Raw genomic sequence first — 72089 nt, forward strand, 5'->3', positions numbered from 1 at the left:
CCCAGAATCAGACATCATACCAAGATCCTCCGTGCTTGTTGGATTCAGTGGGGAAACGAAGAAAACTCTGGGGGACATCAAACTCCCAATCTACGTGGAAGGATTACATAATTACCAAAAATTTTGTGTTATTGACTGTTTATCTTGTTGCAACGTTATCCTTGGCAGGCCTTGGATACATGACATGAAAGCAGTTCCATCTACCTACCATCAATGTGTGAAGCTCCCTAGCCCATGGGGGATAATCAAGATCGACAGTGATCAGCAAGAGGCTAAGGATTGTTATACCTCATCTATGAAGCCAACCTCGAAGCCAAGGGAGCAATAGCAATTACAGTATCCTCCAAGGAATGTCTTGGAGGCAAGGGAACAAGATGTAGATGAAATCCTCTTGGATCCTAGTGATCCTGAATCAAAAATCTATATCGGATCAGGGATCCTTGGCAAGATGAAAGAAGACATGATATCCTTCCTCAAAAGAAGAAAATCTACCTTTGCTTGGAAACATGAAGATATGACAGGTATATCTAAGAATATTATTACTCACAAACTTGGCATTGACAGGTCTATCAAGCCAATCCATCAAAAAAGGAGGAAGTTTGCACCAGAAAGGAATGCCATTATCCAAGAAGAAGTAGAGAGACTACTTCGAGCAGGTATGATCAGAGAGGTAAAGTATCCAAAATGGTTAGCCAATGTGGTTGTTGTCCAAAAGAAAAACGGAAAGTGGAGGGTATGTGTCGATTTCACTGATTTGAATAAGGCATGTCCCAAGGATCCTTTCCCATTACCCCACATTGACTCTATGGTGGATGCAACAGCGGGGCATGAACTGTTAACTTTTATGGATGCATCATCTGGATTCCAACAAATCCAGATGGAACCATCTGACCAAGAGGATACAGCCTTTATGACCCCAACCGGTTTATATTGTTATATTGCCATGCCTTTTGGACTAAGAAATGCAGGTGCAACATATCAAAGGCTGGTAAATATGATGTTCAAAGATCAAATTGGAAAAACTATGGAGGTGTACATAGATGATATGGTGGTCAAGTCAAAAAAGCTGAGGATCACCTAAGGGATTTGGAAGAAGCATTCGATATCCTTGATAGTTACAACATGAAACTTAATCCTTCGAAATGCCATTTTGGTGTCAAGGCAGGAAAGTTCTTAGGATATATGGTAACTCAGAGGGGTATTGAAGCAAGCCCGGAACAAATCAAAGCATTAGTAAATATCAAATCTCCTGCCAATGCCAAGGATGTTCAAAGACTGACAGGCAGGATAGCAGCTTTGAACAGGTTCATATCGAAATCCTCAGAAAAATGCAAAGAATTCTACGATATCCTAAGGAAAAATAAGAAGTTCGAATGGACTGAGAAGCATGAGAATGCTTTACAAGCCCTAAAAGAGTATATGTCCTCAGCACCAGCATTAGCAAAACCGGAAAAAGGAGATGTGTTATCCTTATATCTAGCGGTATCCTCAACCGCTGTAAGTGCTGTCCTTGTTAAGGATCACGAAGGTACACAATATCCTATCTACTATGTAAGTAAAAGTCTACTTGATGCCGAATCCAGGTACTCACACCTCGAAAAACTTATCCTTGCATTAATCATGGCATCGACTAAGTTAAGGCATTATTTTGAAACCCATACTATTGTTGTTAAAACTAATTTTCCAATTAAGAATGTCCTCAGGAAACCGGATATGTCAGGGAGAATGGCTAAGTGGGCAGTGAAGCTTAGTGCCCATGATATAAGATACGAACCAAGAACAGCCATTAAATCTCAAGCACTAGCTGACTTTGTGGCTGATTTCAGTAGTGATCTACAAAAGGAAGCAGAATTGGAGGTCCAGCAGCTGGATGAGACCAAGGATCCTTGGATCCTACACACTGACGGATCCTCAAATATCAAAGGCACAGGGCTAGGGATCCTACTAAAATCGCCACAGGGGGACATAATACCCCACTCCATAGCCTGTGAGTTCCAAGCAACTAACAATGAGGCTGAGTATGAAGCCCTAATTGCTGGCTTACAAATCGCTAAGGATATGGGGGTAAAGTATCTTAACGTATATGTAGATTCATTATTGATCACTAATCACTTTAACGGATCCTATGCTGTTAAAGGTGAAAAACTAACCAAATATTTAGAGATAGTCAAAGAATTGGCACTCTCTTTTGTTTCTTTCAGCTTGACACAGGTACCAAGGGAGGAGAACACAGGGGCTGATGCATTGGCCAACCTAGGATCATCCTTGAAGATTCCAGAAGATATAAGTATCCCTATCATCCATATCCTGGCTCCTGCTATTGAAAATCAGGTGGCCATGGAAATAGTAGAGGATACTGCAGTAATCCCTAGTGAAGAAGCTCAACCTTATTCAGGATCATGGATCCCACCAATAATGAAATACTTGCAAAACGGAGAGATTCCAATGGGAGAAAATCCTAGAGCTTTCAGGATCAAGGTATCTCAATTCACAATCTTGAATAATGTGCTATATAAACGATCCCTTGCAGGACCATATTTAAGATGTATTGAGGATCCTGAAATTGAAGAAGTGTTGAGGGACTTCCATGAAGGAGATTGTGGAAACCACACTGGGGGCAGGGCATTATTCTCAAGGATCCTTAGAACAGGATACTACTGGCCAACCATGAAAAGGGATGCTGTAGAGTATGCTAAGAGGTGTGATCCTTGCCAAAGACATAGCAATATCCTTCACCAACCAGCTGAATTACTACACCCCATACCATCCTCTTGGCCATTCATGAGATGGGGAATGGATATAGTTGGCAAGCTCCCTAAAGCACCTGGTGGAAAAGTATTTATGCTTGCCATGACTGACTATTTTTCCAAGTGGATAGAAGCTGAAGCCTTCGATCAAATCAGAGAAAAGGAAGTCATATCCTTCATTAAAAGAAACATTATAACTAGATTTGGCATTCCCTCTGAAATTGTATGTGATAATGGCTCCCAGTTCATTGGAAGCAGAACCACTAACTTTTGTGACAGTTGGGGAATCAAGATGATCACATCAACACCAGTTCACCCACAAGCCAATGGTCAAGCAGAATCATCCAACAAGATCATCATCAACAATCTGAAGAAGAAGCTAGGATCCAAGAAAGGGAAATGGGCAGAAGAGTTACCTTATGTGCTATGGGCTGATAGGACAACTCCCAAGAATGCCACCGGTCAAACACCCTTCTCTTTAGTATTTGGGGCAGAAGCAGTGATCCCAACAGAGATGGTGATCCCAACTGCTAGAACAAGTGCTCGTGATCCTGAAGAAAATGCTACAATCCTAGCTCAGGATTTGGATACTATTGAGGAAAACAGGGATCTAGCTAGGATAAGGATGGCAAGCTACCAACAAAGGATGGCTGGTGCCTACAACAAGAATGTCAGGATAAGGAAGTTCCAAGTCGGAGATATGGTGTTGAGAAAAGCATTTCAAAATACTATCAATCCTGCTGACGGGAAGCTAGCACCAAAATGGGAAGGTCCCTACTTGATTGAAGCTGAAGCAGGAAAGGGGGCATACAGGTTGCTAACCATGGAAGGAAACTTGTTACTAAGAGCCTGGAATGCTGTTCACTTAAAGAAATATTTCATGTGAACATGATCCTTCCTGCATGTGATCCTTACATTGAAGTATCCTTGAAGGATCCTGGAGATATCGGTGATCCTTACTCTGGTAATATGCTTATCCTAAAACTATTGCATTTTCTTACTTTTTGCCTAAGGATAAGGATCATGTATCCTTCATCCTCTACTCACAAACCATTTGAGTTATGATAGTTCAGGTATCTTCAGCAAATCGTCAAAGATCTCCAAAAGCACCACAGATCCTTGGGTACAACCCCAGTTATCCTTGGGATTATCCCCAGTTTCCGCCAGCAGCGCACGATGATCCTGGTATAGTTCACGTCTTTGGGACCAGTACCCACCTTCGGGGCTGACAACCTCATCGTACTGGCTATATTTAGGATCCTACGTATAATGGTGGACGCACCATACATCCGTTCCTAAGGTTTCTAACGTTTTCACGTTAGCTAAGGTTTTGACATTTTTATGTCACTAAGTTTGGATAGTTGCCAGAAAGGGCCATACTCCAGTTTACATACGATCCTTTGGGCTTGTCCCCAGTTATCCTATGGGCTTGTCCCCAGTGATCCTCTGGGATCATCCCCAGTTATCCTATGGGCTTGTCCCCAGTGATCCTCTGGGGTCATTCTCAGTTATCCTTTGGGCACGTCCCCAGTTACAAATTTATCTTTTACATTGGCTTAGTCCCAAGTTATATCTCACTTTTCAGGTTCTGGAAGTCTAAACATATAAGGGTCCTTAATCCTTATTAACTATCAAAGCCTTATCTATGATTGTCTTGATTGAAGGTAAGGATCCTAACTTGGGTCCTCAGGTATGATCCTTGACTATTTTTGATTATACTCTTTATCCTGACCAACCCTTATACTTTGACAACCGAACCTATGATCCTTGAACTAAAACACTTTGAGAATCTTCAATATGAGGATATTTGATCTAGGATCATACCTTAAGTTTATTAAACACTTTTTCAACTCTTGTTATTTTAACAAACACAGCAATTGAGAAATAAGAGGATTATTGAAGGATAACAACACAAGATAAGCCAGAAAAGTTAAGTTATATTATTAAACAAAAGGATCATTAACCCTTTCAAAAGATTGTCAAAATTGCCAACCCACATTTCTACCAGCAAAACGTGGCCCGTCCACATGGGTTGGCAAAGGGTGTCCATTGTCTATGCGGTCTTAGCATTTTGCAGGAAATAAAGGCGGCAGGATCACAAAGGCTTCATCCCCCAAACAGAGGATCCCTCCACCTTTTGTAATCCTACCTATTGTTCAAAGGATCCAGGATCCTTAACCCTAAGAAACTATTGTTCAGAGATTACAGACCATAATTGTTTCAAACATCAACAACCACAAAAAACCACTACCAATCCTAAAAAATTGGGCTCCGGCCTAGTCTCGAAATATCCATCATCGCCCAATCATGCAGCCTACACCTTCGCTGCTTCATCACCACCAGCATCTCCACCTTGATCCTTCTCAGCATCACCACCTTCCAGCATGGGGATCTCCTCAGCCTCATCCTCGTCCTCCAGGTCTGCCAGCCTTGCCTTCCAACCTTCAACATCCCACGAGCTTTTGTCAAAGGTAGGATCCTGAGCCTCCTCGGCCATCTGAAGTTGTATCTTATACATAGCAATTGCCGCGGAGACCTTAGCATCTTGGGTGATCTCCTGCTTCTCGTTATCCATATCAATCAACCTCTGAGCAGCCTCAGCCTTCATGACCCGGAGTTCCTTCTCAAGATCTCCTATCTTGAGATCCTTAAGCACGCCCATTTGTTGAAGGTCAGCAATCTGGCTCTCTTGGTCCTCAACATGGCCAAGATAGGTCTCAATCTCGGCAAGTTTCTGCAACAGGAGAAGAAAAAGATAAGCATAGGATCAGATGATCCTCAAGAAAAGCAGGATATGCTAGGCGGATAACCTACAGGGGCAGTGATCCTTACCTCATTCACATAGTCAAGGAATTGCTGACGGAGGAGGGGAAATCCTTGTAGATCTTCAGTAGTCTTCCTCTTCTTCCCCTTGCCCCGGATAGACGCTTTGGGAGCTGATGCTGAAGGACTGGCAGCAGGAGCCTTCTTCTTTGAAGACGTAACATTGGCAAGATCACTTAACCCAAATTTAGAAGCTGATTTGACAGACCTGGCAGACTTTCCGGCACCTACACAATCAAAAAAACAAGATAAGTTGCTTTATTAATCAAACAATCCTACATATAATTTATTTTCTGTAAGGATACTTACTTGACATAGTGGCAGATGCAGAGGATACTTCTTGAGAATCTTGGACGGTGACCTGGAAACTTCTGACTTCAGGATTAAGCTTTTTAAAAGCTAGAACTCTCTCTTTTGCAGCAGGGCTTAATTTCAGATGAGCAATGGATATAGCTGCACAAGAAATAAAAAGAGATATTAGTGATTCTCATCATATGGGACAAGGCTAACAATGATCCTTAGAGGATCCTCTATCCTACCATGAGTGGCCCATTCTTTGGGCAGATCCTTCCCATCCGGGATGGAATCCCTTCTAACAAAGAAAAAACAACGCTTCCAGTTAGGATCATTCTTGGTGACCTTGAAGACAGGGTGATCCTCCCCGGCTTTCCGTTTCAGCAGATACCGGTAAGAGCCAAAAGTGGTAAGATCGTAAAACTCGGCCAACTCCGTCATCCCCAGATCAATCCCTCTCTGCTCAATGATCCTTTCGAAGGTATACAGAACCCTCCAGATCATCGGCATAGCTTGGATATAAGAGATGCCGGTTAAAGAAAAGAAGGATTGGGTGAAGGATGGAAAAGGATATGAATACCCTATGGTGAATGGAGTAGCAGGAAAAGCCACCCAGGTATCCGAAACAGAATCACTCAGAGCGGTAGGTATGAAGGACTTGAAAACCGCATTCGCCGGAAAACAATGACGAATTCTGTCTATGTGAACATCAGTAAAACAACACCTCTCCGTAGGAGAATCCTTGATAATCCCCTGGCTTTTTAAAGGACTATCCTTCTTAGAATCCTTGTGTGGAGAATTCCGGAGCAACATGTTTATGACAAGACGGAAACAGAGTAGAAGCAAAAAACAGAGCAAAGGGAAGGAAGAAGGGAAAGAGAGAAAAAGAGGATACCTGATCAAGTCTTCGGTTGTGATTATAAAGGGAAGATACCTCGAATTTAAATACCGAATGATCCTAACCCTATCTCCTATTTATAATGATGATTTGCAGGGATTGTCACATCTGTGACGTAATTATCACAACGGCTAGTCCATGTGTAACGGCTAGTTATCCGGAATCGCCCGTTAGATATAAGATCAAAACAAAATATAACTCGTCTATTTACAATTAACTCCTTATATTTTGGGGGCAATTGTTAGGGCTGGATTTTTATTATAGGTGATCCTTACACATGATCCTAACCAGTGATCCTTGTTTCTTTGGCAGACAGTGATCCTCCGCAGAACTTCAAGATCAGGATCATGGGGGATTATGGTGATCCTCATACTAACGGCCACTTCCACTCAATACAATATTGTTTTGCAGGAACATCTAGCAGGATATGCTCTAGACATCATGATCCAGGAACGCGTCTTCACAAATATGGCAAGAGCTTAATCGAAGAAAGACGTTGCACAGGATATGGAAACTAGGCTTGATTTATGGGCAGCAATTTAGGCTAGATTGTCTTTATTTCTAAAGGGGTAATGAGCTGATAATTAGTCATTTTACCTAAAATAGGTCACCTACACACGTATAAGTACCACCCTTCTTCATTCGGAAGAACACACACGACATACGACACAACTCTCAAACACTTAGACACTCAGTGATCCTTGTACTCAGCTCATTATCATCCAAAGTTGTAATCATATTTTTGTTATATTGAAGTTGGTGATCGGTAGTTGCCATCACCCGAGGTTTTTTATGCAGGAGATCATTCATTGATCAAGGGCTTTTTCCTCGTATAAATCATCGTGTCTTTGCATCTTTATCACAGAAGTGATCCTTTACTTTCATAATTAACCAAGCATCATACCCCGTTTTCATAAAGTTTGGTTACATTATCCTTGTGTGATTTTTGACCAAAACAATCCCAAAGGATCACTGGGGACAAGCCCAAAGGATAACTGGGGACAAGCCCAAAGGATAACTGGGGACAAGCCCAAAGGATCGTATGTAAACTGGAGTATGGCCCTTACTGGCGACTATCCAAACTTAGTGACATGAAAATGTCAAAACCTTTGCTAACGTGAAAACGTTAGAAACCTTAGGAACGGATGTATGGTACGTCTACCATTATACGTAGGATCCTGGGTATAGCCAGTACGATGAGGTTGTCAGCCCCGGAAGTGGGTACTGGTCCCAAAGACGTGAACTATATCATGATCATCGTGCGCTGCTGGCGGAAACGGGGGATAATCCCAAGGATAACTGGGGTTGAACCCAAGGATCTGCGTTGCTTTTGAAGATCTTTGACGATATGCTGAAGATACCTGAACTTATCATAACTCAAATGGTTCGTGAGAAGAGGATGAAGGATACATGATCCTTATCCTTAGGTAAAAAGTAAGGAAATGTAATAGTTTTAAGATAAGGACATTACCAGAGTAAGGATTACTGATATCACCGGGATCCTTCGAGGATACTTCAATGTAAGGATCACATGCTTGAAGGATCATGTTCACATGAAATATTTCTTTAAGTGAACAACATTCCAGGCTCTTGGTAACAAGTTTCCTTCCATGGTTAGCAATCTGTATGCCCCCTTTCCTGCTTCAGCTTCAATCAAGTAAGGGCCTTCCCACTTTGGTGCTAACTTCCCGTCAGCAGGATTGATAGTGTTTTGGAATGCTTTTCTCAACACCATATCTCCGACTTGGAACTTCCTTATCCTGACATTTTTGTTGTAAGCACCAGCCATTCTTTGTTGGTAGCTTGCCATCCTTATCCTAGCCAGATCCCTGATTTCCTCAATAGTATCCAAATCCTGAGCCAGGATTGTAGCATTCTCTTCAGGATCACGAGCATTTGTTCTAGCAGTTGGGATTACCATCTCTGTTGGGATCACTGCTTCTGCCCCAAATACTAAAGAGAAAGGTGTTTGACCAGTGGCATTCTTGGGAGTTGTCCTATCAGCCCATAGCACATAAGGTAACTCCTCTGCCCATTTTCCCTTCTTGGATCCTAGCTTTTTCTTCAGATTGTTGATGATGATCTTGTTGGATGATTCTGCTTGGCCATTGGCTTGTGGGTGAACTGGTGTTGATGTTATCATCTTAATTCCCCAACTGTCACAAAAGTTAGTGGTTCTGCTTCCAATGAATTGGGAACCATTATCACATACAATTTCAGAGGGAATGCCAAATCTAGTTATAATGTTTCTTTTGATAAAGGATATAACTTCTTTTTCTCTGACTTGAGCAAAGGCTTCAGCTTCTATCCACTTAGAGAAGTAGTCAGTCATGGCAAGCAAAAATACTTTTCCACCAGGTGCTTTAGGGAGCTCGCCAACTATATCCATCCCCCATCTCATGAATGGCCAAGAGGATGGTATAGGGTGTAGCAATTCGGCTGGCTGATGGAGGATATTGCTGTGTCTTTGACAAGGATCACACTTCTTAGCATATTCTACAGCATCCCTTTTCATAGTTGGCCAGTAGTATCCTGTTCTAAGGATCCTTGAGAATAATGCTCTGCCCCCAGTGTGGTTTCCACAATCTCCTTCATGGAAGTCTCTCAACACTTCTTCAATTTCAGGATCCTCGATACATCTTAAATATGGTCTTGCAAGAGATCGCTTATATAATACATTTTTCAAAATTGTGAATTGAGATACCTTAATCCTGAAAGTTCTAGGATCTTCTCCCATCGGAATCTCCCCGTATTGCAAGTATCTCATAATTGGTGAGATCCATGATCCTGAATAAGATTGAGCTTCTTCACTAGGGATCACTGCAGTATCCTCTTCTATTTCCATGGCCACCTGATTTTCAATGGCAGGAGCCAGGATATGGATGATAGGGATACTTATATCTTCTGGAATCTTTAAGGATGATCCTAGGTTGGCCAATGCATCAGCTTCCGTGTTATCCTCCCTTGGTACCTGTGTTAAGCTGAAAGAGACAAAAGAGAGTGCCAATTCCTTGACTATCTCTAAATATTTGGTTAGTTTTTCTCCTTTAACATCATAGGATCCATTAAAGTGATTGGTGATCAATAATGAGTCTACATATACTTTAAGATACTTTACCCCCATATCCTTAGCAATTTGTAAGCCAGCAATTAAGGCTTCATATTCAGCCTCATTGTTAGTTGCTTGAAACTCACAGGCTATGGAGTGGGGTATTATGTCCCCCTGTGGCGATTTTAGTAGTATGCCGAGCCCTGTGCCTTTGACATTTGAGGATCCATCAGTGTGTAGTATCCAAGGATCCTTGGTTTCATCCAGCTGCTGGACCTCCAATTCTGCTTCCTTTTGTAGATCACTACTGAAATCAGCCACAAAGTCGGCTAGTGCTTGAGATTTAATGGCTGTTCTAGGCTCATATCTTATATCATGGGCACTAAGCTTTACTGCCCACTTAGCCATCCTTCCGGACATCTCTGGTTTCCTGAGGACATTCTTGATTGGAAAGTTAGTTCTAACAATAATAGTATGGGTTTCAAAGTAATGCCTTAACTTAGTTGATGCCATGATTAATGCAAGAATAAGTTTTTCGAGGTGTGAGTACCTGGATTCGGCATCAAGTAAACTCTTACTTACATAGTAGATACGATATTGTGTACCTTCGTGATCCTTAACAAGGACAACACTTACAGCGGTTGAGGATACCACCAGATATAAGGATAACACATCTCCTTTTTCGGGTTTTGTTAATGCTGGTGCTGAGGACATATATTCTTTAAGGGCTTGTAAAGCATTCTCGTGTTTCTCAGTCCAATCAAACTTCTTGTTCTTCCTTAGGATATCGTAAAATTCTTTACATTTCTCTGAGGATTTTGATATGAACCTGTTCAGAGCTGCTATCCTGCCTGTTAGCCTTTGCACATCCTTAGCATTGGCAGGGGACTTGATGTTCACTAGTGCTTTAATTTGCTCCGGACTTGCTTCAATGCCCCTCTGAGTTACCATATATCCTAGGAATTTACCTGCCTTAACGCCAAAGTGGCATTTTGAAGGATTAAGCTTCATGTTATAATTATCAAGGATATCAAATGCTTCTTCCAAATCCCTTAGGTGATCCTCAGCTTTCTTTGATTTGACTACCATATCATCTATGTATACTTCCATAGTTTGTCCAATTTGATCTTTGAACATCATATTCACCAGCCTTTGATATGTTGCACCTGCATTTCTTAATCCAAAAGGCATGGCAATATAACAATACAAACCTGTTGGGGTCATAAAGGCTGTATCCTCTTGGTCAGATGGTTCCATCTGAATTTGTTGGAATCCAGATGATGCATCCATAAAGGTCAACAGTTCATGCCCCGCTGTTGCATCCACCATGGAGTCAATGTGGGGTAATGGGAAAGGATCCTTGGGACATGCCTTATTCAGATCAGTGAAATCGACACATACCCTCCACTTTCCGTTTTTCTTTTGGACAACGACCACATTGGCTAACCATTTTGGATATTTTACCTCTCTGATCATACCTGCTCGAAGTAGTCTCTCTACTTCTTCTTGGATAATGGCATTCCTTTCTGGTGCAAACTTCCTCCTTTTTTGATGGATTGGTTTGATAGACCTGTCAATGCCAAGTTTATGAGTTATGATATCCTTAGATATACCTGTCATATCTTCGTGCTTCCATGCAAAGGTAGACTTTCTTCTTTTGAGGAAGGATATCATGTCTTCTTTCATCTTGCCAAGGATCCCTGATCCGATATAGATTTTTGATTCAGGATCACTAGGATCCAAGAGGATTTCATCCACATCTTGTTCCCTTGCCTCCAAGACATTCCTCGGAGGATACTGTAATTGCTATTGCTCCCTTGGCTTCGAGGTTGGCTTCATGGATGATGTATAACAATCCTTAGCCTCCTGCTGATCACTGTCGATCTTGATTATCCCCCATGGGCTAGGGAGTTTCACACATTGATGATAGGTGGATGGGACTGCTTTCATATCATGTATCCAGGGCCTGCCAAGGATAACATTGCAACAAGATAAACAGTCAATAACACAAAATTTTTGATAATTATGTAATCCTTCCACGTAGATTGGGAGTTTGATGTCCCCCAGAGTTTTCTTCGTTTCTCCACTGAATACTACAAGCACGGAGGATCTTGGTGTGATGTCTGATTCTGGGATACCCATTTTCTTCAGAACATCAAGCTGGATAATGTTCACTGAGCTTCCTCCGTCGATAAGGATCCTGCGGACAAAATGGTTAGAGATAAAGAGAGTAATAACTAAACTATCATGATGAGGATCCTGGATGTTAATGCGATCATCCTCATCAAACGTTATCGTCTTTCCTTCTGAGACACTTGATGTTCGAATAGGTCTCTCTCCATTATCCATTTTTGCTTCCTTTGCATGCCTTTTGGCCGCCGAGAAGGATGTACCACAGATGTCTGATCCTCCGGAAATAAAGTTGATCACTTGTGCATTCGCCGGAGGGGCTGGAGCCTTTTCAGGGATCCTTTCAGGATCCTGAGTCCTTTGCTTTTTTCTTCCCAATAATTCTTTTAGATGCCCCTTGCTTAACAGATATCCAATTTCTTTTCTTAAAGCTATGCATTCTTCAGTTAGATGCCCGAAATCCTCATGGTATGTGTTTTGGTCAAAAATCACGCAAGGATAATGTAACCAAACTTTATGTAAACGGGGTATGATGCTTGGTTAATTATGAAAATAAAGGATCACTTCTGTGATAAAAGATGCAAAGACACAATGATTTATACGAGGAAAAAGCCCTTGATCAATGAATGATCTCCGGCATAAAAAACCTCGGGTGATGGTAACTACCGATCACCAACTTCAATATAATAAAAATATGATTACAACTTTGGATGATAATGAGCTGAGTACAAGGATCACTATCGCTTTTGGTGTCTAAGTGTGTGAGAGTTGTGTCGTATGTTGTGTGTGTTCTTCCGAATGAGGAAGATGGGTATTTATACATGTGTGGGTGACTTATTTTAGGTAAAATGACTAAATATCAGCTCATTACCCCTTTAGAAATAAAGATAATCTAGCCTAAATTGCTGCCCATAAATCAAGCCTAGTTTCCATATCCTGTGCAACGTCTTTCTTCGATTTAGCTCTTGCCATATTTGTGAAGACGCGTCCCTGGATCATGGTCTTTAGAGCATATCCTGCTAGATGTTCCTGCAAAACAATATTGTAGTAAGCGAAGGTGACCGTTAATATAAGGATCACCGTAATGTCCCATGATCCTGATCCTGAAGTTCCGCTGAGGATCACTGTCTGCCAAAGAAACAAGGATCACTGGTTAGGATCATATGTAAGGATCACCTATGATAAAAATCCAGCCCTAACAATTGCCCCCAAAATATAAGGAGTTAATTGTAAATAAACGAGTTATATTTTGTTTCGATCTTATCTCTAACGGGCGACTCCAAGAAACTAGCCGTTATGTTCGGACTAGCCGTTGTGATCATTACGTCACAGATGTGACAATCCTGCAGATCATAATTATAAATAGGAGATAGGATGAGGATCAGTTTGTATTTAAATTCAAGGTATCTTCCCTTTATAATCACTGCCGAAGACTTGATCAGGTATCATCTTTTTCTTTCTCTTCTTTGCTCTGTTCTTTCTTGCTTTTACTCTGTTTCCGTTTTAAACATGCTGCTCCGGAATTCCCCACACAAGGATTCCAAGAAGGATAGTCCTTTGAAAAGCCAGGGGATTATCAAGGATTCTCCTATGGAGAGGTGCTGCTTTACTGATGTCCACATAGACAAGATTCGCCATTGCTTTCCGGCGAATGTTGTTTTTAAATCCTTTGATCCTACTGCTTTGAGCGACTTTGTCTCAGATGTCTGGGTAGCTTTTCCTGCTACTCCGTTTGCTATAGGTTACTCATACCCTTTTCCAGACTTTACCCAGTCTTTCTTTTCCTTAACCGGTATCTCTTACATCCAAGCTATGCCGATGATCTGGAGGGTTCTTTATACCTTCGAGAGGATCATCGAGCAAGAAGGGATTGATTTGGGGATGGGAGAGTTAGCTGAGCTTTACGATCTCACCACCTTCGGTTCTCACCGGTATTTGTTGAAACGGAAAGCTGGGGAGGATCATCCAATCTTCAAAGTTACCAAGAATGATACAAACTGGAAACGTCAATTTTTCTTTGTTAAGAGGGATTCCATCCCGGATGGGAAGGATTTGCCCAAGGAGTGGGCCACTCATGGTAGGGTAGAGGATCCTTGAAGGATCACTATCAGTCCTGTCTCATCTGATGAGGATCACTGATGTCTTTTCTTTTTTGTTTTTCTATGTAGCTATCTCCGTTGCTCACTTAAAGTTGACCCCTGCTGCCAGAGAAAGAGTGTTAGCTTTTAAAAAGCTTGATCCTGAAGTTAGAAGCTTCCAAATCATTATCCCAGATTCTCAAGAGATATCCTCTGCATCTGCCACGATGTCAAGTAAGTATCCTCATAGAAAGTTAGTTTTATGTAAGAATATTTAATTTGAGAAGGGAACTTATCTTGTTTTTGAATTGTGTAGGTGCTGGAAAATCTGCCAGGTCTGTTAAATCTGCCTCCAAGTTTGGGATCAGTGACCTTGCCAATGTCACTTCCTCAAAGAAGAAAGCTCCAGCTGCCAGCCCTTCAGTCTCAGCTCCTAAAGCGTCCATTCGGGGCAAGGGAAAAAAGAGGAAAGCCTCTGATGAACTCCAAGGATTCCCTCTCCTTCGTCAGCAATTTCTTGATTATGTGAACGAGGTGAGGATCACTGTCCCTGTTGGTTATCTATCTCTAGTATCTTTTGAGGATCACCTGATTCTGAGCTTATCTTTATTTTTTTGTTTGCAGAAACTTGCCGAGATCGAGACCTATCTTGGCCATGTTGAGGATCAAGAGAGCCAAATTGCTGACCTTCAACAAATGGGCGTGCTTAAGGATCTCAAGATAGCAGATCTTGAGAAGGAACTCCGGGCCATGAAGGCTGAGGCTGCTCAGAGGTTGATTGAGAGAAGCAGGAGATCATCCAGGATGCCAAGGTCTCTGCCGCAACCTCTATGTACAAGATACAACTACAAATGGCTGCGGAGGCTCAGGATCCTGCCTTTGACAAGACCTCATGGGACGTGGAGGGTTGGAAGGCAAGGTTGGCGGACCTGGAGGACGAGGATGAGGCTGAGGAGATCCCCATGCTGGAAGGCGGTGATGCTGATAAGGATCAGGGCGGCAATGCTGGTGGTGATGAAGCAGCGAAGGTGTAGGCTGCATGATTGGGCGATGAAGGATATTTCGAGACTAGGCCGGAGCCCAATTTTTTAGGATTGGTAGTGGTGTTTGTGAACAATTATGGTTTGTAATTTTCGAACAATAGTTTCTTAGGGTTAAGGATCCTGGATCCTTTGAACAGTAGGTAGGATTACAAAAGGTGGAGGGATCCTCTGTTTGGGGGATGAAGCCTTTGTGATCCTGCCGCTTTTACTTTCCTGCACAATGCTAAGACCGCATAGACAATGGACACCCTTTGCCAACCCATGTGGACGGGCCACGTTTTGCTGGTAGAAATGTGGGTTGGCAATTTTGACAATTTTTTGAAAGGGTTAATGATCCTTTTGTTTAATAATATAACTTAATTTTTCTGGCTTATCTTGTGTCGTTATCCTTCAATAATCCTCTTATTTCTCAATTGCTAAATTTGTTAAAATAACGAGAGTTGAAAAAGTGTTTAATAAACTTAGGATATGATCCTAGATCAAATATCCTCATATTGAAATTAATCAAAGTATTTTAGTTCAAGGATCATAGGTTTGGTTGTCAAAGTATAAGGGTTGGTTAGGATAATGAATAATGAAATTGAAAATAGTTAAGGATCATACCTGAAGATCCACGTTAGGATCCTAACCTTTAATCGGTACAACCATAGGTAAAACTTTAATGGATAATAAGGATTAAGGATCCTTAATCGTTTAACTTCGAAAACCTGAAAAGTTGGAATATAACTTGGGACTAAGCCAATATAAAGGATAAGTTAGTAACTGGGGACAAGCCCAAAGGATAACTGAGAATGATCCCAAAGGATCACTGGGGACAAGCCCAAAGGATAACTGGGGATGATCCCGGAGGATCACTGGGGACAAGCCCAAAGGATAACTGGGGATGATCCCGGAGGATCACTGGGGACAAGCCCAAAGGATAACTGGGGATGATCCCGGAGGATCACTGGGGATAAGCCCAAAGGATAACTGGGGACAAGCCCAAAGGATCGTATGTAAACTGGAGTATGGCCCTTTCTGGCAACTATCCAAACTTAGTGACATGAAAATGTCAAAACCTTAGCTAACGTGAAAACGCTAGAAACCTTAGGAACGGATGTATGGTGCGTCCACCATTATACGTAGGATCCCGGGTATAGCCAGTACGATGAGGTCGCCAGCCCCGGAAGTGGGTACTGATCCCAAAGACGTGAACTATATCAGGATCATCGTGCGCTGCTGGCGGAAACTGGGGATAATCCCAAGGATAACTGGGGTTGGACCCAAGGATCTGCGGTGCTTTTGAAGATCTTTGACGATATGCTGAAGATACCTGAACTTATCATAACTCAAATGTTTCGTGAGTAGAGGATGAAGGATACAAGATCCTTATCCTTAGGCAACAAGTAAGGAAATGTAATAGTCTTAGGATAAGCATATTACCAGAGTAAAGATCACCGATATCTCCAGGATCCTTCAAGGATACTTCAATGTAAGGATCACATGCAGGAAGGATCATGTTCACATGAAATATTTCTTTAAGTGAACAGCATTCCAGGCTCTTGGTAACAAGTTTCCTTCCATGGTTAGCAACCTGTATGCCCCCTTTCCTGCTTCAGCTTCAATCAAGTAGGGACCTTCCCATTTTGGTGCTAACTTCCCGTCAGCAGGATTGATAGTATTTTGAAATGCTTTTCTCAACACCATATCTCCAACTTGGAACTTCCTTATCCTGACATTCTTGTTGTAGGCACCAGCCATTCTTTGTTGGTAGCTTGCCATCCTTATTCTAGCTAGATCCCTGATTTCCTCAATAGTATCCAAATCCTGAGCTAGGATTGCAGCATTTTCTTCAGGATCACAAGCACTTGTTCTAGCAGTTGGGATCACCGTCTCTGTTGGGATCACTGCTTCTGCCCCAAATACTAAAGAGAAGGGTGTCTGACCGGTGGCATTCTTGGGAGTTGTCCTATCAGCCCATAGCACATAAGGTAACTCTTCTGCCCATTTCCCTTTCTTGGATCCTAGCTTCTTCTTCAGATTGTTGATGATGATCTTGTTGGATGATTCTGCTTGACCATTGGCTTGTGGATGAACTGGTGTTGATGTTATCATCTTGATTCCCCAACTGTTACAAAAGTTAGTGGTTCTTCTTCCAATAAATTGAGAACCATTATCACATACAATTTCAGAGGGAATGCCAAATCTAGTTATAATGTTTCTTTTAATGAAGGATATGACTTCCTTTTCTCTGACTTGAGCGAAGGCTTCAGCTTCTATCCACTTGGAAAAATAGTCAGTCATGGCAAGCATAAATACTTTTCCACCAGGTGCTTTAGGGAGCTTGCCAACTATATCCATTCCCCATCTCATGAATGGCCAAGAGGATGGTATGGGGTGTAGTAATTCAGCTGGTTGGTGAAGGATATTGCTATGTCTTTGGCAAGGATCACATTTCTTAGCATACTCTATAGCATCCCTTTTCATGGTTGGCCAGTAGTATCCTGTTCTAAGGATCCTTGAGAATAATGCCCTGCCCCCAGTGTGGTTTCCACAATCTCCTTCGTGGAAGTCTCTCAACACTTCTTCAATTTCAGGATCTTCAATACATCTTAAATATGGTCCTGCAAGGGATCGTTTATATAGCACATTATTTAAGATTGCAAATTGAGATACCTTAATCCTGAAAGCTCTAGGATTTTCTCCCGTTGGAATCTCCCCATGTTGCAAGTATCTTATGATTGGTGAGATCCATGATCCTGAATAAGATTGGGCTTCTTCACTAGGGATCATTACAGTATCCTCTTCTATTTCCATGGCCACCTGATTTTCAATAGCAGGAGCCAGGATATGGATGATAGGGATACTTATATCTTCTGGAATTTTCAAGGATGATCCTAGGTTGGCCAATGCATCAGCTTCCGTGTTATCCTCCCTTGGTACCTGTGTCAAGCTGAAAGAGACAAAAGAGAGTGCCAATTCTTTGACTATCTCTAAATATTTGGTTAGTTTTTCACCTTTAACAGCATAGGATCCGTTAAAGTGATTAGTGATCAATAATGAATCTACATATACGTTAAGATACTTTACCCCCATATCCTTAGCAATTTGTAAGCCAGCAATTAAGGCTTCATATTCAGCCTCATTGTTAGTTGCTTGGAACTCGCAGGCTATGGAGTGGGGTATTATGTCCCCCTGTGGCGATTTTAGTAGGATCCCTAGCCCTGTGCCTTTGATATTTGAGGATCCGTCAGTGTGTAGTATCCAAGGATCCTTGGTCTCATCCAGCTGTTGGACCTCCAATTCTGCTTCCTTTTGTAGATCACTACTGAAATCAGCCACAAAGTCAGCTAATGCTTGAGATTTAATGGCTGTTCTTGGTTCATATCTTATATCATGGGCACTAAGCTTCACTGCCCATTTAGCCATTCTCCCTGACATCTCCGGTTTCCTGAGGACATTCTTAATTGGAAAATTAGTTTTAACCACAATAGTATGGGTTTCAAAATAATGCCTTAACTTAGTGGATGCCATGATTAATGCAAGGATAAGTTTTTCGAGGTGTGAGTACCTGGATTCGGCATCAAGTAGACTTTTACTTACATAGTAGATAGGATATTGTGTACCTTCGTGATCCTTAACAAGGACAGCACTTACAGCGGTTGAGGATACCGCCAGATATAAGGATAACACATCTCCTTTTTCCGGTTTTGCTAATGCTGGTGCTGAGGACATATACTCTTTGAGGGCTTGTAGAGCGTTCTCATGTTTCTCAGTCCATTCAAACTTCTTATTCTTCCTTAGGATATCGTAGAATTCTTTACATTTCTCTTGAGGATTTCGATATGAACCTGTTCAAAGCTGCTATCCTGCCTGTCAGTCTTTGGACATCCTTGGCATTGGCAGGAGATTTGATATTTACTAATGCTTTGATTTGTTCCGGGCTTGCTTCAATGCCCCTCTGGGTTACCATGTATCCTAAGAACTTTCCTGCTTTTACACCAAAATGGCATTTTGAAGGATTAAGTTTCATGTTGTAACTGTCAAGGATATCGAATGCTTCTTCCAAGTCCCTTAGGTGATCCTCAGCTTTCTTTGACTTGACCACCATATCATCTATGTACACTTCCATAGTTTTTCCAATTTGATCTTTGAACATCATATTTACCAGCCTTTGATATGTTGCACCTGCATTTCTTAGTCCAAAAGGCATGGCAGTATAACAATATAAACCGGTTGGGGTCATAAAGGCTGTATCCTCTTGGTCAGATGGCTCCATCTGGATTTGTTGGAACCCAGATGATGCATCCATAAAGGTTAACAGTTCATGCCCCGCTGTTGCATCCACCATGGAGTCAATGTGGGGTAATGGGAAAGGATCCTTGGGGCATGCCTTATTCAAATCAGTGAAATCGACACATACCCTCCACTTTCCGTTTTTCTTTTGGACAACAACCACATTGGCTAACCATTTAGGATACTTTACCTCTCTGATCATACCTGCTCGAAGTAGTCTTTCTACTTCTTCTTGGATAATGGCATTCCTTTCTGGTGCAAACTTCCTCCTTTTTTGATGGATTGGTTTGATAGACCTGTCAATGCCAAGTTTGTGAGTAATAATATCCTTAGATATACCTGTCATGTCTTCATGTTTCCAGGCAAAGGTAGATTTTCTTCTTTTGAGGAAGGATATCATGTCTTCTTTCATCTTGCCAAGGATCCCTGATCCGATATAGATTTTTGATTCAGGATCACTAGGATCCAAGAGGATTTCATCTACATCTTGTTCCTTTGCCTCCAAGACATTCCTCGGAGGATACTGTAATTGCTATTGCTCCCTGGGCTTCGAGGTTGGCTTCATAGATGAGGTATAACAATCTTTAGCCTCCTGCTGGTCACTATTGATCTTGATTATTCCCCATGGGCTAGGGAGCTTCACACATTGATGGTAGGTAGATGGAACTGCTTTCATATCATGTATCCAAGGCCTGCCAAGGATAACGTTGCAACAAGATAAACAGTCAATAACACAAAATTTTTGGTAGTTATGTAATCCTTCCACGTAGATTGGGAGTTTGATGTCCCCCAGAGTTTTCTTCGTTTCCCCACTGAATCCTACAAGCACGGAGGATCTTGGTGTGATGTCTGATTCTGGGATTCCCATCTTCTTCAAGACATCAAGCTGGATAATGTTCACTGAGCTCCCTCCGTCAATGAGGATCCTGCGGACAAAATGGTTAGAGATAAAGAGAGTGATAACTAAACTATCATGGTGAGGATCCTGAATGTTAATGCGATCATCCTCATCAAATGTTATCATCCTTCCTTCTGAGACACTTGAGGTTCTGATAGGCCTTTCTCCATTATCCATTTTCGATTCTTTTGCATGTCTTTTGGCCGCTGAAAAGGATGTGCCACAAATGTCTGATCCTCCGGATATAAAGTTAATCACTTGTGCGTTTGCCGGAGGTGCTGGAGCCTTTTCAGGGATCCTTTCAGGATCCTGGGTCTTTTGCTTTTTTCTCCCCAATAATTCTTTTAGATGCCCCTTGCTTAGCAGGTATCCAATTTCTTTTCTTAAGGCTATGCAATCTTCAGTTAGATGCCCGAAATCCTCATGGTATGCACACCATTTGGACTTGTCTTTAGTCCCGGATGGTTTATCATTCTTCCTGGGCCACCTAGCCTTTTCACCTAGATTCTGCATTGCAAGGATTAGTTCATGATTATCAACGGAAAAACAATATTCTGAGATTGGAGGATATTCTTCATCATCCTCCTCTTGGTCAACAGCATGCACATTCTTGTTCTCGTTTCTATGGTAGGATTTGAACTTGTTGTTTTTGAAGGAGGATCCTTGCTTATCTTGTTTTGAGGATCCTACTTGTCTCTCCTGGATCCTCTTGTCATCTTCTAGCCGGATAAACCTGAGTGCTCGAGTTCTTACTTCATCTAAATTCCTGCAAGGTGTCATAACAAGATCATCATAGAATAATGAATCCTTAAGAAGTCCCATTTTGAAGGCTTCAACAGCCGTAGCCATATCCAAGTTGGGAATATCCAAGGACTCTTTACTAAATTTAGTTATATAATCCCTTAATGATTCATTATTATTTTGAGTTATCCTGTACAAATCACTAGTTAATTTTTCAAATTTTCTACTACAAGAGAATTGGTTATTGAATAAATTAACTAAATTAGCAAATGAAGTGATAGAGTAAGGGGGAAGACTTAGCAGCCATTTAAGGGCTGATCCAGTAAGAGTAGATCCAAATCCTTTACATAGGCATGCTTCCTTCAATTTTTCTGGGATAGGATTGATCTCCATCCTCTCCCTGTATTGTGCTATATGCTCCTCTGGATCCGTCGTGCCATCATACAGCTTCATGGTAGGGATATGGAACCTTTTGGGTACCTCTGCATCACAAATTGGTGGTGCAAAGCGAGATACCTTGTGGCTTCCATCTGCAATCTCTGGGATAGGCTTGACTACCCCTGGAACACTTGAGATCATGTCCTTTAGTTTCTGTAGTTCCCTGGCCATAACATGATTGGTACCTGTATCCTGCATGAATCCAAGGTTAGTAGTAGGATAATTATTTAAAGTGTTACCTCCCATTGGGTTCAGGTTAGGGAATCCACATTGCTGGGATTCTGGAACAACGGAGGGACCAGTGGAAGCAATGGTCTGCATTGGAATGAAGTCCCCTTGATGGACATCTAGACTTCCTGTTTGCAAACTTTTTAGGGATCCTGGCATCTGTAAGGATCCTGGTATCTGGGATGATCCTGGAACAAAGGAGGATCCTTGAACCTGGGATGATCCTGGAACGAAGGAGGATCCTTGAACCTGGGATGATCCTGGAACAAAGGAGGATCCTTGAACCTGGGATGATCCTGGAACAAAGTAGGGTCCTTGAAACTGCTGTGCCCCCGGATAGGCTCCCGGATTCATGAAGGATCCCATGTACTGAGGATAGGATCCTATTGGCTGAAAATGTGAGTCTGATGTCTGAGTCATTGCTGCCGATTTGAGACGTGATCCTCTTGACTCCCCTATGATTTGCACGTCCGGGATCCCTGATGGCTGGGAAGTGATTATTGGAGTATCGAAGCTCAAGGATTTGGGCATCAGTGGAGAGTGATCCTCTGCCGCTTTCTTTTGTCTTTTGAGATCTCCAATTTCCCTGAGGATCCTTTCGTTAGTTTCATCTTGCCGCTGCATACGATCCTTCATCTGCAAAATTAAAGCAAATACATCACTAGTACTGGGAATAGAAGAATTCATAGCAGAAGAAGATAGAGGTTTAGAGAGAGTGGGAGTTGGTCTCTTCTCGGTATTTTTCTGAGATCCTGCCGGTGGAGGAGGCAAGGTGATCTGTGATGAGGTGACCGCAGACATCGCCGTGGATGTGTTCTTCAATGATGAAGCCATGTAACTCTTTGAAATGGTTTCGAACAAAAGATTTTTTTATGAATGAAGCACCAATTGCCCCACAGTGGGCGCCAAACTGTTTTGGTCAAAAATCACGCAAGGATAATGTAACCAAACTTTATGTAAACGGGGTATGATGCTTGGTTAATTATGAAAATAAAGGATCACTTCTGTGATAAAAGATGCAAAGACACAATGATTTATACGAGGAAAAAGCCCTTGATCAATGAATGATCTCCGGCATAAAAAACCTCGGGTGATGGTAACTACCGATCACCAACTTCAATATAATAAAAATATGATTACAACTTTGGATGATAATGAGCTGAGTACAAGGATCACTATCGCTTTTGGTGTCTAAGTGTGTGAGAGTTGTGTCGTATGTTGTGTGTGTTCTTCCGAATGAGGAAGATGGGTATTTATACATGTGTGGGTGACTTATTTTAGGTAAAATGACTAAATATCAGCTCATTACCCCTTTAGAAATAAAGATAATCTAGCCTAAATTGCTGCCCATAAATCAAGCCTAGTTTCCATATCCTGTGCAACGTCTTTCTTCGATTTAGCTCTTGCCATATTTGTGAAGACGCGTCCCTGGATCATGGTCTTTAGAGCATATCCTGCTAGATGTTCCTGCAAAACAATATTGTAGTAAGCGAAGGTGACCGTTAATATAAGGATCACCGTAATGTCCCATGATCCTGATCCTGAAGTTCCGCTGAGGATCACTGTCTGCCAAAGAAACAAGGATCACTGGTTAGGATCATATGTAAGGATCACCTATGATAAAAATCCAGCCCTAACAGTATGCACACCATTTTGACTTGTCTTTAGTCCCGGATGGTTTATCATTCTTCCTGGGCCACCTAGCTTTTTCTCCTAGATTCTGCATTGCAAGGATTAGTTCATGATTATCAACGGAAAAACAATATTCAGAGATTGGAGGATAATCTTCATCATCCTCTTCTTGGTCAACAGCATGCACATTCTGGTTGTCATTTCTATGGTAGGATTTGAATTTATTGTTCTTGAAGGAGGATCCTTGCTTCTCCTGTTTTGAGGATCCTACTTGTCTCTCCTGGATCCTCTTGTCATCCTCTAGCCGGATGAACCTGAGTGCCCGAGTTCTTACTTCATCTAGATTCCTGCATGGTGTCATAATAAGATCATCATAGAATAATGAATCCTTAAGCAGTCCCATTTTGAAGGCTTCAACAGCCGTAGCCATATCCAAGTTGGGAATGTCCAAGGATTCTTTACTGAATTTAGTTATATAATCCCTTAATGATTCATTATGACTTAGAGTTACCCTATATAAATCACTAGTTAATCTTTCAAATTTTCTACTACAAGAGAATTGGTTATTGAATAAATTAACTAAATTAGCAAATGAAGTAATAGAGTAAGGGGGAAGACTTAGCAGCCATTTAAGAGCTAATCCGGTAAGAGTGGATCCAAATCCTTTACATAGGCATGCTTCCTTTAGCTTTTCCGGGATTGGATTGATCTCCATCCTCTCCCTGTATTGGGCTATGTGCTCCTCAGGATCCGTTGTACCATCATACAGCTTCATAGTAGGGATATGGAACCTTTTGGGTACCTCTGCATCACAAATTGGTGGTGCAAAGCGAGATACCTTACGGCTTCCATCTGCAATCTCTGGGATAGGCTTGACTACCCCTGGAACACTTGAGATCATTTCTTTTAGCTTCCGCAACTCCCTGGCCATAGCATGATTGATACCTGTATCCTGCATGAATCCATGGTTAGTGGTAAGATAATTATTTAAAGCGTTACCTCCCATTGAGTTCAAGTTAGTGAATCCATATTGCTTGGATTCTGGGATAACGGAGGGACCAGTGGAAGCAATGGTCTGCATTGGAATGAAGTCCCCTTGATGGACATCTAGACTTCCTGTTTGCAAACTTTTTAGGGATCCTGGCATCTGGAATGATCCTGGAACAAAGGAGGATCCTTGACCCTGGGATGATCCTGGAACAAGGTAGGATCCTTGACCCTGAGATGATCCTGGAACAAAGGAGGATCCTTGACCCTGGGATGATCCTGGAACAAAGTAGGATTCTTGAAGCTGCTGTGCTCCCGGATAGGTTCTTGAATTCATGAAGGATCCCATATGCTGGGGATAGGATCCTACCGGCTGAAAGTGTGAGCCTGATGCCTGAGACATTGCTGCCGATCCGAGGTGCAATCCTCTTGATTCTCCCATAATTTGCACGTCTGGGACTCCCGATGGCTGAGAAGTGATCATTGGAGTATCAAAGCTCAGAGATTTGGGCATCAGTGGGGAATGATCTTCTGCCGCTATCTTTTGCCTTTTGAGGTCTCCAATTTCCCTGAGGATCCTGTCATTAGTTTCATCCTGCCGCTGCATACGATCCTTCATCTGCAAAATTAAAGCAAACACATCACTAGTACTAGGAACAGAAGAATTCATGGCAGAAGAAGATGGAGGTTTAGAGAAGGTAGGATTTGGTCTCTTCTCAGCATTTTTCTGGGATCCTACCGGAGGTGGAGGCAGAGTGTTCTGGGACGAGGTGACTGCTGTCATCGCCGTGGATGTATTATTCAATGATGAAGCCATGTAACTCTTTGAAATGATTTCGAACAAAAGGTTTTCTTATGAATGAAGCACCAATTGCCCCACGGTGGGCGCCAAACTGTTTTGGTCAAAAATCACACAAGGATAATGCAACCAAACTCTAAGTAAATGGGGAATGATGCTTGGTTTGTTGAAAAAGTAAAGGATCACTTCAGTATGAAATATGCAAAGACACAATGATTTATACGAGGAAAAAGCCCTTGATCAATGTATGATCTCCGGCATAAAAAACCTCGGGTGATGGCAACTACCGATCACCAACTTCAATATAAGAAAAATATGGTTACAACTTTGGATGATAATGAGCTGAGTACAAGGATCACTATAGTTTCGAGTGTCTAAGCGTGTGAGAATTATGTTGTGTGTTCTTCCGAATGGGGAAGAGTGTTATATATACAAGTGTAGGTGACCTATTTTAGGTAAAAAAGACTAATAATCAGCTCATTACCCCTTTAGAAATAAAAGTAAATCTAGCCTAAATTATCGCCCTTAAATCATGCCAAGTTTCCATATCCTTCACAACGTCCATCTCCGATTAAGCACATGCTATAGTTGTAAAGACGCGTCCTTTGATTGTGATGCTTAAGAGCGGATCCTGCTAGATGTCCTGCAAAACAACATTAAATTCAACGAAAGCAACTGTTAGCATGAGGATCCTATGATGGTCCGTGATCCTGATCCTGGAACTCTGCTGAGGATCACTATCTGCCAAAGAAACAAGGATCACTGGTTAGGATCACACGTGAGGATCATGTATTGTAAAAATCCAGCCCTAACAGTTATACTTATAAAAATAAATTATATTTGAACCTACTCCGTTTTTAATGAAACTTGGTTCAAAATGTAGATAAGATTATTCTCATTCTAATGATATATTCATTGTTTTATACAACGTCATATTTTAGAAGTTATACGCGCCAAACGAGTGAAGTAGATAAATTAATTATAATAATAAAAGAAATTGAAACTTGTTGTAAAACAACGGTCTATTAGCAACCAATATACAACTATAATAAACATTAGAGAAAAAGACTATATAGATCATGTAGAGGACAAGAACATGGAAAATAAGGGAATGAGAATCCTTTTTCTTTGATATATACATTATATACAAATGCCAATATATATAGGCACTATGAAATTGATACAAACATAAATGTGATATGGGAGTTGGTAATGTGGATAGTCACTAATAAATAATATATTCATAACACTCCCCCTTGACTATCCACATGTGATAAAAGCAAGGGGCACATTATTCTTTTAATATGCTTGGATATGCTGCCTCGTTAAAAAACTTACCAGGAAAACCCAGTGGGACAAAACCTCAGCTAAGGGAAAAAGAGTGCAGCGCGTATTGTCTCCCCCTGATACTTCTGGATCAGGTATGTTGCCTCGTTAAAACCTTACTAAGAAAACCCAATGGGATAAAACTTAGTGAAGGAAAAAAAGTGCAACTTGTGTAAAACTCCCCCTCATTATAATATGTATCATTTAAGTAACATATGTCAATCTTCTATAAAGGTTGCTGAAAACTTTTGTAGTATGTGATTTGTCGCTAGATCCCTTAATGTGCAATCCTTTAGTGAACACTGATATACAATCTTCTCTATTTGCCTCCTTTTGTAATTAGATGCCATAAGATCCATGAATGTATTTTGTCACATTCCCTGCATTTACAAAACTAACCAAAATTGTTGACGGGTTAGTAAAATATGAACCCATATTGTTTGTTTCTTAAGAGTATAGAAAACATAAGTTTTACCCATTACATTATATTCTCATTGTACACCAGTTATATCTTGTCAATAAATTCATAATATATGTTCGTGAATAACTAGTAAGATATATTAATACAATTTGTATTTAACTATGGCACTTCTGGACAATGATCTTTGTTTCTTTGGTACGAGATGATAAGAGTTATTTTCTATATAAACTATATGGACATCATTAAATGTACTTACACCATAAACTTTGTCCGTATGAAAATGTCCACCATCTTCTAGATGTATTATGATTGATGGATAATAATAATACAAATGCTTATTCTACATATCAAGCCACATATTTGCAATACCATCTTTAATTTGAAAATTCTTCCTTTAATAATTGAGCTCATTTTTATCTTTTCAGGAGATTCAGTGATATCATCAACATATATTAGAATACTCATAAACCTCATATTGTTCTTTTAATGAAAACAAATGGATTCACTATAATGTATGTATTTCTCTCTTTGCTGAGCTCATTAGTAAGTCGATTATACCACATTTGAATCGACTATTTTAGTCCATACTATCTTTTTTAACTTTATAAATATACATTCTCGTATTCCTTTCCACTTTGACCAACAATGTTTGTGCATACACTCTTTAGGAGTGTTGACACGCAAACCTCCTCTTTGATTTTATATTATATGCAAGGATATCTTAAACACTTGCTTCATTTGTAAAATCCATAATGTACCATGTTTGTACATTGTGTACATTGAGATGTCATAATAACCAGGTACACATTTTCTATGTATCTTTATTGGAGTATTGGTGCACAATAATTACATGCATAAGGTGTTTCAATTAACCTCTTAAGCACTCAAATGCTTTAGGATACTCATGGGGAGTTCCAGTTATATTCAATTCCATACAACATGTATATGTATTCAGATCCAAATTTATATAATAATCATAATATTCTCGAGAACTTATTTTATATGACTTAGTATCAAGTGATACATAACTTTCATAAGACGCATGTCAATTCTCTTTTATATATTACCAGACTAATAAGATATTGGAAAGTCAAAACATCCACAATGGGAGAATACGTCTCCTCATAATCAGCCATAAGTCTTTGCAGAAATTCTTGTGCCACCAATTTTGACTTATATCACTTAATTTGATTTTCACATGATTCGCGTAAAAGACACATTTGTATCCAACATATTTTACAACTTCAGTTGTATGGACTGTTGTTCCATAAACTTTCCATTTCATTAGAGAACTAAACTCTGCCTTATTTGCGTCTTTCTATTTTGGCCAATCATTTCTTAATATTAATTCATAGGCAGATCTTAAATCTGATCCTCATCATTTAATCATTTTAAGCGCTACATTATATACAAAAGTATAATGACGTCGATTTTTATTTCGATTCCATACATATCTTAGACATGATACAACTTATTGAGATCTCTTTATTTTCAGGTACCTGAGGTTCTTCTTGAACCATCATGTCTATTGTCTCTTCAGTGGATCTTATTACTATAACCTCGACTTGACCATCTTAATTACTTGCTCCAATTTTCGAGGAATTTTATTATTGGAATCGACTAATCTACCACGCTTCAGGCGTGCAATAGACTCATTACAAAATATGTGGTTGTCCTCTTGGACACAAATATAACTGGAGCAAAAACAGTTGATTATGTGACTTACATAGTCACTCTATTTAGGTCAGTGAACTTGTCTGGTAATTTGTTCTTTAATTTTGGTAAATGAATTATACTTTAAACTTTTAGTTCATAGTTTATAGTCTGAGGATCAAGATGACATGATAATTCATTTCACGTTTCACTTTCCAACTGCTTGTTATCTCCCCCTAATGTTGGGAACATTCATTCACTAAAGTGAAAACCAATGAGCCATAAACAAATTTCTCACTAATGGCTTTAAGCATTCAATCATAGATGACTATTTATACCCAACATATTTTCAAACTTTTTAGAAGTTCCATCTTTGTGCGGTGTGGTGGATGAGTTTCAATATATGTCGCACAACCAAAATCTTTGATGAGACATCTTTGGTTCCTGACCAAAAACCAACTGTATCGGGAGAATATAACTTATTGGCTTGATGTGAATTGATGGTACTATATATAAAATTACATGTACCTAAATGAACTTTTGCTCCTCTCATGATCATTGGCACTGTAACCAATAGCAATCTGGATTAATATGCTTGCTATCACATTAACTAAGCCACAATCACACAAGCTTCAAGTTGTGGATTTGATAACCATTTAGACGATGCATCGATTTCAAAATACTAAATGGTATCATGTCGGGATACACATATTCCCTTATTATTTCCAAAATATTTAGGGATCTAAACCGTACTTTAGTTGGTATATCATTAACTTCCCTTGAGAGCAAATATTGCATGCACTTTAACAAGAATAATCTTGTAGTTCTTCATTAAATTTCACATCATTATTGACTCGGTGTGGTCTAACCGATCATGCCAATGAATCAAATAATCATGATTCATAAACCATTGATTTATGATCAATATCATAAGATGTGAGATAACAATGTGTTCTTATAATCACTCCCATAATTCCTCACTTCTAGTGGTTAATCTCATTGTGACCATTATTACAATTTTGATAGTCGATCTCATTATTAACTTGGCTATCTTACAACTTTTGATAGATGGATCTCATTAGTAACATGATCAGCATTTTAAGTTTCTTAATTACATCCATCACCTCGACATTTTCAAAAATCTTATAATCATATTCACTTCAAGGAATGATTTAAACCAACCAAGTTTCATGGTTCGAACAAACGGATATGAAATCATTTCAAAGTTGTTATCCTTGTTCCATAATGTTGCTACTTTAGCATATTTGAGATCGACAAATGAAAATTGTTTTATCCGATTTTACCTTGTAAATAATCTTCTCTTTGCATAACACCATAGAGAAGTAATTACATATCCAAATCATATAAGGTCTAACATCTTATGACCTTCTACAAACTCAATATGAGATTTAGGGAGTATGACATCTCGGGTGTCATGTCTAAACTTTTGATTCTCTTTTATGAGAGATATTAAATCATTTTAGATGATCGATTGAATACTACAAATGAGAATATGATAACATATGAAATACACAATATAAAACAAAGTCGAATTATATAATACATGGTATCATAATATAATATGTGATCACATAAAACAATTTATTATTATCAAAATATGTGACCACATAAAAAGTTGGTATGAAAACTTTATGAAATATGCGTTTTCATCACACTTAAAGCAAATATTTAAATCATATGTATTACCTGTAACCAATTAATATTTTCACTTTTCATAACATCATTTAAGATAGAAAATTCATTAATTCTATTGTATCCATGGTTCAATCATCTCCATTGAAATCGGCCACAGGACCAAAAACGTTTGTACAAAATAGTATTTGTATGAAATACAATTTCATATGTTGAATCAAAATATTAATAACATTACTTGTTAATCTTGAACTTGTAGTAATACCGTATTTTTAAAGCACTACACCATAAAAACCTTTTGTATTTCTTAAATTTTGTGTAGTATTTGTAATCATACAAACCACACGTTGGAGCATGTATCTAAGATACTTAATAGTATTCTTTGGAACATAAATGTATATTTATATAATTCAAGTAGAAACATAAAAAGTATTTTAGCACTACATTAAACAACTAAAAATTTCACGGTAGCAATTACTATTTCATGATCCCTTAAATAGCATTGAATTTCAATTATTAGTGTATTAAAGAAAACATAACAATTGGCATTTAGTGATAAACCAGAAACGGTCGGGAAGTATTAAAACCTATAGCCCTTTTATATTTCATACAATTAATCCAAATATGAAATTAATACACATTAAGGAAGTTACAAATATCATAGAAAGACAACCAAGTCAAATGAGTGGAACCTAAAACTATTATATAAGTTTGTCAATAGATTTCAAAAAATTTTTCAAATTTTATAAATATAAAATAAATGCATACCTTGTCCAAATGACATTTTCTCTGGTTGTATAATATATAATATATAATCAGTAATAATGAACATGGTTACTTTAATATAGATGCGTCACATATACGATTAAAGACCGCCTACAGATTTAATGAACCTTTGTCTTACATTTGAAATATAAAAAGAACTTTCAAAGTTTGGACCAATTTATAAAGACATACTTCCCTTATACTACATATATGGGGATGAAAGAAAATACTAACTTAAACTATATATTTAATTAGTTATCTATACAACCTAATAAAAGCCTTAATTAGGGGACACATGTCCTCCTCCTAGGGCCTCTAAAGCTTATTTTCCCGCCAAAATATTCATTCTCCTCATTTCCCTTGAATTAACCCGACATGGGATCCAAATACCTAATTCGGATCATTGTGGTTCATTCCATATATACAGCAAATAGGGTTTCATCTTCTTCAACATACTTCATTCGCGACCTAGGGTTTCTGCAACTTCATTCTTTCTGCCTCTCCTTCATCATTGCATGTCTCAGGATCTCAAATCGTCATCAGCAAGGTACGAATTCCTCTTCATTTTAATAGTTTATTGATTTGATTTTCGTTCGTTGTCACCTAAGGTTTCTTGATCTTGGATCAGTTATATTATTTCTGATATTCAAATGTCGTCTACACCAAGGTATGATTCTGTTATTTCTCTATTGTTCAGGTTTTGATGCTCATATACTTTAGGCGATGAATCTGAATTTAATTGAAGCATAAGATGGTTCAGATCTAAAAAAAACGGGGTGGCCGGAAAAGACGATGAACTTATGTCTGTTTGCACTATTGTTGATCTGTTTATAAAATTAGGGTTTTAGTTTTATTGTTTTCAGGGATTATTGGGTTTCATATTTAATTGTTATTGATCCTTTATGAGTCTCAGTTCAATTCCCTTGAATATTTTGTTTATCTGTTGATGAAATTAGGGTTTTAGTTGTTTTGTTTTTTGGGACTATCAGTTTTTATGTTTAATTGCGATTGATTCTGTATGAGTCTTACTTCACTTCATAGTGTGTTTGAATTCTTTTCAATTATTTAAAATATTTTGAATTAAAATAATGTTCTTTGATTTATATGGCTAGGGTTCGTATGGTCTAAGAACGAGGATGGTCTAACAATGAGTAACGGGTAGGGTTCGGTGGACGGCGATGATCTAGCAACGATAGATGAGTAGTATCAGATCTATCAAAGACAAGAAAGTGGTGACGATACATATGTTGGTTAGAATCGCTCATGGTCAGGTATTATGTTATATTTCTTTTGTTCCATACAGATAAATTTAGTTTAAAAAACATATTTGAATTTTAGGTGCCGCTTGAGTTCGTTTACTAATCCAATATTCTTAATTTTGTTAGGTTTATCAGTAATCATTTGTTTCTTTTTGTATCTTGCCGATGTTCATCTAATCATCGCTAGCTTCTACGTCTTTAAAGAACGTAAGAAGTGAATAAATATAAATTTAAATAAAAAATCACTTATGCTTCGCGATTGATTTTAAAGGGTTAAAGTTAAAAAGGAAGTTGAGCGATGAATCTCAAAGTTTTTAGCCGGAGGCCAAGATAGGAGCAGCATGGTAAATAGTGGCCCTAATTTGGTTATAGTATAATAGATTGAATTTTATTTGGTGGTTTCTAATACTTTGTGCTTTATGTTTAGACTGATTTGGGAAATAATGAAAGGACGATAAACATGACAGAAGAAAAAAGGCTCAAAACCTAAACCTGGTGATTATACTTCATATATTCGGCTGATTTTTAATGGTGGTATGTTACGGTTTTCTGTGATAACTTGTGGAGTTAAATACGATTGTTGTTTCATTTTTTTGTCATCTCAGGTTGAAAAACTTTTTAAAGATAGAAAAGGGTGAACACGTCCATATGGTGAGTCTTCTAAGACTGTTGAAATCTAGCATAAATCTTATTATTTTGGTTTGATATCTACACTTGCTTATTGTAGTAGCAACCAATGTAGTGCGTTTAGTGTTTTGAATATGACTTTATTCCAATGTTTCTTATGGTTTAATTATTTCATTCATATTTTAAGAGAGACTATTGTTGAGTATAGAGACTGTTTTATGTGCGCCTTCACAACGTGTTCCTCCGAAGCAATGGTCTAAGAAAGATGGACGTGAAGGGACCATTGGCAAAGGTATATAAGTTGGGTTATCTATATGTGCTAATTTATTCTAATAACCAGGTATATAATGTGTGAATGTGAAGTTGAATCTCTTCCTTTAGTTGGCCTAAATGCAATGAATGTCATATTGGTTGCAGCTAAGTGTGCTCCCACGAAATAAAGTAGGTATTTGTGTATCTATATTAGCTAATTTAATCTAATAACTTGCATTTAAACAATTATGTATGTATAGGTAGTCTTGGAGATGTTGTCGGCGCGTTACCGAAGGCTTTGGCTCAGCGTTGTTTCATATGTGCTTTAGGTCTGCACAACTGCACAAGATGTAGCTTATGGTTGTTAATATTACAATAATATAAATATCATTGATTGAGGTAAGGCCAAAATGTCCTGCTTTTGTTTATAGGTGAAATAACATTTGTTTTATGTGTCCTCATTATTCAATTGGTATTGCTTTAAGTCTTTAACATACTAATAGTTATTTCTTTTGTGTATCATGCGAAGTCTTGATATGTATACATGTATTCGTTGTTGTCATCTCTATGATTTCCAAACTGCCGACACCACCAAAATCAACTTTCACTTTCTTAGCAATTAAGGTAATCATCTATTTATTCTTATTAAAGGTCCAACATGAATGTGTTAGTTGCGGTTTGCGTAACGTCGGACCCAACATACCTACTAATATAACACTATAATGAATTTCTATGTACTTATATGATTGGCCGTTTTCTTAATTAGGGAATAAATAGCATGTCTCTTGACTTGGCTTCTTTTAAAGTTGGTGAGGAGTTAACATTTGGATGTTGAGACCAGCGGCCATGGAGCACTCAATAAGAATCACTAGCTTGATGATGGTAAGAAGAAGCAGCGATTTAGGGTGGAATCTAATTAACAAATATGGCTATTGAGGGAAAAAAGCTGAGCGACAATGGTGAGAAGAAGGTAATGATCTTTCCCCTCTTCGTAATTTTTCTCTCAACTGTTTTGCTGGTAAAAAAGTTAGTTTTGCCTATCGATTACTCTTTTACGATGTTAAGCTTAAACCAAAAATAGGTATTATACTTCAAATATAGTCCTCTTCGTAATTTTTCTTTCAACCGTTTTGCTTTGCTGGTAAAAAAGTTAGTTTTGCCTATCGATTACTCTTTTACGATGTTAAGCCTTAAACCAAAAAATAGGTGTTATACTTCAAATATAGTCAAAATAAATTTCAAGAAAATAGCCTTATGATTCTGTTTTAATACATGATTTACTTAATTATAAAAAACATAAATTTAAAGAAGGGAATTGGAAATTTTACTTCATGAAAATCATAAAGGTGTACTACTCTTTTCAGAATGACAAAAAGAAAAAGGACAGGATCTAAATATATGTTTTTCTTGATTGTTCTTTACCGTTATATATCGATTTTCTTATAGTTTGAATTTGATTCAAAAACAATGGGTTGCCAAACCATGAGTTGAACAGAAGGTTTCAAAATAGAATTTAGAGGATTTAAGCATAAAAAAATATGGTATTGTCAGATGGTTAGACTGAGAAATCATGGTGGCTGGTGAGAATGTGATAACTTTTTAAAGTGCCTAACAAGTGTTTGTGTGAATGTTTAAATGGAATTAGTTTGCAACTTGAGATTGATGTATTTTGTTTGTTTTTGTAGACAAGATGGATGTCGAAAGGATATCTACTAGGAGATGGGTACTGACTTGGCCTTAAACCACAATTGAAACTGTTGATGATAACCTCTTAAAACTTTTGGTCAACAAGTATGCTTTCTCAATTTTATGTAAAGTTAAAGAAAAAATGGGGCGTATCTGTAGGTCTTTCTACTTGGATGTTTCTTTATCCAAGGGAAAACGTTTTGATAACCTAAAAGCTTGGCATGTTTTTGCTAACATGCCTGACAAAATCATGGAAGTTTCTCCAATAATACAAGTGATTGTTGTTGAACCGCTTGCTTTTGTTGCTCCTGATAAAGATGAAGAGGTATGCTAAAGGATCCTCACAGTTTTATCCCTGACTTTTTTTTTTTATCTTTATAACTTCAATAGCATTTAACAATTAAGAGGTATGCTAAAGCATCCTCATAGTCAGTGGCGAAGCTTGAGATTTCCTACCGGAGGGTCGAAAACGTATATACCCAAAATTTTCTATAGAACCGGGGGTTCGAAAACGTATATGCCCAAAAATTTCTATACGAAAGCTACATATATAACACTACTGGGCGAAAAGTTCGGGGGGTCGGGCGCCCCTCCCGACCCCTTCTAAGCTACGCCCATGCTCATAGTTCTATCACTGACTTTTTATATATAATCTTTATGACTTCAATAGTATTTAACAAGTTAGTGTGTTTGGCATAGTGTATTCTTGGGGATATATGGAAGGGAAATGTCACCGGCAGTGAGATATCATACAATTTATTTCCAAAGTTAGGTCATCTGAGAGTATTGCTGGTAAGTTAAGGCTTGCACTTAATGAAAATACTCTGGTATATAAAGAATAATTTGTATATCTTAAATTTTTGATTTTTTGATTTTGTTATAGTTAAATGCTGGAAAAATGGTGATCTCTTCTTAGTGGAGGAAGTGGTTGATCCAAATAATACGTCTTGAAAATTTCTAGAGCACTTGATTGGTAGAGAAAGCGCATTACTTCGTAGAGGTTTTTGGTTGATATGGAGAATAACAGGGATAATGTAAAGTAACCCAAAAGAGCGTAAAATGTCCATGAAGCAAAAGATGCAAGCGAACCATTTTTGAAAGTCCATGGACGTCTATTGATCTTTACGGGTCAATTAATTTAGGATTTTAAATAGGATAACGAATTAAATGGAAAATAGAAAAAAAAATTAATATTGAACTCTTTGATCCAACAATAGTTCTTATGTGTTGTTTTTTTATATTAATTTTAAATTCATTATGTGGATTTTTTTTGGTTTATAAACCTTTTGTATTGGATAATATTTGGTTATAAACAACAACTTGGATGTGTTAATGATAAACATATAATGTTTTTTTGTCAGTTATTTCACAACGTATTATTTTGTCTGCCCCGTGAAATTCACGGGTATTAGCACTATAAGTATATATTTTATATTTTTATTAGATTGTATTGTTCCTTTCTTCCTAAAGGCCCCTTATGCACTTAAAATAGTGTCACTCAAACTCGACCCCTTTAGTTATTTTATAGCTTTATAGTTTCATAATCATTCTAGCTTTGTCTTGCGATAGGCTGTAAATTTGGCATTCAGCTCTAAAAAGTAGAAGTAATAGATTAATAGGCTTTCTATTGTTTACAATAGGTTTAGTGTTACTAGAGATAATTCAAGTCGAATATATTTCATTTGGTAATGATCGTTTGTTCAATTGGTCAACAATGAAGGTGAGGTTATTGGTTACAAAACTCCAGAAAATAGAAGTATTAGATTAATAGGCTTTCTGTTAGTATTTCGAACTATAGAAACGTAATTTTCATCATTTATTTATCTTTTCATTTTATTTATATCAATAGTACGTTGGTTGTTTTATTTACTAGAGTCTTTAACATGATTATTGTGCATTATTTCACTTTCTTTTTTGCCTTCTTAATCTTGAAACTATTTCAATGACTTGGAAAATGATTGAATTAATATGTTGATTTTATGGTGGAAATAATTCAAATACTTAGGGATTCTGTGCCAAACGTGATTGCTTTTATTTTACTTTATTTTTCAACATATTTTAATATATTACTAAAATCAATAGGTACGGTGTTGTTGGATGATATGATATTATTGAAGCCGAACATATTTCGTTAGTTGATGATTGTTTTTTCAATTGGTTAAAAACGAATTCGAGGTTATTGGTTAAGAAGCTCCAGCAAGTAGAAGTATTAGAGTAATAAGTTTTCAATTTTGTATTTCAAACCAGAAAAACGTATTTCCTTCGTTTACTTATCTTTTCGGTTATTTTAGATCTATAGTACGATGCTTTCATTATATTTTAATGTTCAATTCAGATTTCCATAATAAGTCCATGCGTACAGTTTCATTATGATCAGTTTAAACATATTTTTTTAAAAATAAAAAATATATCATTTATCAACACCGCGAAATTCGCGGGTATTAGCACTAGTTTAATATAAAACACAAATGTCAAATTGATTCTCTAAGTAAAATATTTATTGTATCAGAGTGCATTTCTCACAATTACATAAAGGTCATTGAAACGCATATTTAGAAAAGAATAATATATGACAAATCTGGATTCTAACTTAATCTAGATTCTCTTATTCATATACGAAATACAAAACTCAAATATAACAAAACAAAAAAAATTCTTGAAACATGTAGTAATAGAATTATATCCACAACCATTTAAATTATAGAATACTAGTGCTAATACCCGCGAATTTCGCGGTGTTGAAAAATGATATGTTTTTTTTTTAATTTTTAGAAAAAAAAAAATACGATTATACTGATCCTAAAGAAACTGTACGCGTGAACTTACTATAGAAATCTGAAGTTGAAGATTAAAATACAACGAAGCATCGTACTATAAATCTAACAAAACTGAAAAGATAAGTAAATGAAGGAAATACGGTTTTCTGATTAAAAATGTACAATTTAAAACCACTATAAATGGCACAACTTCATATGACATGTTAATAAATATTTAATTTCTGAAAAAGAATAAAATACTCCATTAAATCTTAAACATTCAATCTCATGCAACTCCTTGTGTCCATTACATTACATTAAATATTCAACTTAAAAATTGGATGCAATGCCATGGTAGAGTTGTGACTACAATGAAGTTAAAGCTAAATGTAACAAAATACACTTATAAATTAATCTACTGAACACTATGTCAATAATAAAGTAGTGTTATTGCAGCAATGCAACTCATGGCAAACATGAGCAATGATTTATCACTTGCATCCCATGAACTCAAGGATGTGCCTTTTCTGATCCTGGATAAAAAGCAAGTTAACATGATGTGACATATAGTGGTTGATTTTCGATTCTTTTCTTTGAGAGCCATTTGGGTCACCTTATATCTAAAATGTGTCAAATCAAAATTTTAAACCATAGGGGAATGGGTCAAACAAAGTGCATGTTTATTGTATATAGAAATATTGTTTCACCAATTATGTAATTCCTATTAGAAACTGATAAGATATATTATTAAGAAAAGAATAAACTTTTTTATCCATTGGATCATACAATTGGATTGGATCAGATCTAGACCAAGATCCAGCCCGTTGCACGTGTAGTTTGATTTTTGACCCAATACCCATCTCATAATCTTATATTTTTTCCTTGAACGGCAAATATCTCGTAATCTTATATACATGGCATAATTATGGGTTATCAATGAAGAATAAGTCCTAAATAAGTGAATCCTAAAACATAAAATTTGGTTATTGGTTCTATAACTTTTTTTAAACTGATTTTTGGTTCTATAAATTTGGTTAATGAATAATTCAATCCCATGAGATGATGCAGGATGCGATACACTTCCTTCTAGTACCAATCCACCGAGACGAACTTGTTTTAGCAAGCTTTTTTTAGAGTATTTTGTTAAGAGTGTTTTTCAGTGTGACAACACCAAAGTGCTGACCCAACCCAATTACCCAATCTGGCCCGTATTCCTATAGAAAAGTATTGTTAGACCATGAGTAGTGGGCAATATTCACCCTTGGGCGTTTTGTGCCATGTGGCAGCCCAGTCAGCAATGGAGCATTATGGGGCGTTTTCTAAAATGGGTGTAGTGGGGATGTGGGGATTGTGGGGCATTATGTTTTGTAATAAAATAAAATAAAAAAACATTTAAAAATTCTTATTGGCCACCAAATGGAAGCTCAAATGTGATTGGCCAAGAAATCCCCCCTTTGGCGTGATTTATAAAACGCCTCAACAAAAAAGTTGCCAATCACGCCCATGCGTAGTGGGAAAGGGGCGATATTGGGCTTGATCTTGGACAAAAAACGCCAATCCCTTCCATGATTACGGGTGGTCTTATGGTGAGTCCATATTGAATAAAAAAATAAATTAGTTGGCAAAGCAATTCTCACACTACAGAATAATAAGCCGATCAAATAAATACAGGGAAAAAGGTACCTACCTCAAACGAAGCAATTGTTGCTCACTTTGAAATCAAAGCAATAGCCATTGAAACCTGTAAAAAAGAAAGAATGAAAGAAAGAAAATGATACTTCTGATGTAACAAAATTTGAAATATGCCATATAACATATCAATAGAACTTGTGGGAAAATCCAAAGTTTGTGTAACCATATAATAGCCATAAAAGGATACTGCTACAAACAAAAAGCAGTAGATTGCACAACATGTGGTCACAACTTATATGGAATTAACCACATTTCGTTTTGTTGCATGAGATATGTGCTTCAAACAGTAAACATGAATTTAGGAACACAACCAACACTCAGCTACCAAAATCTAACCTATGTATGCTTTCTTTCCATAAAGAGGAAGATGAAGATGGGACCAGTTTAGACCTAGAAATACGTCAAGATATATAAAAATACAAACAAATTAAATTCATAGAAATATATGCCAAAGGTTGGAACAACAATGTTTAACAAAATAATATCAAAAGAAACTATAGGCATTTTATCGAACACCTTAAAGGCATGGGTAACACAATAGGAAGATATGCATTTATGTTAGCATCAGTTGAAAAACAGTACAAAGAGGTGCAATTGAAGAATAATTTGTTAGCATCAAAACATTAACCTTAAACACAGCAAAAGCGAGATACCTTAAACTTTGACGATACCAATTTCTCATAGCAGCATGACGGTCTGCAACGCTAATGATTTTGTGACAATTGGGCTACCCCTTTTGGAAAACTAAAAAGTAATCTGATGTATATTTACTTAATATAAATGCCAACCAAGTAACGATGTAAAAGATACCAGACCTCCGGTTACCGACAATCAAAGTAAACGCCTGGGAAGTAAACACAAACGCCTTGGAAGTAAACACAATTGAAATCAATCAGCAGTATGTAAAGGGTGGAGAAACAAATTGCAAAATAACAATGAAGTGTAACAATCCATATTGATAGGACATAAATCATCATTTGGGATTAAAGCATGACATTTACCAACAACAAATCAAACACATAAACCCAGTAATATAAAAGAAATTGAAAGGATACTAATGAAAAAAAAAGGAATTGCAACTTTGTAAGCAATATGACACACCCATGTATCATACAATTGTTTTTTTTCCCAGTAGTTATTTGACAAATTATCCCCTATAAAAAGCAAATTAGTGACCCATTACTCAAGATCCAATGCTTTTCTAATAAAATGTAACTTAATAAACAAACTGTTGCTGACTCGTTTTACCCGGCCCAGCTCCATAACTGTATCAAGTGGCCCGTTTGTTGAGCCCGCCAAGATTAATCCTTATAATATAATCATAACATTATACCACTAACACATCTTTTTCTTAATTTTATTTAAAAAAATCAACACATAAGCTTTACAAATATTGATATGGTCATCTTCAGCCTTATATTCATGTTTCAAAGGTAATAATTAGTGAAAATAAACATAATTAAAGATTAAACTGGTGCACACCTGCGTGTGTGAGAAGGGGAGGGAGGGGATATTACTTGTCTAGAACCATGGCGAGAGAGGCAATGTTATTTATCAAACACCTGGAGTGCAAAAACACAAATTTCAATTAAACAAAATACTATCAACATGTGTTATTTATAACAACAATTGTTATTTGAATTTATTTGTTCAAAAATGTGTTCTACAAAAGTTACAAATTGATGTCAATAATAACAATGTTGAAGTTAATGGAAAACTAATAGAGTAACGATGATGAGGAGACTAACCTGATAAGGCTGATAATACGTTAAAAGTATAGATAAAGACGCCTTCAGCAGCAGAGAACATTCTCCGAGAGGCAAAGCAATGAAGGTGAAGAAAGGGAACATAAATAGCAAGAAATCCCGGCCTGGAATGTACTATCGGTGCCATAAACCATTAAAGCACATAAGACAATTTCGAAATTAACACTCACTTGTAAAGATTAAAAGCAAATTGTAGATAGTTCTAGCGATGGTGAACACTGCAGAGCATATGCAATCCAATAAAATCACGGAATCTATACAACAAACAAACACAAGATTTCAAGGAATTTCAAACAAAATCATTACCAAGATTTTAAACCAATTGAAAACTTAGCACAATAAATCAATTTCAGAAAAAAAATACAGAAGAGATGATAGAAACAATACCCAATTAGGATCGATGAAAGCAAGGTATATGCCATCTTTGACATGTTAATCGCTAAAGTCTTCAAATACGAATAATATTACGTTAGATCTGAACGCTATCGTCCCAAATTCCAACATCTTCCAGATTATTCTGATAGATAGGAGTAGTAGAATCATGAGCCAGTTTCTCAACACTTCTGATAAATTAAAACTACCTTTATTTCATTATCTTTCTTAGTTTAGACACTAAGAGTATCTGAAACTTCATATCTTCATAAATAAAAGTTACAATTAGGGTTTCTTAGCAATTAAAATCAAAGAGAAAAGGAAGAGAAGCCCTAATCGGCGATTGAACATATACCTTGGATTGTTTGATTGTAAAAGAAGGATGAAAACCCTAATCGCCGGATTGAAGGATGAAAACTCTGACACACGTCTTCATCTCCCTTGATTTCATTCCTTGACAACCAAAAATACCAAAAAAAATCCCCAAAATCAGATCCCTATAACAAACAATTTATTGGAAAAAATTGATAGTAAAGAAAGAAGACAATTACCTTTTTTAATCTTTGAGGTACAGACGAATGAATTGCTTGAATGGAAACCCTAGAGAACCAACGGTGGGAGCGTCAATGTATTTGGAACAGTAGGGTTATATAACTTTGTTCAAGATTAACGAATCCATAATCGAATGAAAAAGATTATTGTTTGGAAGCTACACTAAATGAAAGAAGGAGAAAAAGTTGATTATATATGAAAGAAAAATAAACAAAATCTAACCTTGATGAAAAGTCTGAAAGTTGATCGCCATAGAAGAAGTGGCAGAAAGAGAATGAAAGAAACCCTAATGTTTGTGAAGTCGGGTTATAACGTTTAAATACCCATGCGAGATTTTTGGTAAACGGGTCCTCCTAACCCGTGCATCAAGGGAGAGTGGAGTGGAGTGTGGTTTAGGCGGGAAAACAGAAAATAGAGGTGCTAGATGGATGCCATGTGTCCCCTAATTAAGGCTTTTATTAGGTTGTATAGATTTAGCTATAATATGATTTGGAAAAAAAAATATACCCATAAAAGTAATTAATTATGTAGTAATAATTAAAATTTAAATCTCAATAGTCTATTAATCATGTTTCTCCAACAATTTTGCCGTGCCGTTTGCTTCATCGTTAGCCGTAACGTGACCCGACCCTATTATGGCTTACCGATTTATCTTCATATCCTTTTCTTATAGATAAATAACTGAATTCCCATTGAAAGCTCACACGGTAATTAAATAAATTATTTAAGAAAGATGTAATAGAAATCCAGGCAAAAGACTATTTTAGTAATTTTACATCTTCCATTGATTATAAATCTTTCGTTATAATATGTTATCCTAATCTATTTAATCATCAAAAATCAAATAAACAAAATAAAATAAATAAAGATTATACTTACCAATGGAAATTCAGGGAAGTCCATCTCAATCATAAGTTTTGGATCCATGACAATATTTACTGCTGCTGAATTGATATTAATCTTATTGCTGAACGGGCGGAACTAAGATCTAAAATTCATAGTCTTCTATTCGTCTCCATGACTCCATTCCATTTGCTCCCATAACGCATATTGCTATTTATTGGTTCTATTCTAAACTTAACTCATAGAATAAGTTGAAGGAAAAAGGGGATCAAATGATTGAATAAAGAAAGGTAGATGGGTTTTTGAAACGAGCACTTTCGTGCTGATAACGTGTTGTAAAACAACGGTCTATTAGCAACCAATATACAACTATAATAAACATTAGAGAACAAGACTATATAGAACATGTAGAGGACAAGAACATGGAAAATAAGGGAATGAGAATCATTTTTCTTTGATATATACATCATATACAAATGCCAATATATATAGGCACTATGAAATTTATACAAACATAAATGTGATATGGGAGTTGGTAATGTGGATAGTCACTAATAAATAATATATTCATAACAAAACTGGATTAATTATAACCAATTTAAAAGTGCACGTCTGCATTTGTGTATATGAACACCATAATTACAAAAAGTTAACATTTAATACAAAGTGGGTAGTATGTACATGAAGTGTGAATTCTAATATTGGGGTGTGTACGTGGAAGGCTGTTGGAGGGTGTACGTGGATGATATAGTGTGCCCTCCAAGTTAAAGGATAATATAAATAGAAAGCCAGATCCATTTTTCAAATTTGCTCAAGACCTCTTAGTATCGCCCTCTCGTTGTCTTTATATTTCTAAAAATTCTAAGGTATTAAACCTATAATAATAATAATACCCTGCCCTGTTTTAAGTATTTTAACCCCTGATCACTGATACACTGTCCGATTGATCTAGGGCCTGTAATGTATGTCAAGGCTCTGCCTAAATTCGTTGGGGTTCTGTCTCGTGACGTAAGGATAAAGTGAAATTGGGTTACTATACTTAATGTGAGTGCATTATATATTTTATTAATAATCCAGGAATTATACCAAGATATATCAACCCTCCAAAAAAATATTTCCGACACCCCTAATATATTTAGAATACCCCTATATGTCTTAAAATACACCCCGTATATGAAAAACGGTCCTGAATGCCTTTAATTTAATAAAAATAGAATAAAAACACAATCCAGTAGTTGGTCGCGGGCTGCGACGGCTAAAGCCGTCTTGGTCGCAGGCCGCGACGACCTATGATGACTCGATACCGCAAATGCCATCACGTGTCGGACACACGGCGAAGCTACCTGCTGACTCACCTGACCTACCGCCGCCCTTAGGGATCTCGCGGGCCACGACAGCCGAGACCCTAAGGTGTCGCGGGGCGCAACTGTGACACCTGTGTCACCGCGACCATCAAACAAATACCAAGCCAATGAAATATTGTATTTCATACTTGGAATCTTGTACAAATATGTGTATCTTTTGCACATATCAATTCTTGTTCAATTTCAAACTTTATATCGCTTTCTGGAGAATTATACGCAAACTGGTGCGTAAATGTACTCGGTTTAATGCGACAAATACTCCGGAACATCAACATATACTCAACATACCTTAAATAACCTTTACATAACTTAGAAATAAGTTTTGAAGGCTTTGGTATGGCAAAAACAAGTTAATTCGCTTACAGGGACTAAACTTGACAAACTGTGAAAGTATGCCACTTTGACGGTAACGAACATTCCGGAACATGTCCATAAGTTAAACATACCATAAATATCCTTTACATAGCTTAGAAATAGGCTTTGAGGGGTTTGGTATGCTAAAATAAACTTTTGGATCATTCAGGGACTAAAAGTGTCAAAAAGTGCATAAGTTTGCACTTTCGCGCATAACTTACGTTCTGAATACATCCGGACATCCAAAAATTTATGTAAGCATCCTTATATTATGCCTTAGTGTTGGGCATGAGAAAAATCCATTCGTCGCGTCATTTGGATCGTCTTTCGCGCTTATGCGCATTCCGTCGTAATTAAGCGAACATCGCAATCGTACGGCCAAACGAACCGACATCCGGAATATTTTTGAGCATATTTCATGTCCCCTACACTTTAACTTCATCTTAGAGCCTTGAAATGAGGTTAACGGGGCTTAAACGTGCCAAAAATGGGCCAAAATACGTGTTTCTGAAGTGCAGGGACCAAAATTGTAAATTCTGATCTGGGAACCTTAGGCGGGGCGCGTAAGGATTTACCAAATCCTTACGCGGGGCGCGTGAGACTGTCAGACAGAAAATATATTGCATTTAATGCAGTTTGGCCTTTCGTTCGATCAAGGGGCAATGCCCTTTCACCCAATCAGGAGCCAAGAGCCAATATCTGACTTACCACAATATTTTGACAAGTGTACGCTCGAGATCGCGGCACGATATTCGATAAACGATCCTAACGGTTCCACTTTTCCTATAAATACCCCCCCCCCTTTGTTCCAAAAACCCACAAAATCTGATCTTAAGGCTCTAAGTTGGAACCATTGTTTCATACCTGAGCTATTTGATCTAGATTAGCACTCGGGGACCTTCCGTAAGTCTTCTTTCGCTCTTTTATCGCTTTTCGAGTCCGAAAGTCAATGTTTTGTTGACTTTCTGCATTGACCAGCTTATGGTCGATGCGAAGTTCATGGAACTTCATAACGTGAGCGTGATCACGATGGTTATAGTCCGTAGTGACTATACCTACTGATCACCATGTTATCTAGGCTTAGTGACGAGTCGTAGTTTCGGCCAAAATGTGCATTCTTGCATATTTTGTAACCAAACTACTCGTGAGCATCAAAGCCGGTTGTTTTGATGTCAAACCTGTTTTCTAAACTTAGTTAAGCATGTTCTAACATGCTTAGCTCGTCACTTTTAGTTTAGTGCTTATATAGGGTCGTAAGGTAAGCGATCTAAACCATCGCTTATCCTTTCGAACCCGACCCATTTGGTCGATCATTAGGATCTGACCAAACACAGTAGGTGACCATAGCTATAACCTCCCGAGGTTATACCTTGTGGTCGCGCTGTTAGGCGTTCCGAACGCGTTCTACGCGAACGACGCGTAAGGTAGCATAAGCTATCTAAACGGGTCGTGATGGACTGTAAGCACTTAGGTTAAGTTTCATTTTAGTATGTAGGCTTTGTTAAACCATATTACACGAGTCTCCATACTCGTTTGGTTTACGAACCCGCGTACTATCCGATCCTTCCGATTTGGTCCGGTATATTAACATAGCTACCTATTAGGTGCCGTTTGATATCCCGTGATCTGTAGCATTATCTGGTTATCATACAAGAACTCCAAAGCAATCTCAGGTGAGTATATTGAACCCCATCTTTTACATGTTTTCGAGGAGTCAATGTGAGTACATTGAACCCCTCTTTTACTGTTTTCCAAACTGTTTTGGGGTGAAACACATGTGCCTATCTGTTACTTTCATGCTTTCCTATTTTCACATCATATACTTGCTATGTTCGATAGTACATATATAGTACATGATTTCATTGTGTTTATGCTATGTATGTCCATCGTACGCATACTTAGCACAACGCTTTACATTACATTTCATGCTATGTATGCCCATTGTGTGCGTACTTAGTACATCGCTTTACATTACATGCTATGTATGCCCATTGTGTGCGTACTTAGTACATCGCTTTACATTTCATGCTATGTATGCCCATTGTGTGCGTACTTAGTACATCGCTTTACATTTCATGCTATGTATGCCCATTGTGTGCATACTTAGTACATCGTCTTACATTACATGCTATGTATGCCCATTGTGTGCGTACTTAGTACATTGCTTTACATTACATGCTATGTATGCCCATTGTGTGCGTACTTAGTACATTGTTTTACTTTGCATTTCTGTTGCATATGCTCATCCAGCATATGAACACATTATGCTACATTTTGAACCGTTGTGACCATTTGACTATGTGAACCGTCTAAACCCGTTTGATTATATGAACCGTTTGTAACCATTGAACCGTGTGAACCAGTTGTATCCGTTGACATGATTTACATTTGACAATAGACATTTGACTATACATAAACATTTCTACCGTTGTTAAACATTTCATCTTGATGGTTTGGTTTGAGTAAGTGATTAAGTAACGAGGCGTGTGTAATATGATACAAGCATGGTGGATACACCGCTGGTACTTCCTATATATAAGTGTTTGTATGGTATTACATATCGTAGCGTTATTTGAATCATTTCAATTTGAGACATATGTCAGTTTATACAAATAACACACTTTTCATGAGACATTGTTTTACAAACTCATTTTACATGGTTATTCGTTTGACCATACAATGTTCTCTTATTTATACATATCATCTGATCTTATCGTTTTTCAAATGATTTACAAGACAAAGCAAATTACAAGGTTCATGACTAAACATTTTCTCAAACATAAGTCATGAATCCCGTTTTCACAAAACCAATGTATCTCACAGGCATTTTTATGCTGACGTACCTACTTTCACATGTGTTTTCAGGAGATGATGCATAGGACTTATCGAGACATACTTAGGCGGACCTGTGCCTTAGTGACTTAAAACGAGACAAGAACTAGTTAATTCATGTTATGTACTCTTTGGTTCTTGTTTAAACTATGTATACTTTCATATTTCATCAATAAAACGAAACTTCAATTGCCATGGATTTGAAACAATTGATTCTGTTACAACACTCCCCGACGTTTCCGCCACGTTTTGTATGTTCTACGTGGTCGGGGTGTGACAGAAAAGATGGTATCAGAGCCAATGGTTATAGGGAATTAGGTTATTAGTAATGCTTTGACCTAGTCTATAACCTTCCTAGGACCCTAACGCGAGTTCACTTGCGTTTAGTCATAAAACAATACCGTCACCTATCCTTAGGCGACGACCACAACAAGAACATAAATTTCAAAACCGCCTTGAAAACTAATCATCTGTTCTAGGATGATTGATTACTAGGTTTTGAACCCTCTATTGTAAGGTTTTGAACCCTTTGTTATAAGGTTTTGAACCCCCTTGAATTTTCAAAACTCTCGTCAAAGTTTTGGGTCCTAAATAGTGTGAACACGTGCGAACTGGAAGAGTGAATGCCTGTACCCTGGGTTTTCTGTCTAAGGTTAGAGTGTTCGTACAAATCCAGATAATCGGACCAGTCACTCTTACCTGGGAACTCTTGGGGTGAGTGTCCACTTCTAGGCGAGCATGTCCTCGCGATACACTAATGAGGATCTATTTGCTTTGATTCAGCCTTGGTGTTGTTTGTTTGCTTCATGATTCAAACAAATGACCATCAACCGTGATTATGGTCAGTAATGGTAACATCCTATTCTTACCCAATACCATTTTATTTGTTTCCTTTCATGTTTTCCTCTTTTAGAATGCCTCCTCGACGCGAACACCAGATAGCAACTGCCGAGCTGGCAGAAATTATTACGCAGCAGATGGCTGCTCAATTCCCAAATCTCTTTGCTCAATGGAACCAAGCCAACAACAACAACAATGGTACATGCAATTTCAAGAACTTTAACTCGGCTAAACCACTCAAGATTAGTGGTTCTGAGGGAGCAACTGGGCTTCTTCAATGGTTCGAGAGCATCGAGAATACCTTTCGCCACGTGCAGTGTCCGGAAAATCGCAAGGTCGAGTTTTCTTCGAGTGTGTTTCAGAAGAGGGCTCTTACATGGTGGAACGGGGTAATGAGAGACCGTGGTGTAGATGTTGCTCTAGCACAAACATGGGCTGAACTGAGAGCTCTTATGATGAGAGAGTTTTGTCCTCGTCATGAACAACGAGCGTTGGAGAAGGATTTTGATGATTTGAAACAAGATAGTGGCGAACACAGGGCATATACCGATAGATTTGAGGAGTTGAGTCTACTTTGCCCAACTATGGTCGCCCCACTCGACAAGGCTATCGAAAGGTACATCGACGGCCTGCCTGACTCGGTACAAGACATTGTCACTGGTAGCAACCCTACCACACTCCGTCAGGCCATTGAGCTATCTGCAACCTTGACTGAATCGCAGATCAGAAAGCATAAACTTTTTCGAAAGGGTGACAAGAAGCCAATCGAGGAATCAAAGACCATGGATGAACAGACTGAATCTCCTAAGAAGTCAAAGAAGCGAAAGGCTTCTCAGAACTTCGCCGTGGTCGCTCACAATGGTCAAGCCGTCCCCAACCAACCAACTCAACCCCCTGCTAGAAAACCATACAATGGAACTGCACCTTTGTGCAACCAATGTGGTCTCCATCATCACGCCAATGTACAGTGCCGCAAATGCCAAACTTGTGGAGTTATAGGCCACACAGCAAGAGTCTGCCCAGCTGCAGCTGCGCCAAACCAAGCTGGCAACAATCCTGCCCAAGGTCGTTTTCTACCAGGCTCTTGTTTCAACTGTGGCGAGATGGGTCATTTCCGAAGAAATTGCCCAAAGCTTGCTAATGCAAATCCAGCACAGGGATAAGCATCTGACTGACTAGAAGATAACATCGTTTAGAAATAATCACGTCTTATGTATTATTTTCTTTTGTTGTCAAGGTCCAAGAAACCGTTGTTATCGTTGTTTATAAATAAATCTTTTATTTGCATTGCAATGTATTTCTGTGGTTGCATGTATAAACGACATATCCCTTACAATACCGACAATCAAGGGACTGTATTCCTTAAAGAACAAACTACCCCCAAAATTCTCCCATTCTATAATCTCTTGCGTCTTCCACGAAATTCCTAAGTACCCGTTTATTCTAAGGAAACGAAGTACAAGGCACAGGTTACAACACATGACGAATACCCAAAGTACCACTATAAATCCTTAATAGGGTACCTAAGGATTTCCCGTAAGTCCTTAATCATTGTATACCTTAATTCGAATGTGGTGATTCCTTGTAATAAAAAATCAAATTTTGGGAGATCTTCCTATCTTCTCAGATAGATTCCAGTGAACATTGAGACCCGTCGATTGGTTTCCATATCCGTATTCAATCAATAACAAGTTAAAAACAAATTATGATCAAGTTAAACAAGTATGTGACTTTGTGCTTATGTGTTCCCTTATGTGTTGTTGTGAGATCCAAATTATGTTATCCAAATCCTCGTAGAATCTTACATATCCTTATACAAGAGATTCATAGTAGGATACCCAAAAGTATTACTTAAAATCCTCAATGGACTTCTATGTTATAGTTAAGTCCTTTGGATTATAAAGTACTACTTCATAATTAGACCCTTGAGTGGTGTAGCTAAACAGATTCATCCAAAAAGCTGGATAAGGATATCATGTGATGATATAGCTGAAAGGACTCCTTGGTGGCCTAACTAAGAAGATCCCCTGTCGATCTAATTAAAAGGAACCGATGGAAGTCTAGTCACCCTCATCACAAGTTTGATATCCTTCCCCAAAACATTACAAAACAAACTGTGCGGACTGTGCAAGGGATTACGTAATTATGGATGCATACATAATTATGGAATTTAGTGCACAGAAATCACAGCAAGTTCTGTCATGTGTCTAGAGTTAACCCTATTCATTTCCAACTCCGATGAAACAACCGTTGAAAATGATTCCGTTTAGTTCATTTTCGTTTCTGAAGATTTATCCGTTGAGGGAATGAATATCCGTTGTGTAATCCTTCATTTCCAACTCTGATGAAGCAACCGTTGAAAATGATTCCGTTTAGTTCATTTTCGTTTCTGAATATTTATCCGTTGAGGGAATGAATATCCGTTGTGTAATCCTTCATTTCCAACTCTGATGAAACAACCGTTGAAAATGATTCCGTTTAGTTCATTTTCGTTTCTGAAGATTTATCCGTTGAGGAGATGAATATCCGTTGTGTAATCCTTCATTTCCAACTCTGATGAAACAACCGTTGAAAATGATTCCGTTTAGTTCATTTTCGTTTCTGAAGATTTATCCGTTGAGGGAATGAATATCCGTTGTGTAATCCTTCATTTCCAACTCTGATGAAACAACCGTTGAAAATGATTCCGTTTAGTTCATTTTCGTTTCTGAAGATTTATCCGTTGAGGAGATGAATATCCGTTGTGTAATCCTTCATTTCCAACTCTGATGAAGCAACCGTTGAAAATGATTCCGTTTAGTTCATTTTCGTTTCTGAAGATTTATCCGTTGAGGGAATGAATATCCGTTGTGTAATCCTTCATTTCCAACTCTGATGAAACAACCGTTGAAAATGACTCCGTTAGTTCATTTTCGTTTCTGACGATTTATCCGTTGGGGAAATGAATATCCGTTGTGAAATCCTTCATTTCCAACTCTGATGAAGCAACCGTTGAAAATGACTCTGTTAGTTCATTTTCGTTTCTGATGATTTATCCGTTGGGGAAATGAATATCCGTTGTGTAATCCTTCATTTCCATTTCTGAAGAATACTCGTTGAGGAAAATGACTCCGTCTGTTCATTTTCGTTTCTGAAGAATGACCGTTAAGGAAATGACAGGATATTGCCTTGCATATCGCTGGTGGGTATTTGGCAAAGTCACAAATAGACTCCTACGAATAAATTTCGGGACGAAATTTCCTAAAGTAGGGGAGACTGTGACACCTGTGTCACCGCGACCATCAAACAAATACCAAGCCAATGAAATATTGTATTTCATACTTGGAATCTTGTACAAATATGTGTATCTTTTGCACATATCAATTCTTGTTCAATTTCAAACTTTATATCGCTTTCTAGAGAATTATACGCAAACTGGTGCGTAAATGTACTCGGTTTAATGCGACAAATACTCCGGAACATCAACATATACTCAACATACCTTAAATAACCTTTACATAACTTAGAAATAAGTTTTGAAGGCTTTGGTATGGCAAAAACAAGTTAATTCGCTTACAGGGACTAAACTTGACAAACTGTGAAAGTATGCCAATTTGAACTGTAACGAACATTCCGGAACATGTCCATAAGTTAAACATACCATAAATATCCTTTACATAGCTTAGAAATAGGCTTTGAGGGGTTTGGTATGCTAAAATAAACTTTTGGATCATTCAGGGACTAAAAGTGTCAAAAAGTGCATAAGTTTGCACTTTCGCGCATAACTTACGTTCTGAATACATCCGGACATCCAAAAATATATGTAAGCATCCTTATATTATGCCTTAGTGTTGGGCATGAGAAAAATCCATTTGTCGCGTCATTTGGATCGTCTTTCGCGCTTATGCGCATTCCGTCGTAATTAAGCGAACATCGCAATCGTACGGCCAAACGAACCGACATCCGGAATATTTTTGAGCATATTTCATGTCCCCTACACTTTAACTTCATCTTAGAGCCTTGAAATGAGGTTAACGGGGCTTAAACGTGCCAAAAATGGGCCAAAATACGTGTTTCTGAAGTGCAGGGACCAAAATTGTAAATTCTGATCTGGGAACCTTAGGCGGGGCGCGTAAGGATTTACCAAATCCTTACGCGGGGCGCGTGAGACTGTCAGACAGAAAATATATTGCATTTAATGCAGTTTGGCCTTTCGTTCGATCAAGGGGCAATGCCCTTTCACCCAATCAGGAGCCAAGAGCCAATATCTGACTTACCACAATATTTTGACAAGTGTACGCTCGAGATCGCGGCACGATATTCGATAAACGATCCTAACGGTTCCACTTTTCCTATAAATACCCCCCCCCCTTTGTTCCAAAAACCCACAAAATCTGATCTTAAGGCTCTAAGTTTGAACCATTGTTTCATACCTGAGCTATTTGATCTAGATTAGCACTCGGGGACCTTCCGTAAGTCTTCTTTCGCTCTTTTATCGCTTTTCGAGTCCGAAAGTCAACGTTTTGTTGACTTTCTGCATTGACCAGCTTATGGTCGATGCGAAGTTCATGGAACTTCATAACGTGAGCGTGATCACGATGGTTATAGTCCGTAGTGACTATACCTACTGATCACCACGTTATCTAGGCTTAGTGACGAGTCGTAGTTTCGGCCAAAATGTGCATTCTTGCATATTTTGTAACCAAACTACTCGTGAGCATCAAAGCCGGTTGTTTTGATGTCAAACCTGTTTTCTAAACTTAGTTAAGCATGTTCTAACATGCTTAGCTCGTCACTTTTAGTTTAGTGCTTATATAGGGTCGTAAGGTAAGCGATCTAAACCATCGCTTATCCTTTCGAACCCGACCCATTTGGTCGATCATTAGGATCTGACCAAACACAGTAGGTGACCATAGCTATAACCTCCCGAGGTTATACCTTGTGGTCGCGCTGTTAGGCGTTCCGAACGCGTTCTACGCGAACGACACGTAAGGTAGCATAAGCTACCTAAACGGGTCGTGATGGACCGTAAGCACTTAGGTTAAGTTTCATTTTAGTATGTAGGCTTTGTTAAACCATATTACACGAGTCTCCATACTCGTTTGGTTTACGAACCCGCGTACTATCCGATCCTTCCGATTTGGTCCGGTATATTAACATAGCTACCTATTAGGTGCCGTTTGATATCCCGTGATCTGTAGCATTATCTGGTTATCATACAAGAACTCCAAAGCAATCTCAGGTGAGTACATTGAACCCCATCTTTTACATGTTTTCGAGGAGTCAATGTGAGTACATTGAACCCCTCTTTTACTGTTTTCCAAACTGTTTTGGGGTGAAACACATGTGCCTATCTGTTACTTTCATGCTTTCCTGTTTTCACATCATATACTTGCTATGTTCGATAGTACATATATAGTACATGATTTCATTGTGTTTATGCTATGTATGTCCATCGTACGCATACTTAGCACAACGCTTTACATTACATTTCATGCTATGTATGCCCATTGTGTGCGTACTTAGTACATCGCTTTACATTACATGCTATGTATGCCCATTGTGTGCGTACTTAGTACATCGCTTTACATTTCATGCTATGTATGCCCATTGTATGCGTACTTAGTATATCGCTTTACATTTCATGCTATGTATGCCCATTGTGTGCATACTTAGTACATCGTCTTACATTACATGCTATGTATGCCCATTGTGTGCGTACTTAGTACATTGTTTTACTTTGCATTTCTGTTGCATATGCTCATCCAGCATATGAACACATTATGCTACATTTTGAACCGTTGTGACCATTTGACTATGTGAACCGTCTAAACCCGTTTGATTATATGAACCGTTTGTAACCATTGAACCGTGTGAACCAGTTGTATCCGTTGACATGATTTACATTTGACAATAGACATTTGACTATACATAAACATTTCAACCGTTGTTAAACATTTCATCTTGATGGTTTGGTTTGAGTAAGTGATTAAGTAACGAGGCGTGTGTAATATGATACAAGCATGGTGGATACGCCGCTGGTACTTCCTATATATAAGTGTTTGTATGGTATTACATATCGTAGCGTTATTTGAATCATTTCAATTTGAGACATATGTCAGTTTATACAAATAACACACTTTTCATGAGACATTGTTTTACAAACTCATTTTACATGGTTATTCGTTTGACCATACAGTGTTCTCTTATTTATACATATCATCTGATCTTATCGTTTTTCAAATGATTTACAAGACAAAGCAAATTACAAGGTTCATGACTAAACATTTTCTCAAACATAAGTCATGAATCCCGTTTTCACAAAACCAATGTATCTCACAGGCATTTTTATGCTGACGTACCTACTTTCACATGTGTTTTCAGGAGATGATGCATAGGACTTATCGAGACATACTTAGGCGGACCTGTGCCTTAGTGACTTAAAACGAGACAAGAACTAGTTAATTCATGTTATGTACTCTTTGGTTCTTGTTTAAACTATGTATACTTTCATATTTGATCAATAAAACGAAACTTCAATTGCCATGGATTTGAAACAATTGATTTTGTTACAACACTCCCCGACGTTTCCGCCACGTTTTGTATGTTCTACGTGGTCGGGGTGTGACAGCAACGGCATAGGCGAACAACCTATAAATGGAGGGCTTCGGCTCTCATTTCAAATTGTTCACAATTTTAATTTCTCTCTCAAATTTCTGTAGTGTAGGCCCTATACCCGGGCATTATATCCCCCTAATTAGCGAAGCTCTGCCTCGTTGTAAGTATCATAACCCCGGTTACGTATTAGTTACGCTGCCCGATTGATCCAAGGTTCCGTAACGGCTGTCGAGGTTCCGCCCGACGTAGTCGTTGGAATGCCGTCTCGGGGAGGGTATTACTAATGTAAATATTGGGTTATTATACTAACACATGTGCATTGTTTATTTAATTAGATTATAACCAGGAAGTCACAAAAGGAAGACCTATAATAGCAATGTGAGTAATCTCCTTTTTGCAAACTGATTTTACAAAACCTCACACAATTAATTATATATTAAACAGTTATTGAGTATTTGTAAGGATATAATTATCGTCGGTATGTTGGGGTTTTGTATACAAAATTTGTTACTGCCGTGCGAGGAGTAACATTTCCACAAGTCGGGTCTGACAGTACCGCGGGTGGTAATTGATATGACTTAGAAACAAATGTAATTGCGAGACCGCCCTCAATACTGTACAATAGTTTTACTAAACTTGATTAAACTGGGATTCACTCACCAGTATTTCCTGCTGATAAAATGTTTTAAACACGTGTTTCAGGTAACTTAGTGTGAAGCCAATAAAAACCAGCTGGAGAGCACTGAAGGCTTAGAAAAGTGGCAATAAAAGTTACCTAATTAAAAATGAGAATTGTTTTCAATAATTGGGGTTATTCCCTCTAAATGCATCAAATGAAAAATCGGGTTTTGTCCCACTTATAAATGTATTAATAGAGAAACTTGGGTTTTATCCCATTTCTTTATTTTAAATATTTTTGGTGTTCAACTCTGATAACCTATTTCCCAACTACGGTCCTGATGAAATTTTCCGCTGCCAAATTGACAAACACCGATACCACTGAAACTGGCTCACGGCCGCCCGCTCGGGGGATAGGGGTCGGGGGTTGTGACAATAATTATCACCATCGCTACCTTTTACGACCGCCATTATTATCACCGCTTTCTCTCGACCCGTTTGTCCAATCTATTGTCGAGGTAACAGTTCCACTCTCTGTTAATTACGTAGGATCGGTATACATGTACGTATAATCTGTTGATTGTGAGCTCTTAGTTCTGATTCGTTCCCGACGACTAAAGGATCACTTAGTCTAAAATTATTTTGCGAAAGATGATAATAACATATACTTCAATACGAAATAAAATTTTGTTCGTTGGTTTTTTTTCCTCTCTTTTGTTACTGTATAAGAATGTCTTGGGTAGGAGTTCATGTTCATATGTGTGCTATATATCTATGCGTGTGTATATATATATATATAAAGAATGTGTAGGTGTGGTGTAATAATCTGTGAGAATGTGTGTGTTGTTATTAGGTATAAGGTTTATGTATGTATGCATGTGTCCATATGATGTGTGTGTTGTGTATGGATTAATCATAAAGTGTGTGTGAGTTTTGGATTGGAGTATGCATGTGTTATTGTTAATATTGTTATTATTATTATTATTATTATTATTATTATTATTATTATTATTATTATTATTAATTGTGTTGATGCGTGAATGTGTTTGAATGCATGCTTGTGATATAGGTATGGTTGTACACTATGTGTCTGCATGTGTGTAGGTATGATATGTGATAGGTGATGTATTATTTAAATGTAACTTATATATGTATATGTATGAGTGTGTTAGGATTTAAGAACTTAGTAGTATATATATTATAAAATTTGATTTTTGTTAATTCGTTTAGAAGTTAGAATTCTACTAATATTATATGATAATGGCAAGTTTTACTAAGCAAAGACATTCTAAAATTGGGTATAATATAAATAGTTGTTTTTGGATAAAAGGCCTAATAATGAAGTCCTTAGTCGTCAGGAGAAAATTAAAGAACGAACTTATAAATTCAATAGATTATAACGGATCTCGTAATGCGATTTAGGTTTGCTTAAGTTTTGAAAAGGACCTTATTTGTGGATTTTGCTTTGCTTTCTAAACTAAGGTACGGATTCTTTGGTCTTCTCATCGTAGTATTTACTTATAATATCCGTTACTTTGCAGTACGGATTTTGTTTGTTTCCGTTGGTTGTTTCAATTTCGCATTTTAGTATTTGATAAGTTCTTCGCAGCATGCAATAGACTTTAGTAGTTGTAATCATTATTGCATGTTCCCATTAGAATTACTTTCAGTTGGTTTATTGTTACATGGCCTTAACTTCTGTACTCTGTCACCCGAGCGCTTCTGACTTGTCGTTTGGGCGTCAATGACATGAACACTTTCCGTGACAGTGCGTAATCAAAATCACAGCGTCTTTGACTTGTGCTTGTGTAGCACCTTGGCCCCTTAGAGGCGTATGGATCGATCCTAGTTCTGGTTTTTGACTTCTGACTTCTGACTTCTGGGGGATGGAATAATGTGTTAACGCCACACACACCATCTCATAGGTGCATGGGCTAGCTAGCTATGCACCCTTCTGTTTCTGGCTCTGGGTGCTTCTATATTACATGACATGTTTTGTTGTTATATTATGGTCGTTTAATTCAGTATATGCATTTGATATGTCTCTGATATGTTTATGTACTACATCTGATTATGTTCTGATCATGTACCGGATCTATGCTTTTGAATTAGTTCAGCATCTGTTTGTGAGTTTTGCCTGCGTCAGTTCAGTTCTGCTTTCTGTACATCAGTCTTTACATGTGCTATTGATTTTTCTGTTACTGAGCAACCTTTGGCACAGCCGTATTTTTCTTTGTTGTGTTGTCTTATTTGTTGACAGGTAATCAGGCGAATGTTGGGAAGTAGCGTTGATGAGAGTTAATGCAATTCAAGAATATAAGACTTTTCTTTATTTCAGTATTTAAATTAACTAAGACTTTAGGATTTCTTAGTTTGATTCGAGAGTTTTGGTTTCTTTTGGATTCCATATTTTTTTCCTTGTTAAATGGATTTTGTTTGGTTGTGATATCTGTAATAGTGACACGTCAGCCCTATTCGGGTTGGGGTGTTACAACTATGTTTTCAATCGTGTTTCCCACTAGAACTAGGCTTTTCTATTTAGTTTGGATCGTTTTTGCAAAACTACTAGTCTAGCTGAGCCTACCAACACATCTTTAGTGAGAATGTTTAACCATTTTAACCATTACATATCTTTAGCATGCACTAATAGTCCACTGATGTACTATGACTTCCTCTTTTTCACATGTAATCTTATTTTCATTGTGAATACATATGTCTGCAGCCTACGTCCACGTGTCATGTCTAGTTGTAATGCATTGTATAGATTGTATAGATTAGTATGAAAACGGGACGGGATTCCAAGTTGGAAGCCCTTTCGCACGAAAGAGTCTTTCGTGCGAAAGGAGCTCCAAACCATCCTTCCGTGCGAGAGAGACAAGTCGCTCCAGGTGGTTTCGTGCGACAGTTGTCTGCCTATAAATAGGAGACTTGAGTTCTCATTTGAAAAACTTTTGGCTCTAGAGGAGAAACTCTGCTAAAATTATTTCTTGGCTTTGTACTTCGAATTAATCAATTGAAACAAGGTTTAATCGGTATATTCTTATGTGCGTCAACTGTCAACATCATACATGGATTCCGCACATGATATGATGATTATCTGATCGGCTGGAGCATTCGGAGGCCCGAAACGGTCCTCACAAGTGGTATCAGAGCGTGGTATCAGAGCTTGGAGGCCAGTTTCAGTGACAGAGAGCACAAGATTTCAGCCGAATTGAGCAGATTTGAAGCCGATTTCACATTATTTCACATCATTTCAGTTCTACTTCTACACTTTCTGCTTAAAACTTAAAATTTACAATGAACTCATGGACGAAATTTGTTAAAAATTTGAACATGTTGTGCGAATTCACCTGATGTCAAACCCTTGAACAAATCAGACCTTAATTTGATCAAAATTAGTGAAAAATCTTGAAAAAATGTCAAACACGCAATCTAATTTTCGAGAGGAAGGAACTTTTCAGGAACCTGTGGCACGAGAGACATTATCTCTCGCACGAAACGCTTACACTTCGCGTGAAAGGATCAGATTTAATTGTTCTTGAAAAATTTCTTGCCGCACGAAAGGATATCTTTCGCGCGAAAGGATTTGAAATTCATTTGCTATTCAATATTTGAACCTTCCGCACGAGAAGCAATCCCTCTCGCACGAAAGGTAGTGTGTTCCTTTTTGTTTGAAATACTTGTTTGACCGTTTGTTGACTTTTCAGGTATTTTTCGTGTAATTCAAGTGTTTGACAATGACTTCAGAGTTTTATAACGCGTTCGCAACTTCGTCCACAACGATGATGGCCGAGAGTTTGAATCTCGGCAATGCACTTGGAACGAATGTGAAACCACCAAAGTTACTTAGTATGGAAGACTATAATGGGTGGCGTGAGCATTTTTGTAACTGGGTTCAGGCCAACGCGATGGAATGTTGGTTTTCGATACTTGAGGAATATACTCAACAAGCGAATGAACAAGGTGTTAAGAAATCGATTATGAATTTCCCTTATCAAGAAAAAGAAGCTTTCATCTGAGACAAAAAGATGATCAACTACTTTCAACAGTCAATCAAAGACGGTATCTTTTCATTGCTCCAACATACTAATACCGCACATTCTATATGGATTGCGTTGAAAAATAAATACGAGGGTGGTAAAGAAATGATGTAGAGCAAGAAAGCACTATTGAAAAAGGAGTTTGACATTTTTAACTGCTTGAAGGGTGAAACGCTAAAACAGATGATAGATCGTTATTGTCACTTGATCATAGAGTTGTGAAGATTTGGGATAGAGAAGTATCGAGAAGAGTTGGTGGATAAGCTCATAGACGCATTACCGAACGAGAATGATTGGTCTACATACGTGATGATCATTAAGAAAAGTCGAGAATATGAAACTATGAGTTTAAATATGTTAATCCAGAAACTTGAAAGTCACAAGCTAGAACAAATAAAGTTGACCAAGATGAACAATTCAAACATTCAGTAGGATGTGAACTTATACTATCAAGGAAGCTTACCGTCGAATGTTCAATCTCCCAAAATTGGAACATCATTCAGTGCTGAAAACACATCTGGGTCACCACAAAGCAGCACATCTAGTAGTTGGTTTTGATTTTCTAGTTCTGAAACAAATTTGTCAACTCCGCACACTCAGTCATCCCATGCTTCGAACAATAATCAGAATCAAAACAATTCCAAGCCGCATATCATTATCGGCTAACAGTCCCCCGCAGTTTGAGCCGTAGGTGAGCGGAGGCATAAACTGGACCAAAACCGTTGAATCAGATGCTTTGGAAACCCCTTGGTAAAAATGTCCATACTGATAATCTACCAGTACGTGGAGAACTTTCACAGTCACAAGACGAACTTTCTCTCTAACAAAGTGTATGTCCAGTTCGTTGGTGTTGCACCAGATTTCGGCTAGATAAACTGCAAAAATGTTAACACAATAAAAAATGGAAGCATGTCTAATCGGGATTTGAAGTTCAACCAAGAGGTTACGGATCCAGCTTAGTTCAGATACAGCGTTAGCAACTCCTCGATATTCAGCTTTGGTGCTAGACCGAGATATGGTAGGTTGTCGTTTTGAGGACCAAGAGATTAAGTTGTCACCCATATACATGCAATATCCAGAGGTCGACCGACGAGAGTCGGGACACCCGCCCCAGTCTACGTCTGAGTAAGCAGTCAACTTCGTAGACGAGGAGGGTGTAATAAGGAGACCATGAGAAAGTGGACCTTTAATGTATCTGAGTATTTGTTTGACCACTTGAAAATGTGGTTCACGAGGGTCGTGCATGAAAAGGCGCACTTGTTGGACCGCTTAGGAGATGTCTGGCCGAGTAATCGTAAGATATTGTAAAGCACCGGCCAAACTTCTGTATAAAGAGCTATATGAAACTGACGAACCATCTGTGGCACTAAGTTTAGACCCAACTTCAACCGGTGTGGTAGCGGGTTTACAATTTAACATTTTAGCACGTGATAGCATCTCTGTTGCATATGTTGATTGGGATAGGAACAAACCACCCTTTTGTTTCTGAACCGCGATACTAAGAAAATGGTGCAACGGGCCTAGGTCGGTCATGTTGAATTCAGTAGACAATGACTTGATAATGCTTTTCAGCAGAGATTCACTCAAGGCAGTTAGTATGATGTCATCCACATATAATAGCAAGTATGCTAGTTGGTCTCCCTTTTTATATATAAACAATGAAGTGTCACAGATACTACTCTTGAAACTGCATTTGGATATAAATATTGCAAAACATTGATACCAAGCACAAGGTGCTTGCTTTAGATCATATAGGGAATGGTTAAGTTTGCAAATATGTTTTGGGTGAGAATTGGAAGCAAAAACCGGTAGTTGAAACACATAGACATTCTCTTTAAGATGCCCATGTAAAAATAAGTTTTTGACGTCTAATTGATGCATTGGCCAAGCCCTTGATGTAGCCAAGCTTAAGACCATATGGATGGTGGTGGATTTTACAACTGGACTGAACGTCTCATCAGAATCAATACCAACGGTTTGACTTTTTCCATTAACGACAAGTCGAGCTTTGTGTCCTTCTAATGTCCCATCAGCACGAAATTTGTGTTTAAATAACCACATACAACGGATGATAGGTGCGTCAGCAGGCCACGGTACTAGTTCCCACATATTATTTGCCAATAGCGCTTCATATTTTCATGGCAATTTTCGTGTTCGGGTCGTGAAGAGTGGCATTTTTAGTGATTCCAATATATTGTTTTTTTATATATCTCATTTTGAGATGCTATGTCAAAAGCTGAAACTGATACAAAATCTTAACTTGAAATCTAATCAAAAGAATGTTTTTATATAAGTCTGTAATAAAACTTGGACTAGCTGATTTGTATAAATTGGCATTGATCATATAAGTGTAAAGCTGAATTTGTATACTCAATGACACAAAAGGCGAAGGTAGTATTAGACTGGGAGTCAGGTTCTGAATATAATGGTACACGTACGAATTATAAATAATTTATACATCCTTTGGTCTTTAGATTACATGAGTTTTAGGTTAAAACCTATTAGTAATTGTGTAGTTTTATGCTCTACAGATCTGATTTTGTAGTATTGGTTGAGAAATTTATTTGTTTTATACTCTATTTTAATGCATATAATGACCTAATTCATTTTATTCAATGGTTGGGATTGTTATTGGCATATTTTTTTATTATTATCAACTTGCCATGATTAATGGAGTCTCTACATATTAAAAAAAGAAGGGTTATTGGATTTTATCACTTCCAACTATTGGATATTGGCCACTGCTACTCTCAGCTATCACTTTTTATTCATACAAACCCAAATAAAAAGTGCCGAAAGATTAAAAATCAAAAGTAATACATATAAGACTTGTCTTCACCAAGTGATGTAAGAGGCTTAACCAAACATGACCTTTGATTGGCAAGAACCCGTACAATCAATCTTGCATCCCGAGACTACTACACACTCTAAAGATGGATGATGGTGGTGGGTGTTGGTGTTGTAGTGGTGGTAGAGTGGTGGCAAAGTTAGAGAGTAGTGGTTTGCCACGGGATGCCTTTCAAGTGAACCAAGCACCCCTATTTATAGCCTGCACAGAGCTCTGGCCATGACCCTGTGTCCAGCATCTTCTCTTCCTTCATTAATTGCAAGTGTCAGTAGAGGGCCCCACACGACCCAGTGGACAACTCTTATCTGTACTATCAAGATTCTGTGTATCTTTGCGTTGACCATGCCCCGTGCTGAGCTGGGCACGCCCCCGTGGTAGGCGTGGAAGCCTCTACAGGTTTGTCTTTTGTGCAGGCCCCTGACCACGCCCCATGCCCAGCTGGGCACGGCCCCGTGGTTAGGCTTCTGTTGCCTTGTTTTTGCTTTGGGGATGTTGCCGAGGGGTCAGGCATGTCACGTTTATTCCTTCTTTTTGTATTTATGTTGGTTTTGGCTGCTTATTTGCTCCTTTTGTTTGTTTAAGCTCGTTTGGTCCTGTAATTTCAAAAGGAAGAAAGAAACACACTTCTTCCAACATTAGTACTAAAAAGGGTTAGTTTATGCCTCATTTGATGTAATTTATATGTTGCATTTTGCACACATCACTTTGTGTCTTTCTAATGTCCCATCAACACGAAATTTGTGTTTAAATAACCACATACAACGGATGATAGGTGCGTCAAGAGGCCGCGATACTAGTTCCCACATATTATATGCCAATAGCGCTTCATTTTTTCATGGCAATTTTCGAGTTCGGGTCGTGAAGAGTGGTGAGGTGAGATTTTGGTAAGGGTGAAATAGTGGGAGAAGTCATGGTTTTTAGAGACATTGGGTAACACGGTTTGAAGATATCGGATTGTGACCGGGTCTGCATGGAATGGAGGGATGTGAGGGCAGGAGGTGGGATGGGGAGAGATGCATCGGGTTTTGGGTATGTAGGATGGACGTTGGATGAGTGAGGGTGTGGCAACGGGCTGCCTGATGCAGTATGTGGGCCGTGAAAAGTATTTAGGCTGGAAGTGGCGTGTAGGCTAAAGGATGAAGAGCCGGAGGTGGGTTGGGTCGTAGGATGAGAAGTATTGGGTGTTGAGTTGTAATGGGTATTAGGTGGGGTAGGAATTGGGTCAGGGGTGTTATGAATTATGGGTGGGGGTTGAATAATGAGTTTATGAAGGTTTGTGGTATTAGAGATTGGTTGAGTAAATATGAGTGGAGAGGTTTCAAGAAAGGAGTGATTTGGGGTAGGTTGTGAGGGATTGGCGAATGGGAAACGTGCCTCGTCAAACGTGACATGACGCGAGAAAAATGTTTTGCCAGTTGAGATATCTAGGCACTGGTATCCGCAGTAGTTGGTCGAATAGCCTAGAAAGACACACGGAATGGAGCGTAGTGCAAGTTTGTGTGAACACGTGGAAGAGAGGTTTGGATAACACACACACACACAACCGAACACACGAAGATGATCGTAAGTGGGCTGACGTAGGTAGAGTGAGGTAGTGGGTGTGAGGTTTTTATGTAGTTTTATGGGTAGGATGTTGTGGAGGTAGGAAGCTGTATAGTATGCTTCAACCTAAAAGACGAAGGAATTTTAGCATGAGTGAGTAGAGCAAACATTATTTCATTTAAATGACGAATCATGCTCAGATTCCCTATTTTGCTGGGAAGTGTGTGGGCAAGAGAAACGGAACTGAATACCGTGTTGGTTTGCAAAATTTTTAAGATTTATGTTGTCAAATTCTCCCCCCTATCACATTGAAAAGATTTAACAGGTAGGTTAAATTGTGTTATAATAAAATGATGGAAGTGACTAAACTTGATAAATGTCTCGGATTTAAATTTTAACGGGTAAACCCATGTGTATTGAGTGAAGTCGTCCGTTAAAACCATGTAATACTTATAACCTGCATGACTTAACATTGGGGATGTCCACAAGTCACAATGCACAATATCAAAAGGTAAATAAGTACGGGTTGTAGAATCCAAAAAAGGTAATCATTTATGTTTCAACAATTGACACGATTGACAAACAAAATGTGTCTTTATTTTATTGCAAGAAATAAAATGCTTAGAACTAAGAAACTCCATGAGTGATTGATACGGGTGCCCAAGTCTGTTGTGCCAAAATGGAGAGTCTTGAGTGGAAGGAAAGCAGGCGGTGGCGGAAGCGTTTAGAGTGAGCGGATAAAGGTCACTAGTAATGTTGTGATGACTTAGGACCGTGCCAGCCTTGAAAGCCTTCATAGAAAAACCAAACAGGTCAAATTCAATGGAAGTCCAATTATCAACATTGAATTTACGAACAGAACTAAGGTTTTTAATGAATTATGGATTAAAAAAAACTGATTTAAGGTGTAGCGATTTGGTTGATGTGGGGATAGTGGTGGATCCAGAACCTAAAACTGGTATATGATTGCCATTACCAACAAATATTGACGACATTGGTGAATATGAGGAAAAAGTATTAAGTTTTGCCAAGATCAAATGTCACATGAAAAGACACACCTGTATCGAAATGCCACTGATTGTCACCAGACTCCATTGAAATTGTCTGGACTGCTTCAGCTAGTTGAGTGGGCTCCATAGGGTTTGTTTCTGTGAGATAGGCCTAGGCAGCTTGAGAACGAGATAGCCCATGTTGCTGTGAGATCTGGATGTGGTCCTAGAGTCCCAATTTTTAGGTCAGGCTTGTGTGGGGTAAGGGCATGGAGGGGGTGTCCAATATGGCACATATGCCTGCTATGGTTGAGGAGCCTAATAAGGGACGTAGTGTGGAGGCAAAGCAGGATAAGACCTGTGCGACGATTGCCCTGGAGCACGGTGTTGGTTTCTGTCGGAGTGGTTTGAGTTCCTTCGAGGTTGGGTGTCTCGGTTGTTTGGGCGGCGAGTAGGGTATGAAGCATCTCGATTCTATGGTGGTCGTTTCTGCCGGAGCGGTTCGAGTCCCTTCAAGGTTGGGTGTCTCTGTTATTTGGGAGACGAGTAGGGTATAAAGCATCTTGATTCTGTGGTGGCGGTTGTTCTTGATGTTTGTCTAGAGGAGTATTCACAGTAGCCGCGATAAGAGGAGTCGGGGAGAGATTGTCGCAAGCAGCGATGCGACGTGCCTCTGACTGCAATTGGTTACAAGCCTCTTCCCAGGTTGGAAGAGATTAGTTAAGGATATAGGCTGTATACTCATGGGGCAAACAACTAACAAGGTACAAAATTCTTTGAGTGTTATTAATCGGGCAATTGCCAGCGCCAAGTTGATCCGCAAGTTCACGGATGCGCTGGCAGTAGGCGTCAAGATCAGGCATGGCAGAGAGGGTCAAGGTGGTAAGTTTGTGTTGAAGTGCGGCGGCTCGAGAGCCCTTGTTGTTTAAAAGCAGATTCTTAACCCATAGCTAAGCCTCATGAGCCGTGGATGTTTCCTCCAAAACTCGAACAAGAAGGTCATTGGTGAGAGTATCGTATATCCATTGGAGTACAATGGTGTCAATCTTCTTCCAAGACGGGTATTCGACGGAGGTTTTATCGGGTGCCGACAAACCATCGATGTGATCAACCACGTCGTACCCAGTTGTGTGGAACATGAAAAGTTTAACCCATGTGGGGTACGAGACTTCAACACCATCAAGACCACTGACTTTGTGTTGAATATTCGTACATAAAAATAACCATGAAAAATTATTATACTAGACCTGACATATTTCCGAAGAAAATTACGTCGAAACGTAAACCAATTCAAAACATACATAATAATACACATAAGAACGTATTATATTTGATTTCAACTCATTTCCGGGAAAAATTTCCGTCAAAACGTAAATCAACTTGAATTTATACCTATACTTATATAACAATAAATACGTAAAACTTGATTACAAAGCCTTTAGAAAGTTAGAGGTTGTAATTGTCAATGCTGAAAGTTAAGGGATAAGAGTATAAAAAATAAAAACTTAAAAAAGACAAAAATCAAAAAAATCAAAAGGTCACATCACTATTCACAAACTTTGATAATTGTATTATAGTTAATATTAGCGGTGTCATGTTCATGTATCATTAGACGCAACTCAAGATAAATGTCTAAATGAAAAATTCATGCGAATTTAATTGTCAATGTATTCCTATTTGTTCGTTTCATAGTCGTTCGCTTAAATTAATGGACATAAACAAATGTATATGAACAAAAATAAACGAACGTTCATGAATGTAATTAAAATAACAAAACATGTATCCACGAACGTAAATGAACTTCATGACACAAACGATTCATTGATTGTTCGATTCATTTAAAGAGCTAGTGTCGATTGAAGAAAAACATAATAATTGCTAAAAGGTATAACGAGTTGATCGGAAAAATCAAAGAAATAAAAAAATTGGGTTAATGGAAAAGTATAAATAATTAAAGAATAAAAAATAGATACTTGATTATTTAATAGAAATATAAAAAAAGTTTAATATGTTGGTTAAAAAAAAAAAGACAAATTTATATAATCTTAAAGACAAAGGTCGGTGGCTACAGTGCCATCAACCAACAGCTCATTTGTCTTCTTATTTACCTTTATCTTATTCTTGAAAGTTCGGTGCTTTCTTTAATATTTTTCTGGCCTCTTCTCTTTTTGCCAGACACGTGTCTTTCACAAATCTCAAGACACATGACAGTTTCTTCTTTCTTTCCTCATATTTGCACGCCATGGATCTTTTTCTGGGTTTTGGTTTCACCAAGTTTCGAAATAATGGGTTTAAGGTTTCTTCAAGATGGTCTCTTCTTTGCAAGTTTTCATAAATGAGAGATAGATCGGAAGAAGCAACATAGATCGAGATCTCATGCCAGACCAGTTGAAGATCAATGGTTTTGTGAGATCTTCAGACATGTGTACTACCCAGCGAAGGTATTCCATTTTTGATGGTTCTTTTGTATTTATTTTCTCCTACATAAACTAACCCTAAACCCTAAATCAGTGTTTCGCGTTCTCTTGTCGCTGCAATTCATGAATCACCAGCCTTTCGACTTTAGATCCCAAGTATGTGTATTTGGGTCTTCATTGTTATTCGAAGGATTTTGATTTGTGTGATAGGGTTGGCAAGGGCCAAGGAGGAAGAAAGAATAGGGTGAGTAGAAAAAATGGGTCGAATGAGTTGTCTATTTTTACCTTTATAATTGCTCTTATAATTTGTAGGTTATTGGAAACTTAAAGAATCCTGATAAATTCCGAGATCAACTTTTTGTAGATCCTCTACATCAAGGAAGCTGGTAAGAAGCCCCTTCATTGTGTTATCTATTTTGTTGGTTACTATTTTTAGTGATTTCAATATATTGTTTTTTTATATATCTCATTTTGAGATGCTATGTCAAAAGCTGAAACTGATACAAAATCTTAACTTGAAATCTAATCAAAATAATGTTTTTATATAAGTCTGTAATAAAACTTGGACTAGCTGATTTGTATAAATTGGCATTGATCATATAAGTGTAAAGCTGAATTTGTATACTCAATGACACAAAACGCGAAGATAGTATTAGACTGGGAGTCAGGTTCTGAATATAATGGTACACATACGAATTATAAATAATTATACACCCTTTGGTCTTTAGATTACATGAGTTTTAGGTTAAAACGTGTTAGTATTTGTGTAGTTTTATGCTCTACAAATCTGATTTTGTAGTATTGGTTGAGAAATTTATTAGTTTTATAATCTATTTTAATGCATATAATGCCCTAATTCGTTTTATTCAATGGTTGGGATTGTTATTGGCATATAATTTTTTTATTATTATAAACTTGCCATAATTAATGGAGTCGTCACATATTAAAAAAAGATGGGTTGTTGGATTTTATCACTTCCAACTACTGGATATTGGCCACTGCTACTCTCAACTATCACTTTGACTCCTGCCACACCCAACTTAACACTTTATGTGTTGTGTCACTACACTTTATGAGGTATCTGAATATCCTTTTTACAGCAATAAGGTTTGACTTTCTAGGGGCTGACTGGGATCTTGCACAAACACATGTTGCAAACATGATGTCTGCCTAGATGCAGTTAGGTACAATAAAGACCCAATCATGCTTCTATATAAAGTTTGATCAACCAAATCATCCTTCTCATCAGACATGACTATTTTATTGGTTGCAATGGGTGTACTGCATGGCTTACAATCATCCATCTCAAATTTCTTCAAAAGTTCTTTGGCATAATTGCCTTGATGGATAAAAGTGCCATTTGCAGTTGCCTTACTTGGAGACCAAGAAAGCACTGGAGTTCACCCATTGCACTCATTTCAAACTCAGCTGTCATGAGTTTCCTAAACTCTTCACACATTTTATTGCATGTGCTTCCAAAAATGATGTCATCCACATAAATCTGGACAATCATCAAATCCTTTCCTCTCCATTTTAGAAACAGTGTTTTGTCTATTTTACCTCTTGTGAAACAAAGTGGAAAGTAAAAAGGTGGAAAGAGTTTCATACCAGGCCCTTGGTGCTTGTTTCAAGCCATATAAAGCTTTATTTAGCTTGTAGACATGATTAGGATTAAATGGATCCTCAAAGCCTGGAGGTTGACAAATATATACCTCTTCTTGAATCTTACCATAGAGGAATGCACATTTGATATCCATTTGATACACCTTGATGTTGTGGTTGACAGCAAAGGCCAGGAATAATCTGATAGCTTCAAGTCTTGCTACAGGGGCAAATGTTTCATCATAGTCAACGCCCTCTTCCTGTCTGAACCCTTGAACCACAAGCCTGGCTTTATTCTTAACAACAATACCCCTTTCATCAGTTTTATTTTTGAACGGGCCTATTTTGTGCCAATAGGACTCACACCCTCTGGCAATTGAACAAGCTCCCAAACTTGTTGTCTTCTAAACTGTTGGAGCTCCTCTTGCATGGCTTCTACCCAGCTGTTGTCTTTTAGTGCCTCTTGGTACTTGATTGGCTGATGGAGAGATAGGAAACCAGCAAAAAGACAAATGTTTTGGGATTGACTTCTTGTGAGCACCCCTTCATTGATGTTGCCAATAATTTGGTCAGGTGGATGAGATTTCAAGAAGATAAGATCTCCTTGGTATGGAACAATGGCATTAAGTGGGGAAGGCTGCAGATGTGAATCATCTGAGCTAGCCACTGTTGGTGACTTTGATGATCCAGCAGTGGCTTCAAAAGGTGGTGGAATAGGAGGTAATGGTGTGGACACATGCTGACTTTGATCCACTGTTTGAGGACTTTTATCAACAGTGTTTGATGATGTGGAAGCAGGGGTTAATGGGCTACTTTGGTCAACAACTGTTGAGGTAGCAGTGGTTGAACTTTGATAGCTGTTTTGAACATCTGCTGCTCTTCCACTTGATGCAGACTTTTGTTGTGGAATGATGATTTTATATCCATAGTCTGATGATGAGTTTTCCGATGGACCTGCATTGTTAGACTTGACAGCAACACTTTCAAATGTGAATTTATCAAGATCAAATAAATCCTGAGGATTTGCTGGGATATTCATTGATGAAAGTTCATTGAACTTTACATTCAAAGTCTCTTCCACTGTCTTAGTCCTTGTGTTAAACACTTTATAGGCCTTAGCAGTGTTTGAGTATCCCAGATGATAACCACAATCAATTTTGGCTGCAACTTTGGGATAGAATCTTTTAAGTTTAAAATGAAGCATGGGCAACCAAAAACTTTAAAATATGAAATCAGTGGCATTATTTTATACAATAGTTCATAGGCAGTCTTTTGATGCCTGGGGCTGATTAAAACTCTGTTTTGGACATAGCAAGCAGTGTTTACTGCCTCTGCCCAAAAAGTTAATGGCAAACCTGAATCAGCAAGCATGGTTCTGGCAGCCTCAATCAAAGTCCTGTTCTTCCTTTCAACAACCCCATTTTGTTCTGGTGTTCTTGGAATGTTGTATTGCCTCACAATTCCTTTTGATACACAAAAATCATCTAACTCCTTGTTTCTGAACTCTGTGCCATTGTCACTTCTGAAGATTTTTACTGGCAAGTCAAACTGCTTTTCAACCTGTTTCACAAAGTCTTGTAGAATGCCTGCAGTCTCATCTTTTGAGTGTAAAAAGTAAGTCCATGTAAACCTAGAAAAGTCATCAACAATAACCAAACAATATCTCTTTTTCTTAAGACTCATGACTTTAACTGGGCCAAACAAATCCATATGAAGCATTTGCAAACATTTGGTTGTTTTGGACTCATCAATTGATTTGTATGAGCTTTTATGTTGTTTTCCTTTTAGGCAGGAAACACAATGCTCAGGAAAGGTGAACAGTTTTTGAGGTAAACCTCTTACTAACCCCTGTTTTGAAATGGCAGTGATTGTCTTGAGATTTGTGTGCCCCAATCTCCTGTGCCATAATTCTGTCTCTTTGTTTGAGGCAGCTGAGAACAGACAAGCATCAGTCCTGGGGCTCTCTTTTGACATATCAACTACATAAACATTGCCACTTCTTTGAGCAATAAGTTTGGCTTTTCCAGTTTTTATTATTGCTTCAATCTTTTCAACCATTTCTGGTCCAACAATCCTACAACAATCCTTTGAGAAGAATAAGCCATATCCCTTATCACTCATTTGTGAGACACTCAGGAGGTTGAATTTTAGATTGTCTATTGGATTGACATTTTCAAATTTTACATTACCAGACTGTACTGTACCAGACCCTAGAACTTTCCCTTTGACATTACCAAAGGATATATCACCCCCTCCATGGATTTTGAAATCTTTGAGTAGGGCTTTACATACTGTCATGTGCCTGGAGCCTCCACTATCTATATATCAAAGGCTATCTAAGCATGCAAAAGCTCCCTGCACATAAAGTAAAGGGATTAGTTCATTAGGGTCTCCAAAGCCAATAAGGCTTTGGATGGGGTCTCAACAGTGTCTGGGATGAGTTCAGGTGGATGGACAGTGGTTAGCTCAGGGATTTGAACATTTTTTGGGAATGTTTGTTTCTAACCACTGTTGGGGGTCTTGACCAATCACCTGCTGATAAACAAAAGGATACATGTTCACTCTTGGTTTAGAAGGCCTTTTGTAAGCCTCATAAACATGTAGGATCCTTTGGTATGATGGTTGTCCCTTACCTCTTCTGTATTGATTGGCAGGGGGTGCATCAGTCACCTGAACATCTCTTTTGACAGATGTTTGGTTCAGCTGTTTTGTGACAGCTGTTTGAACAGGCACAAACAGTGGTTGATTTTTGGTGAATTTGATAGATGATGTTGATGAACTTAAGGATGTTTTTGCAGTGTACTCATTCTTTTTTACATCAAAGTTTTTGAGATACACACATTCTTGAGTTTTGTGGTTTGTTTTACCACAGATGGTGCAGCTCTCAGCAGATTCAATTACACTTGTTTTGTTGAGATCATATGCTTTTAGATGAAAACAATCTTTTGTTAGATGATTTTTCTTTTCACAAAAATCACAAAAAAGGTTTTTGACTTTTTCCCTTTTCTTTCTCTTTTCAGATTCCTTAGCAACAGAGTTTTGAACCACTGTTGGGATATCTTTGAGTGGAATGACTTTTGCCTTGGGAGCTTTTACACCATCAGTGGTTATGAAATCCATTGGTTTGAAGTTTTCAAGGATGTCACACTCATCAGACCATGTTGGTTTAAACTGGTATTTCTCAATTTCCTCAAAAGTTGAGGACCACACAGATCTTTCCAGAGTTATTTTGTTACCAAGTTTGTCAGTTATTTTAACCTCTTGGCCATCCTTGTTTGTGGGAATAACTTCAACAGTGGATTGAACATATTCTTTTAAAGCATTATTTTCCATTTCATCATGTTTTCTAAAACCAATACCAAA

The 72089-nt window shown here is 38.1% G+C and overlaps 1 protein-coding gene and 1 long non-coding RNA gene across 31 annotated transcripts; one reads left to right on the top strand and one right to left on the bottom strand.

Moving 5' to 3' along the window:
- Positions 1 to 31229: 31229 nt before the first annotated feature.
- On the top strand, positions 31230 to 35900 carry LOC110898858. 22 transcript variants are annotated; one of them, XM_022145707.2, is made up of 12 exons: positions 31249 to 31425; positions 31991 to 32149; positions 32409 to 32481; positions 32565 to 32632; positions 32743 to 32788; positions 33105 to 33205; positions 33277 to 33640; positions 33783 to 33986; positions 34702 to 34739; positions 34862 to 35027; positions 35402 to 35494; positions 35586 to 35900. In XM_022145707.2, the coding sequence occupies exons 8-12, from the start codon at positions 33942 to 33944 to the stop codon at positions 35616 to 35618; spliced, it is 375 nt and encodes a 124-aa protein (XP_022001399.1). In that variant the 5' UTR covers positions 31249 to 31425; positions 31991 to 32149; positions 32409 to 32481; positions 32565 to 32632; positions 32743 to 32788; positions 33105 to 33205; positions 33277 to 33640; positions 33783 to 33941; the 3' UTR covers positions 35619 to 35900. The 22 variants fall into 22 exon arrangements, 7 of the variants coding, with proteins under 7 accessions (XP_022001399.1, XP_035837703.1, XP_035837702.1 ...); XR_004876745.1 differs by lacking the exon at positions 31249 to 31425 and adding an exon at positions 32264 to 32344 and having other exon boundaries at positions 31432 to 32149; positions 32973 to 33205; positions 33277 to 33415; positions 33546 to 33640; positions 34702 to 35027; XR_004876744.1 differs by lacking the exon at positions 31249 to 31425 and adding exons at positions 32264 to 32344; positions 32952 to 33056 and having other exon boundaries at positions 31432 to 32149; positions 33146 to 33205; positions 33277 to 33986; positions 34702 to 35027.
- A 1797-nt stretch (positions 35901 to 37697) lies between these two features.
- On the bottom strand, positions 37698 to 42163 carry LOC110898857. Of its 9 annotated transcripts, XR_002569671.2 has the most exons (10): positions 42063 to 42162; positions 41840 to 41888; positions 41644 to 41741; positions 41304 to 41433; positions 40899 to 41170; positions 40633 to 40712; positions 39966 to 40015; positions 39804 to 39846; positions 39146 to 39199; positions 37698 to 37991 (listed from the first exon to the last, which is right to left on the bottom strand). It is a non-coding gene; the product is annotated as an uncharacterized LOC110898857 (long non-coding RNA). The 9 variants fall into 9 exon arrangements; XR_004876751.1 differs by having other exon boundaries at positions 39804 to 40712; positions 40899 to 41020; positions 41087 to 41170; positions 42063 to 42163; XR_004876752.1 differs by having other exon boundaries at positions 39966 to 40712; positions 42063 to 42163.
- Between the last annotated feature and the right edge of the window lie 29926 nt (positions 42164 to 72089).

Source organism: Helianthus annuus, chromosome 13 (assembly GCF_002127325.2).
Source record: "Helianthus annuus cultivar XRQ/B chromosome 13, HanXRQr2.0-SUNRISE, whole genome shotgun sequence".
NCBI classification, from domain to species: domain Eukaryota; kingdom Viridiplantae; phylum Streptophyta; class Magnoliopsida; order Asterales; family Asteraceae; genus Helianthus; species Helianthus annuus.

What these genes read in the sequence shown, in the direction of transcription:
- LOC110898858 (XM_022145707.2), top strand. Translation starts at nt 33,942, where the DNA reads ATGGCTATTGAGGGAAAAAAGCTGAGCGACAATGGTGAGAAGAAG. An exon ending in GGATATCTACTAGGAGATGG is followed by an intron (nt 34,740 to 34,861) that starts GTACTGACTTGG and finishes GCGTATCTGTAG; the next exon opens with GTCTTTCTACTTGGATGTTT. An exon ending in GTCATCTGAGAGTATTGCTG is followed by an intron (nt 35,495 to 35,585) that starts GTAAGTTAAGGC and finishes ATTTTGTTATAG; the next exon opens with TTAAATGCTGGAAAAATGGT.